Genomic DNA, 72,089 nt, shown 5'->3' with positions numbered 1-72,089 from the left:
GTGGCACATATGATGGTGCAGTTGACGATTTCCATATTTATTTAATATGTTCACACTCATTCTCCAATAAAATTTGCACTGGTTTGGAATAATTCAGTAGGAATTTTGCCTGTTTTATTTCGTCAGCAATTCTGAGGCTGGAGGGAATAGTGGAGATTCTTGTTGTGACAGACTAATTCTAAACTGAAATATTAAAGGAACTTAAAAGAAAAAAAAATCAGTATATTGTCCTTTTGCCTTGGGGCTTTAATATAAATCTAGCTAAGCAGATGAAAATAAATGAATTTAGATAATTTCAGTACCACACCTAGTCTCAAATCATGTATTGAAACTTTAATTGGTGCTTGAAGAGAGAAATGAACGTATAAGCATATGTTAATATTCAAAGTGTTTAATTACCCTTAGCTGCACAGTAATTACCTTTAATGGTCAATGACTGAAATCTATTCAATTTTCCTCCATTAACCTGTATCTGAATATTGAGCACTCCTTTCTGTTCTATGCAGATGAACTTAATCTAATAAAAAGGAGAGTGTATGATTTTAAAAAAGGGCTACAAGCGAATGCAAAAGCAGAGTGACTAAGGAAATCTAATTTTTTCCCCCCCTATTTAGCCGTATGCAACGTTGATTACTAAATATTTACATTGTTCCCTCTGATATCACACGAGTATTTGAAGTTGAATTCTGTAACCAGGTAAAGATAGAACCGGAGAGGGGAAGCAAGAACTGCTCTCGGCCCTATCCCCACCACACGGTGTTATTGCGTCATAGACAGTGGGAGTTAGAGAAACCTCGCTACTTTTATCATCACCTGTCTGTAATCAGAGTGCTTTATTTTCAAACCCTTTTTATTTCAGTGGCGTCAATTTAAGCTGACAAGAGGCAAGCTCTCTTAGGATTAAAGCAGAGATATATCACGTTTCAACTGAAGGTGGGCTTTGAACACAGTAAGTGAAAACTAGAAGTATACGTACATATTAATAAAAAGCAAAGAACTGCGAATGCTGGAGATCTGAAATGCACAAAAACAGAAGTTGCTGGAGAAGCTCAGCATGTCTAGCAGAATCTGGGGAAAGAAACGTTTTCCTCAGAACTCCGTTTGGAATTAATGATTTCTGCAGTTCTGGTATACTCTCCCCCCCCCCCCCCCCTTCAGTCCCTGTAACAGCCCGAGTTCAAGTTTCATCGACTCCAGAGGTGTCATTACATGTTTGTATAAGTTCAATCAAACTATCTGCAAGACCTTGTGCCGAGTGCTGGAAAATGGAGTTTTAGAGCGGATAGATGCTTGATGATTGGGGCGGACTGATGGATGAAAGGGCTTCTTTCGGTGCTTTAAAATATCTGTGACCCTCATCATCATTCTTGTTAGCATTCAGAACAGAACACTAGATTGCTGCAGGTGCAACCCCACTCTGTATCTTGAGCTACCTCCCTGTTTCTTTGTGACAGCCTGACGGCCGTGCGTTCCTGTTTTCTGTGCACGAGCTCAAAGATAGAGAGTTATCACATTTTGTAAACGCGCACAGTTCATAGCCACACGGAGGCATCATGCGATAACAACTGCTGCAACTGATGATACCTGCATAGACACAGGAAAAAAATCCTGAATTTTTCACGTAGCACAGAATGTGAATTCTCAAACTTTGAGAAGCCCCGCCACTCTCTCATTTCATAGCTAACCTCGCTGTTAGTTTAAAAATAAAGTCCAGGGCACCTTAAAGGCACTGGTACACTCGCTAACTAAATAAATTTTGTAGAATTAGTTAATACTTTACACAGCAGTCATTGTAATTGAGATTGCATTTCACCAGTTTAGATATAAGGGAATTGCAATTTAAGGAGGAAATAGATTTTTAATTTAATGGGGTCTGAAGATCGGGCAGTAAAATAGAGCTGAACCCAAGGTGAGATCAGCCACGGTTATGTTGAATGGCAGAGCAGCGTCGAAAGACTGAGTTGTTTACTTAGAGTCATACAGCACGGAAACAGACCCTTTAGTCTATGCTGGCCACAATCCCAAACTAAACTGGTAGAGGTCCAGAACCAAAACGTCAGCTTTCCTGCTCCTCTGATGCTGCTTGGCCTGCTGTGTTCATCCAGCTTGACACCTTGTTATCTCAGATTCTCCAGCGTCTGCAGTTCTTACTATCTCTAAACTAGTCCCACCTTTTTATTCATTAACAGGATGAGGGTGTCGCTGACTCGGTCAGTATTAATTGCTCAGAATGCAATTCAGTCAGCTACATTGCTGTGGGTCTGGAGTCACATGTAGGCCAGACCCAGGTGGGGATAGCACTTTCCTTCCTGAAACTCATTAGTGAGACAGATGGGTTTTTCCTGACAATCAACAATGGATTCATGGTCATCATTAAATTCTTAATTCTACATTTTTAAAAAATTGAATTCAAATTCCACCACCATGGCAGGATTTGAACCTGGGTCTCTGGATTAACTGTCTAGTGATAATACCACTAGGCCATCGCCTTCCCACTTGCCCATGTCCCTCCAAACATTTCCTATTCATGTGTTTATCCAAACATCTTTTGAACAGTGTAGCTGTACCTGTATCCACTATTTCCGTTGGAAGTTCATTGCACACACAAACCATTCTCTGCATTTAAAAAAAAGTGTCCCTCATCTTTTTTAAACCTTTCGCCTCTCACCTTATAAAACATGGTCCCTAGTCTTGAAATTCCTCCACAGGAGGGAAAAGACACCTACCCATTAACCCTATTTATACCCCTCAAGATTTTATACACCACCTTCACGTCACGTCAGCTCCCAACCTCCTACACTCCAGTGGAAGAAGTCCCAGCCTCTCCTTATCACTCTAACATTCCATTCCTGGCAACATCCTGGTAAATCTCTTCCGAACCCTCTCCTGTTTAATAATATCCTTCCTATAATTGGAAGACTACAACTGAACACAGTACTCCTGTTCCTGGTTCTTCTGTTCATATGAAAGAAGAACTCGCTAATCTCTGGGGATTAATAAATAAACTTCAAGGTGGATCATCTCTTTCTCTCATGCAGCAAGTTTATGCAATCAATTTTTAATTCCACAATCCATCTACATCTCACTAATCCTAACCCTGACTATACACAGTTATCTCTTATTGTGGACTGCTGAGTTACCAGCAAGTTTAGTTTCCTTCTATCGTGATCAACACCAAATTGAACTGCCTAGTTGTTGATGACTGCATAACTGTCAGTACCAGGCTGCTCCCTGCTCAGCAAGGCTATTTAATTCCCTGGAAGATTGTTAGTCATATATTGAATTTGAACAAAGAGTGCTGGAGAAACTCGGCAGGTCTGGCAACATCAGTGGAGATAAAAAGAGTTCTGATTCCCAATCTATATTTAACCAGAAAATTACTTATCAGAGCTTGTCATATGAATCAAATTTCAAATTGAATCCATCTTGTTCCCTTTACTGAGTAAATTCTAAAAAGGCAGAGACTTGAAGAATATTTAACTGTTGTACTTTGGTGGTGCTTCTGTATTCTCTATGCCAACATTAAAAAGCTGACTCGTGTGTTCAGAAATGTACAAGATGTTCAAAAGTTGATGTGATGTCCATTGTTGAGTCATTTTGCTTAACGGGTTATCAACCTCTCTGGTTAAAATCCGTTGAACATTTAAACAGTCAGATTGTAGTCGTTTGCACCTTTGCCATCATAGTAAGTTTCACTATGTCTCCTTTGTTATCATTTTAGGTTTGGGGATAGATTATCTAATGTGCTCTCTCTCTCTCTCTCCCCCCCCCCCCCTCTGTTTGTAGTGTCCATGTAGTTATCAGAAATATCACTGGGATTAATGTTTTTTGTACTGGTCATTTAATACTGAACATTTATAGAGTACAAGCCAATTTGCTAGGCATGTGATTGGCAACAACCATTTTAGTCCAGAGAGCCCATTTTAAAAGTAAACAAGAAGGTATATATTTTTAAAAACAATTTATGACATAATCAACATGACAATTGGTAGATTGTGAAGATCAAGTTGTATCGTGCAATTTTTTAGATGGTGAGATGACTTGGAATGTAATACATACTTTTTGCCAGTGAGGTGTGCTGTTGCATTTTTTACACATTGCTTTAGGACTCTTCCCCCAAAGCAGTTGATCAAGGGATGGTCAATAATATTGAATAGCATCACTTAACTTAAAAACAAAATAATATGACAACTGAAGAATTAAAGTTGTTGCAAATTTATATGGGAGAACAAAACAATTGTAAGTAATGGCGTGATTATTTCTGGATAAAATTACACTGCCCGTTTCAGTGTTCCCTATGTAGGACACACCACAAAGACTACAGTACTGTTGAGACAGATTTCTTGAAATTTATTAACTACATTAGCTATTTACACTGTTGTAAGATTGCAGGTGTACACACAGTCTGGCTTCTGTGCCTAATGGCTACATAGTCAATGTGCAATAATTGGAGCAGTTTGCTACTATTACCACTGCTGCTACTACAACTGAAGGAGAGGTCAGTTCCTTTGTACTGGAATATCACAGATTATGAGCACACAAATTAGGAGCAAGAATAGGTCACTTGACTCATTGAGCCTGCTCCACATTCAACATGGCTGATCTGATTTTAGTCTCAACTCTATACTCCTGCATATCCCCAACAATCTTTCATCCCCTTTGTCGTCAAGAATCTATCTAGACATAAATATTTAAAAGTTCTGCATCCACTCTCTTTTGAAGAAGAGAATTCCAAAGACTCAAACTTCTGAGAGAAAATGTGTTTCCTCATTTGCGTTTTAAATGGGTACCCGCCCATATTTTTAAATGATGAGATTTGATACTGTGATGCCTTCTAATTGTCTTAAAGACACAGTGCCTATTTAGTTTGGGATCTGTGCAATAGTACAACATGGTGATTAAAATGGTTTCTGAGATAATAGGAACTGCTGATGCTGGAGAATCTGAGATAACAAGGTGTAGGGCTGGATGAACACAGCAGGCCAAGCAGCATCAGAGGAGCAGGAAAGCTGACGTTTCGGGTCTAGGCCAGAAACGTCAGCTTTCCTGCTCCTCTGATGCTGCTTGGCCTGCTGTGTTCATCCAGCTCTACACCTTGTTATCTCATGGTAATTAAAATGTTCTGTTAAAAAAACAAACACCCCTGTGTTTACTCTACTATGGCAGTAATAGCAGGAGTGAAAGGGATCAAGAACCTACGATTCAGCATTGCTGTTGCAAATGGTACTACAATATTTGTGGGTGTAGCACTAGACTGGAGAACTTTATCAAAGACAAACCTATCGCACAGAATTACCCCGTGAGCTCCCTGTTCAACGTGGAAAAGTCATCTTGAAAGCAAACATCAACAGTTATTGCATCTGACCTGGTAGACCAGCAACCAGGAGACATGAACAGTTCCTTTTCATTGCCAGATTTATTCTGTAGTGCAATTGAACAGACTCAGCACAACAGGAACTAGCATATATTAATATCCTGTGGAAGCAATTCAAGATGCAAAAGGACTATTATGGCCATACTTGTGTTCCTATTGAACTCAGTAAGAAATGATGCAATTAGACCCCATATACCATATTTCACAATATGTGTGAAACAGACTTTTAAAGGGTGCACAGTCAGCATGAAAAAGACTTCATTAAAATTAGATCATGACTGAGTGAGTATATTTGGGAATTTGATTCATCGTGGGAATTTGGGCGATAGGGAAAGTTGCTTTAAGAAAAATGTACTGAAAGAAATAAAGTGTGCTGAGTGTGGAGTTCAGTGAAAGGCAAGAAAAAAGCGTTTTTTATCTTTTATATAGCTTCAAGCATTTGATTTTCAATATTGCACATCAGTAAGAATACGGAAATCTGTAAATAATTATTTGAAACTGTTAGTTTGAGCAATGATTAATTAATTCATTCATGTTAAAAATGATAGAGCAGGATATGTACTGTGATTGCAGAATGTGGAAGCTTCTAACTGCAAGTATGATCTAGGGCAAACACTTCTGCCATAAGTGTTTACAGCTGCAGGTTCAGTGATTGAGCCGGAGGTGCGAACATTGCTGTACATCAAGGAGATGGAGTATTGTCTAAGGGGGCAGTCCCACCTCTTACGATAGGGTCTTCTGATTTAATTAGTGGTCAGGTACTGGAGGGTGAGGCTGCAAGCAAAAGAGGTAAAGGGATCCAGATGACAGGAGCCTTTGCAATTGTCCTAAAGGTTTGAGCTTTTTACGCCTTGTTTGAATAGGATGAGAGCGAGGGCTGCAAAATGGATGAGCTAGCTAACTATGGTTAAAATTGTATCAGAGATAATGGGAACTGCAGATGCTGGAGAATCCGAGATAACAAAGCGTGGAGCTGGATGAACACAGCAGGCCAAGCAGCATGAAGGGTTTAGGCCCGAAACACCAGCTTTTGTGCTCCTAAGATGCTGCTTGGCCTGCTGTGTTCATCCGGCTCCACACTTTGTGTACACAGTACCAGTTAGTTAACAGAGGCATTCATGGAGAGAGGAGTAAGTTGGAATGTAGTTGGAGGGGACTATGCAGCAAAGAGCGAGTGTCCAGATGGCTGTGCCAGGGTTTGGACATCTGTTCCGGAATGGAGAGGGACTTGTGATGGGTGTGAAAGAATTTAAGTTGGCATTAACTGAGTTAGGACTAGGAAAAAGAGGCTTCACCTGAGGAAGCATGAAAAGTTGGGCGCTAAACTAAAAAAGCAGAACTTCAAAAATAATCTCTGGATTACTACCTGGATTACAAATAGGATTAGAGAAATGAATGCAAAGCTCAAAGACCAGAATGGGCATTAGCAATGTGTTCTGGTTCATGGAGCACTGGCACCAATACTAGTAAAAGTGGGATCTGTACTAATGGGAAAGGTCTACTCTTGAAATACGCTGACACTGGTATTCTCACAAGCTGCATACCTAAGGAAGTAAATGGAGTTTTAAACTAAATGAGGTAGGAGTGAGGGATAAACGTAATGAATCAAGGGATAGAGTGGAAGTAGAAGAATAAAATTATAAGATGGAATATGAAGATCAGGGAATGACAGGAAGAGACAAAGAAGAAAAACCTAAGAACATACCTGCGTTCAAGACTAAGTGCTACGAAGGAAAGGAAAAGAAACAAAATTAAAGACCTCTGTACTGACTGAGGGTAACATTCATAACAAATAAACAAATTGATAGTGCACACTGAAGGCATGGGCTGGAGGTGACAAGAATTCAGTTCTGAATATTGAGGGGCTTATAGTGTTCGGAAGGAACAGGAAACCAGGTAAAGGTATAGCGCTGCACTCCTAATCAAAGATGTTTCGGTGCAGTAGTTAGAGGTGATCATGGTTCAGGAAATCTGGATGTAGAATTGGTTTGGTTGGAGATGATGAATAGTAGGGGAAGAAGTCACTTGTGAGACAATCTACAGGTGGTCGAACATCAACTAGAATGTAGCAAGACATATAACAGAAGAAATACTGTGTATTTGTGATAAGCGGGAGGCAGTAATCATGAACAAAAACAGAAGTTGCTGGAAAAGCTCAGCAGGTCTGGCAGCACCTGTGAAGAGGAATCAAGATTTAACACTTCAAGTCCTGTAATCCTTCTTCAGAACCGATGCTGCTAGACCGGCTGATCTTTTCCAGCAACTTCTGTTTTTGTTTCTGATTTACAGCAGGCACGGTTGTTTTGGTTTTTATTTGGCAATAATCATGGGTGATTTTAATCTACATGGAAAGTGGAAAAATTATATTGGTACCAGTTGCCTAGAGGCCTTTCAAAGTAGTTTTCGCATCACTATTTTCTGGAACATTGCAAAAGTAGGTCATATTAGACTTGTTACTGTGTGTAACCTCAGGATTAATGAATGACCAAAGAGTGAAGACACCGTTAAAAAGCAGTAACAGCGGTATGTTTGAATTTTACATCAATGTTGGAAAGGGAGAGAGTAGGACTGAGACTTTTTGAATTTTGAACTTAAGTGAGGACATGGGCATGAATCTGAAGTACAGATGAAAATCAGGCTCAAAGATAGAACAGTTGAGAAGCAGTGACAGATATTTAACAGTATATTTTAAAATACTCAATTACATTTGTACTGTAAAGAAAAAATTGAAAGGGAGAATCAACCATCCATGTTGCACTAAAGAAGTTAAAGAATGCATCAAGCTGAAGCAAATAGAATAGAACTGTTCAAAAATAACTGGCAGGTCGGATGATTAGAATATAAGCTAGAACTGTTAAAGCGGATAGCAAGAGTTTCTGTAGGTATCTAAAAAGGAAAATAAGTGAATATTGATTCTCAGAGGGGGAGTTAAAATTGGGTAATAGAGAAATAACAGATGTGATGAATAAATACTTCACTTTTGACTTCACTTATAGAGGATACAGAAGAAAACCCAGAACGAACTATACATCAGGAGGTTGGAGAAAGAGAGACGTTTTGTTAGATTATCATCACTGGGAAAGCAGTAGTAAATACATTGGTCGAGTTACATATTGCTAAGTCTCTGGGTCCTGATGAACTTAATCCTAGGATTTTAAATGAATCAGTTAATGAGCTAGAGGAAGTGAGAGACTTTGGAATGTATATTCATAGGTTCCCTGAAGGTGGCAGGACAGGTAGCTAAAGTGGTGAAGAAGATGATAATACTTCAATACTGGAAGTATGTAATCCACTGGTTAGGGTACAGTTGGAGTTTTATATAGTTTTCATTGGCACATTACAGGAAGGGTAGAATAGCTGTTGAGAAAGTACATAGAAGATTTACAACATTTTTGCAATGTTGCAGCTACGAGGCAAGATTAGATAGCCTAGGGTTGTTTTCGTTAGAAGACAGGAGGTTAAGGGGAAACTAAATTGAGGTGAACAAACCAATTAAAGACTTGGGTAGAATGGTCCCTTCATGGGAACTGTTTCCTCACATGAAGAGGTCAATTTCAGGGCACACAGATTTGTGGTAATTGGTAGAAGGATTAGAGGGGACACAAGGCAAAATGTTTTCATCCTCAGTGTACAGCATGTTTGGAATTCACTGTCAGGTTTGTTGGTTAAGGTGGAAACCCTCAACACATTTAAGTACTTAGGGTTATATGAGATAGATGCAGGCAAGAGGATTTTCCTGGCTGGGGATTGCAGAACCATAGGAGATATTTCAAAATAACAGGAAGTCACTTTGAACTTTGAGAAACAATTCGTTTACTTAAGAGGATGATGGATCTTTGGAATGCCAGAAGGCTGCGGAAGGTCAGTCACGCAGGATATTTTTAGAGAGATTGCACGATCTTGAAACACCAGTGACATGAAAGGGAATTGGGATGGTGTGGGGTCAAGGGTATTCAGGGGAATGATCAGTGATTGCTGCATTGAATGACTGAGCAGAGTCAATGGGTTCAATATCCTATTCCAGCATAAGAACTAGAGTAGGCCATTCAGTCCGTCTTGCCCGCTCTACCATTCACAACATGGATCATGGCTAATTGAACACTTCACTGCTTTTATCCACACTATCTCTGTACTGTTTGTGCCATTGAAAACCAACGTTTATCAACTTCTTTTTGAAATATAATCAAGGACTGAGCTTCTGGAGTAGAGAATTCTGCAGACTCAACACGGAGTAAAGATAATTCTCCTTGCTTTGATCCTAAATAGCATTATCCTTATTTTAAAATTGTGACCCCAGGTTGCAGTTTCCCCAACCAGGAGAAGCATCTTACCTGCATTAATCTCATCTGTCCTTTTAAGGGCAGCTTTCAATGAGATCAGCTCTCATTTTTCCAAACTCTAGACATGCCCAGTTTGTCCAATCTCTTTTCATAGTACTGTCTTGCTATCTCAGGAACTAGTCTGGTGAACCTTTGTTGTGCTCTCTTGATGTCAATAATATCTTTCCTGAGATAAGGAGACCAAAACTGCCACAGTACTCCAGGAGTAATCTAAGCAAGCTACTCCGCGACTCAGTACTCTTGCAGTAAAGGTTAACATTCCATTAACATTCCCAATAGCTTGCTGCACCTGTATGTTGGCCTTCAATGACTTATTGACAAAGACATCCAAGTCTCTTTGTTCATCTACACTTCCAAACCGTGCATTTAAGAAATACTTTGAACATCTGTTCTTCTTACTAGGTGGATAACATCACATTTTTCTATACCATATTCCATCTACTATGTTTTGCTCAAGTGCTGAGCCTGTTCAAATTCTCCTGAAAATGTTACATATTTTCCCCACAGCATTTTTTGCTTAACCTTGTGTGATCTGAAAAGTTTGAAGTTTTACATCTGGTCCTCACATCCAAATCCCACTAGCTGCATGGTGCTTTTTAATTTTGCTGATTCTTGTGGGAGACCTAATCAAAACCCTGCTGAAAATCCAAACATACTATATCCATCCACTTGCCCTTTAACATCCTCTTGTTCGTCAAAGATGATTTTTCATTCACAAACCCATGCTGATTCTGCTGAATCACATCATTTTTAAAAAATCCAACAGTTCACTTATCCCGCCCTTTATGATAGATTCCAGCATTTTTCCCCACTACTGATATTAGACCGAAAGATAACAAAGTGTGGGGTTGGATGAACGCAGCAGGCCAAGCAGCATCTTAGGACCACAAAAGCTGACATTTCAGGCCTAGAACCTTCATCAGAAAAAGGTCTGTAGTCTCCTGTTTTCTGTATTGCTCCTTTCTTAAATAATGGGATTACATTTGTAAGTTTCCAATCTGCAGCAATCATTCCAGAATCTATGTTGCATTTTGGAGTATAATTTACCAATACATCCAATATCTCTATATCCACCACTTGCAACACTCTGGGATACGGATGGTCAAGTTCCAGAAACATATCAAATTTCAGCCATAATTTCTCCAATATAACCTGCTTAAAAATACAGTACTAATTTCCATCAACTCTTCATTCTTCTTAGTTACTTGGATCGGCAAATCTAGATTTCTTGCACCTTCCTCAAATGAAAACAGACTCAGAGTAATCATTTAGCATCTCTGCCATTTCCCCATTATAAATTCCCCTGTCTCTATTTTTGATACATCACATTTATTTTACCTAAATATTTCTGTTGTATGTGCCTGTAGGAACTTTTACAGTCCACTTTTACATATTTGCTAGATTGCATTCAAGTTCAATTTTTCCTTTCCTTATCAGTTTCTTGGTTTTCCTTCACTGTATTCTACAAACTTCCCAATCCTCATTTTTCTTTTACTATTTCTGACCATTTTATAAACTTTTGCTTTTAATTCTAGACAATCATTTCATCAATCATAGCTGACTTTTAAAAAAAATGTTTGCACCTTGAAGGAATATTTAGATGTGGTGACCAATGTAACAGATCTTTAACAAGTGTCCCTTGCGGATGTACACTCATAGCTGTTAATGTATTTTTCCAAACCTAAGCCAACCAACTGGTGCCTCAGGCTTTCACAATTTCCCTTATTCAAATGTAATACCCTTCATCAGACTGAACCACATCACTTTAAACAGTGTAAAATTCGACTAGATCATTGAGGATAGAATACCTGGGTTTAGAGGTTGTGGTGGAGGGTGTGTAGGAGTTAGAAAATTAACTTATGCACTCAGAAATCAGAAAAGCTAGAGAGAATTGCATAACTGACATCCTTTCTCCTCACAGCTTAAAAAAAGTTTCTTTTTATTTTGGTGCAAATAAAATGCTACTGTAGAGCTTTGAAACTCTCAGGTTACATCAAAGACAACAACAGCAGCGACAGATATGTTGCAATTGCTCAGAGCTTTTCTTTATTCTTGGATTCCTAAGAAAATCCTTTGAAAAGAACAGAAAAGCACATGAGGCTTGTGAGATCGATGACTGAATGTCACTCCATTTTGGAACGAGAGTCAATCGCTAAACCATAGTCCCCACGTAAACATATTGCACAATTAGAACACACCATGTAAAAAGTTTCTAATCACGATGAAGGTGATGATCTAGATCGTGATCATAACAGGACAATCTTGTTCCAAACATCATCATCTGCCACAGGACCATTTGTTCCAAAATGGTGTCCATTTACAATATATTCCTCATTTTTTTTTACACAGTCACATTTATAGCGCTAAAAAGGAAGAAAGAAAGTGTTATTTTAGTATTTTTAAACTGGTTATACCTAATGATAGACCAGCGTCAACAATTTTTTTCTTTTTTTTTTAAATTGGGGAGGGGTGTGTTTGGTTGCATGATAACAAGCAGAGAAACCAGACTTCATCTGAAGCCTAACATCAAATTGTAGTTTGACACAGCGACTACTCCGACAAGGTACCAGCATATCTCATGTTTCTCCATCTGACAGTAAATGGAAAATAATGGTTTTCCTGCTGTCGCTTGTAGTGGCAAGGACCACATTACATGCAGAGTGAGCACCAGCTACAGTTGGAATTGTACAAGCCAATTACAAGTGATATACACTTTGTTTTCTCATTTTGTTCTCCTTCCTGCAAATGTAACACTGTTACTGGCTAACATGTTAAAAATAATTAAATAAAATACATTTCAACAGTGATCCAACTCCAGTTAAGTTCGGGTGACCAACCCAACAGCTTCCATGCTCATGCCAACTTTTGAGACCTGTCTGAGACCCATAACAGATGCACTTTTGTCTCCAATCATTGGCCAACATATTGAGGATCCTGTCACTGAACGATCAGTAGGATTAGGTAAGTCAACCATGCTTAGTTGGCACACTGCATTACAACAGTGCATCCTTCTGTAACCACTCACTAGGATAGGGAAGAAAATTCACATGATTCATTTGTGCCTTTCTTGGGCAAGCTCAAGAAATGTTGAGTCTTTTTGGCTCACTGTCCTTCCTCTCCTCGCCTATTCAGTCACCCAATTCTTACGAAATTCACAGCTCATTGGCACAATTAACCTCCCCCCTCCCCACCCACACACACACGCACAAGGCTTTGGATAAGTCATAAAACCAAAAGTAATATGGCAAGGATTTGGAAACGCCATTCCAATATGAAACAGACTCAACACGTGTCAAACATAGTATCTGTTATTACTATTCATAGCAAAAATAAGTCTTTCTTTTCCAAAAAAAAGGGGGCTCATCTGTCCCAACATCAAGGCTTGAAAATATTCTGTACGTTGATGGTAGTTACGCAAACCACTGATGTGACAGCCTTTTGACTTCTGAAAACTTTGAGAGGTTGAAAATCCTCAAGTGAATACTTGGTGTTGAGGCATGAAACACTTTTGTGAAATTACATCACTCTCTGTACACACAGTCACAATGCTCGATTGTGTCACTGTCAATAATTGCACATTAACTGCCGCAGACACTGCGGCACGGTACCAGCTGCCCTACGATGCCTCCATCCAAGAAGACGTTCAAGTCTTTAAGCTTATGTTCAGTCTTTATTTTTAAAAAAAAAAGTCCTCTGCAGGTGAGGAGATCCTTCCTTATGATCTTCTTAAGAGATCATATAGTGGGTTATTGCATGCAGTGCATAGAGAAGCTCTGCCTGCATCCGAGCTTCCAGAATCAACAGATTCACACGAACCTGGAAAGAGAGGGATAGAGAGATATAAACAAGTACCAATGTAATAACTTCTCTTTTCAGAAACCTGTAAATACAGCATCAAATCAATAACAGCTAGTTACACTACTGAAAATTACAACCGCACTTGTATACTGCAAGGTAAAAGTAAAATCCAAGATGCTGGAAAAGCACAGCCCGGCAGTCAGCAGCTAAAAGGAAAAGACAATACAGAATGGACTGCTCAGTAGAACTGGTGGGGTTCTGTTGACTTGTTCCCTATCCCATCTCAAACCATTAACCTTTCTTCTCTTCCTGGTGTTGAGTACGGTTTGCTGTTGTAACTATTGTATAGTTATTGGTCTAGAATACAGTGATAAAATAATATCGTACAAATGCAATCAGCCAGCAAATTCAGTGCATTAACAGATGTGCTGCAACTTGTGAATCTCAGCCAAACAACTTCTCGCCCTTAGCTATCCCATCATTTTTAACAACTTGCGGAATTCACACAACATTAAACTCACTGCAAAATGTTACGCTTAACAATTAATAATTGAGTAATGGACGAGCGTTACGCAAGACTGCAAAAAGTCAGCAACAGTCTTCCAGAGGGTTTGGTACTGGGTTCCATGTTGTTCATAACTTACGTTCCATTTACTATTACAAATTTCTGACAACAACACGAATGTAAAAGTTGTGGCTCTTCTGCCAGCAAAGAAAAAGCTGAGGCGTAATTTCATTGAGGTATTTTTGACTATGGAAAGACTTGATAGGGTACGCAACAAGAAAATACTTTCATTTGTGGGTGAAATCAAAATTCAAGGCCATTAGTATACGATACAAGGAATTTATTTCAAATTTTATTATCCAAACAGCTCGCTATCACAAGAGGCAGATGTAGCAGATAGAGTGGATGCATTTTGCGGGGAAAATGAATAAGTACATAGGGAAGAAAGGAATAAGATAAGCTTAGCTAAAAAGAAGTTAAAGGAATCTCATGTGAAGCATAAATGTTGGCAGAAACCAGCTGAACCTAATGACCTGTTTCAAAGAACAAACAAAGAACAAAGAAAATTACAGCACAGGAACAGGCCCTTTGGCCCTCTAAGCCTGCGCTGATCAAGATCCTCTGTCTAACCTGTCATCTATTTTCTCCCTGCCCATCCATGTACCTGTCCAAACATATCTTAAAAGACGCTAATGTGTCTGCGTCTACCACCTCCGCTGGCAACGAGTTCCAGGCACCCACCACCCTCTGTGTAAAGAACTTTTCACGCATATAAACTTTCCTCCTCTCACTCTGAATTCATGACTCCTAGTAATTTAGTCCCCCACTCTGGGAAAAAGCTTTTTGCTCTCCACCCTGTCTATACCCCTCATGATTTTGTAGACCTCAACCAGGTCCCCCCTCAATCTCCGTCTTTCTAATGAAAATAATCCTAATCTACTCAACCTCTCTTCATAGCTAGCACCCTCCATACCAGGCAACATGCCTTCTTGACCACCCTATTGACCTGCGTTGTCACCTTCAGGGAACAATGGACCTGAACACCCAGATCTCCCTGTTCGTCAATTTTTTCCCTAGGACTTTTCCATTTACTGTGTAGTTTGCCCTTGAATTAGATCTTCCAAAATGCATCACCTCGCATTTGCCCGGATTGAACTCCATCTGCCATTTATCTGCCCAACTCGCCAGTCTACAGTTTCCTAACTGTAAATCTGATGTGATGTAAATCCATGTTATTCAGGCACGTACACAGATAGAGATGGGTACAGTTGAATAGTGGGTACATTGCTGCTGGACTAATAATGCAATAAAATGTGATTAACTCCCAGCATGATTTTCTGAAAACTTGAATTAAGAGGAAAATCTGGGAGTAGAAGGCTATCATCAGTAAAAACAGCAATAAAACTGTTATAACTACAGGAACTGCTGGAAAAGCTCAGCAGGTCTGGCAGCATCTGTGAAGAGAAAATCAGAGGTAATGTTTTGGGTCCGTTCTGAGGAGGGGTCACCGGACCTGAAAAGTTAACTCTTGATCTTTGCTTCACAGATGCTGCCAAACCTGCTGCACTTTTCCAGCAACTTCTGTTTTTGTTGCTGATTTACAGCATCTGCAGCTCTTTTCGTTTTTACTTAATTAAACTGTTCAGTTTTCTGAACATAAGGTTGACTCTTAGCTTCCTCCAAAATAGTCCAGCAAGACATGATATGGCAATGCATCATGACAAGATAATATAAAAAAAGCGTCCAGCATCACCTTCTGAAGGCAAGTATGAATGGGCAGTAGAAGTGACCTTATCAGCAAAGCCCATATCCTGAGAATAAATTGAAACATGTACGCATATCCCCAAACCAGCACAATAGTGTCCAATCATAGTTTATATGAGCGCACATGTTGCATCTTCAGTCACATAAAAACAGCGTAATGGTCTGAAGGTGAAATGTATTGCTCTAACACTGTCATCTGAATAAATGCGGTGATACATGTAGTTGTGGGATTTAACAAGGTGATACTAATTGATTAGAGGAACCATTCTCTTTGTTACCAAGTTGGGTATTTGTTACACATTGCTCTTTTACAATCACACTTACCTTTTCTGAATATTTAAACTGCCTCCAGTATCTCTCAAACATCTGAGGCTTTGTTTTTTCTGGGTAACAAGTCACAGTCTTCAAGTAAACCTTCAGATTCCTTTCCAAGAAAAGATTCACCTCACCGTAATCATAATCATCGTACCTGTTAATTGGAAGAGAAAACCCTTTCAGTGACTACAATCAATAATCTCCAGAACGTCTGTATTAGTGGATTTATACAGACTATTTACATCACAGTTGTTTTTCTGCTGCACTACAATGTTTATTAGTTTTGTTAGATTGTACAGAGGTATTCAAATTTACATGAGTTCTGGGTAGAGTAGATAAGGAAGAACTGTGCTCCTAACCATGTAAGAAAATGGTGGTACTGATTTATGGTCATTGGTGAAAGAAGGAATGATGAACAAGGAAAAAGGTTATCATGCAATGAACGCTTAGTATCTTAAAAGTTTTGCCTAAGTGTGATGGATGCAGGTTTAATCAAGGCACTCAAGGGAATTAGATTATTCTCTGAATGAAAGAACATGCAGGGTCTCACGGAGAAGGCGAGTCAGTGATACTGGTAAATTAGAAAGCCAGCACAAAGACAGAAGGCCAAATGTCCTCCTCCTGTGCTGTAACCATTACAGTGCTCTCACGCTTTGCAGGAGTTTTATCAGGGAAGTTTAAACAGTGACAGCACTAGACAAGCTCCATAACGGTACGGGGGTAGATTCACACGCTGGTGTGAACCTACACATGAAGGTTTTGAGTTCAGTCTTTTCTCTACTTTGAAGGATGGTCTCAAATCTGTAGAACTATGAGACAGAGATGGGGAAAGTGCATAATCAAATATGATTCTTTACTCTGCTAAGCATCGAGTGACCATCACGATATTTGCGTGGATGCTGAAGATTACTTGCTAAGAATGGCTGGTGGGAAAGGGACTAACACTTGTGAAATGTATTCCACTTTGGGTCAGTATTTTGAAAAGAGGAGAGAAAATATTTCAGCTATCCGACATCACTGTTTTATGAATCGTTATGGTCACAGAAAGAGAATGAATAATAAAATCCCTATTGCTTTAAAAAAGGCCATTCAGCCCACTGAGTCTGCACTGATCCTCCAAGGAGCAGATCTACCCAGATCCAAACACTACCCTACTTCTGTAATCCTGTATTTCCTATGGCTAACCTATTTTCATTTGTCGAACCTTGGACAGCACAGGGTAAATATAGCATGGTCAATCCACATAACCTGCACATCTCTGGACTGTGAGAAGAAACCCACACAGACACAGGGAGAACATGTGAACTCCACACAGACAGTCACCCATGGCAGGAAACAAACCAGGGTCCCTGGCACTGAGAGGCAGCAGTGCTAACCACTGAGCCACTGTGCCATCCCCTAACCATTAAGCCACTGTGCCATCTTGTGATCACACAATCTTCAGCAATTTTATGCAGTCATTGCTAAGAAATTATGACGGTTCACCTTTAACATGCACTTTTCTTATTTTCACTGAGATTTTTTAAACTTTTCTGAAAAACTTGCTCCCATTTCTTGAAAATCGTGTTGTATAAACAAAAGTCAGATTTACCTAATGCCAAACATGCAGTGGATGTAGTTCCAAATGCCCCTTTTAAGTGCTGAGAAATCACAGCCGCGCTGTTTGGCCATGTTGCCATTCTTCAGGCTGTACACAGTGCGGAACTTTTCATCCAGAAGGTGGCCAATGTCTGAATACAGCCGGTTCACGAGTGAGAACCCATGGTCTTCCCAGGAATAGTCCTGTAGAAGGAACAGGAAGTGAAGCCTGTTTTTTTAAACAGTTCAAGAAACAGCTAGCTGACCAAAGGTGGGCTGAGCAGAGGGACAATGGGAGTGAGATTGGTCACTTTTCATCACCGAGCTTTTAAATAGGTGCTCTCATTGCACAAAAAAACCCTCTGTGTAACATCTTCCTGATAAACTCAAGTCATGACCATTCACTTATGCACAGTAGCTGTCATGGGTAAACCCCAGCCGAGTGTTACTTTGAGACATCCTTCTCCCATTGTCAATGTCAACTTCTGAATTCATATTTTTTCTGCATTAGCCATCTAAAAGTCATGGCAAGAGTATGGGTTCCTTCTTTATTATGAAACTAATCATCATCAAACTAGGTCATCTACTTCCACAATTTAAGCCAGCCTGAATACAAAGCTTGAAGCAGAGGTTTTTAGTTAGTCTCATAAAAGTTCACTAAAACAAGGTGTTATGCAAGATATGCTAGGGTGGATTGAGGACTGGATCTTTAGCAGAAAACAGAGGATCAAGATAAATGGATTTTTGACATGCTGGTAAATCCAAACACATGGACCGCGAGAAGGATCCATGCTGTGACCTTAGTTACTTTCACTAGGATTGGCCAACCGTATTGTAGATAATGTGACTGAAATAAAGATGGATGAGCAAGCAGGACACAAAGGCCTGTGTTTCTGAGTTTCTGCAGTGCATCCTGTAGATAGTACACACTGCTGCTACTGAGTGTCAGTGGTGAAGGGAGTGGATGCTTGTGGATGTGATGCCAATCAAGCGGGCTGCTTTGTCCTGTATGATGTCAAGCTTCTTGAGTGTTTCTGGAGCTGCGCCCGTCCAGGCAAGTGGGGAGTATTCCATCACACTCCTGATTTGTGCCTTGTAGATGGTGGACAGGCTTTGAGGATTTACATTTTGGGGAATCAGGAGCCGAGTAACTTGTCACAATATTTCTAGCCTCTGAACTGCTCTTCTTGCCACTTTGTTTATGTGACAAATCCGGGTTCTGTTTCTGGCCCAGGATGTTGATAGTGGGGATTCAGTGATGCTAACACCACTGACTTTCAAGGGGTGGTGATTAGATTTTCTCTTATTGGAGATGGTCATTGCTTGGCATTTGTGTGGCACAAATGTTACATGTCAGCCCAAGTCTGGGTATTACCCACATCCTGTTGCATACGAACATGGACTGCTTCAGTATCTGCAAATGGTGCTGAACACTGTGCAATAATATGGAGGGAAGGTCGTTGATGAAGCAGCTGAAGACGGTTGGATCTAGGACTCCTGCAGAGATGTCCTACAGCTGAGATGACTGATCTTCAACAACCACGACCATCTTCCTGTGTGTCAGGCATGACTCCAATGAGTGATAAGGTTACGGCTGCTTCCTCCTGCTGCCATGATCTTACTTTTAGTTTTAACCTTCAAATCCAGTGACTGACTGTGTTAATCAGTCCCACAGCCTATCCCAGACTTTCAGCTCATATTGGGAAAGTATAAGAAGTGGAGAACAAGATACAAGTAAGCAAAGAAATGAATTGAGCTAACTTCTACCTTCAGTGTCAGATTTGGTTAGCATCTCTCCCTCTCAACTTCATAAATCAGACTTAAATGCAATTCCGCAGCAGAGATTGATCAAGGCAGCCTCAAAGTTAACTATGGAGAATTTCTCCTCCTACCCCCTTTATTTTAAAAATGCCTCTGTCACCCCAGGGTGCAGAATGCTTTAATATCAAATTTCCCACATGGGTACTCAACAGCCTAAAGCACACTCATCCCTTGCCACATGCTACTGAAGAGATTATACCTGAGCCCGAAAAACAGGCAGCTGCTCTCCACTTCTTCTGGCGAACTCAGGGTAACCAAACTCAGGATCTTCGACATAACAGGACAAGTCAGGCATTGTGACAGGTTTATCTTCCAGAGCTGTGTAATCAAAGGGTAAAAATGTCAGAGACAAAGAACAAAGTAAATTACAGCACAGGAATGGGCCCTTCAGCGTCCAAGCCTGCACTGATCCAGATCCTCTATCTAATCCTGTCACCTATTTTCCAAGGATCTGTATCCCTCTGCTCCCTGCCCATTCATATATCTGTCTAGGTACATCTTAAATGACGCTATCATGTCCGCCTCTACCACCTCCACTGGCAACATGTTCCAGGCACCTACCGCCCTCTGCGTTAAGAACTTTCCACGCATATCTCCTTTAAACTTATCCCCTCTCACCTTGAAATCGTGACCCCTAGTAACTGAGTCCCCCACTCTGGAAAAAAGTTTCTTGCTATCCACCCTGTCTATACCCCTCATGATTTTGTAGACCTCAGTCAGGTCCCCCCTCAACCTCTGTCTTTCTAACGTAAATAATCCTAATCTACTCAACCTCTCTTCATAGCTACAGCATTCCATACCAGGCAACATCCTGGTGAGCGTCCTCTGCACCTCTCCAAAGCATCCACACCCTTTTGGTAATGTGGTGACCAGAACTGTATGCAGTATTCCAAATGTGGTTGAACCAAAGTCTTATACAAATGTAACATGACCTGCCAACTCTTGAACTCAGTATCCGTCTGATGAATGAAAGCATGCTGTATGCCTTCTTGACCACTCTATCCACCTGATTTGCCACCTTCAGGGTACAATGGACCCAAATACCCAGATTTCTCTGTGCATCAATCTTCCCCAGGGATTTTCCATTTACCGTATAGTTTGCTCTTGAATTGGATCTTTCAAAATGCATCACCTTGCATTTGCCTGGATTGAACTCCATCTGCCATTTATCTGCCCAACTCTCCAGTCTATCTACATTCTGCTGCATTCTCTGACAGTCCCCTTCACTATCAGCTACTCCACTAATCTTAGTGTCATCTGCAAACTTGTTAATCAGACCATCTATATTTTCCTCCAGATCATTTATATATATCACAAATAACAGTGGTTAATAAAGAGAGTCCTTCATGGTAACTTCGGCCAGTGATGGGAATTGAACCCATGCTGTTGACATCACAGTGCTTCCCAAACCAAACACCCAACCAACTGAGCTAAACCAACCCCTTAACTACACAAATAAAAAGCCACTTGAAGGAAATCTGCTTACCTCTGGTTGGTGGACTTGTGTCTTTTTCTGTCTCTAGCCCAATCCATATTTCGTCCCTCAGCATCTCTTCTTCATTCTCTTTCTCAGCTTGAAATTTATGAATCCTATCTGCCAAATATTCGGAATCACTGGAATAATCCACTGACTGAAGAAATCAAAATAAAACTGGATGAAAGGTCATCAATCGGAAATATTAATTCTGTTTTGTTTTCCACAGATGATACCAGAACAGCTGAGTATCTTTTGTTTTTATTAGTCTTGGTCTTTCATTGACTCTCCCCCAAGATTATCACACTTGATTTGCACATATCTGAATTGAAGTCCTCCTTATGCAGCGAGGTTAAGACACTCTGAAATCAATTCATCTTCTCTCTTAACAACTTGACGAAAGAGAGACCAGAACTTTCAAACCCCTCTCAACTCAAGTATGGTACTGAGCCACAAAACCCCACAACATGTGCAGCAAGATAACAAAGTGTGGAGCTGGATGAACACAGCAGGCCGAGCAGCATCTCAGGAGCACAAAAGATGACGTTTTGGGCTCTCTGATGAGGGGTCTAGGCCCAAAACGCCAGCTTTTGTGCTCCTGAGATGCTGCTTGGCCTGCTGTGTTCATCCAGTTCCACACTTTGTTATCTTGGATTCTCCAGCATCTGCAGTTCCCATTATCTCTGAACATATGCAGCAATCCAGCTACCAAAGCCAGGAAACGAAGTCTTTTCTTTCTCCACTTCCCAAGCCTCCATAAACTGACCAATATTTACATTTCTCCCTTGAACTGTTTCACTCATTACATAGATTCAATCCAAAGCACTATTCCGGGTTTAACCTTCCAAATGTTGAGAATGAATGAGTTTATATATAATGAATGGGGCAGGATTCTTGTGGTACAGACATAATGTGTCTTTGAGCCAGGAGGTATCTGCAGTTTTCCAATCCTTTGGAACTTTTCCAGAATCTAAGAATTCTTGCAAGATTACAACCAGTCCATCCACCATCTCTATACAGACATTTTCTTTAGTATCCCAAGATGCATCCCATCAGGTCCAGGGGACTTAATCGCCCTTAGCCCCATCAATTTCTCTAGTACTTTCTCTCTCATGATAGTTAAGATATTTAATTCCTCACCTCTTTTTTTGCCTCTTGATTACTTCGTATTTTCAGAATGCTATTAGTGTCTTCTATCATGAGGACTTGGCAGTATTTACTGAACTCTGCTGCCATTTCCTGATTCCCCATTATGATTTCGCTAGCCTTGTCCTCCAAGGGACGTATTTCACTTTGACCTTTCTCTTCCTTTTCATGTATTTAAAAAGATCTTGCCGACTGTCTTGATATTACTTGCAGGTTTACCCTCAGGATTTATTTCCTCCCTCTGCGTTCGTTTTTTTGGTCACCTGTTGTTTTTTTAAAACTTGCCCAAACTTTTGGCTTGCCACTGATCTTTGTCGCATTGTTTGTTTTTCTTTCAATTTGAGGCTAGTTTTAACTTCCTGGGTTAATCGTGGTTGGCTTATTCCCTTCCCAGAATCCTTTTTCAGTAGAATACATTGTTATTCTGAGCCATGAACTATTTTCTTCATCGTCTGTGATTATTCTTCAACTATCTTTGCTGCTAAACCCCCTTCTTGATCCACTCCAATTAGCTCTGTTGACATTTTATTTCAGTTACCCTTATTTAAGTTTCTCTGTTGTCTTTGACCCAAGTTGCTCTCTTTCAAATTCAATGTTAAATTTTACTTTGTTCCAACCACCATTTTCTTTTTTTTACTCTGAGATAATTTATTAAACCTGCCTTTAAATATTGTCAAATCCAAAAGAGCCTGGTTGGATCTTGTTCTAGGAAACTGTCTTGAACACATTATGAATTCTTTCACGTGGCTTCCTCTGCCAATTTGACTTTCCCAATCCGCACGAAGATTGCAGTAACTCCACATTAGTGTCCAGCCCTTTTTTCACGCCTGCTTCGTCACGTGGATGTGATGCATTTTACGCTGGCAACAGTCAGTATCCAGAGAAGAGTTATGTGATTGTTCTGTTTGGGATTGCTGCTGCTTTCCATCTACATATGTACACACCAATTAATGTAAATCAATTTTTCCAAAATGGTTTACGCATGTACTGATTATTTAGCTACTGCACCAGCAGAGAAAGAAGGTAGCTTATCTACTTAAGTCAGAAGGAGCCCAATAGTTCTGTGAAATATTATTGATACGACCACTGCCCACTCAATTCTCATGGTTTAATCAAAGTTCACTTTAAAAAAAGTGCTTCTGAAATGGTCTTCTACTATAATGGGCTATAATCGCAATTCACTATCACCTCAGGGTATCTTCTTGTATGAAGTTAACCGGGGCTCTGTGCACTGCTACCATAGTTCACTATGTAACCTAACATTACCACTCCACCAGCCCACCAAACACACACTTCATCTCCAAGATATTGCTTACCCTTCGCCTGCGATGTGCCAGTGAGGGGTCCGGGATGTTACCATTTCCATTCGTTGTGTCTCCCTGGTTGTTAATCGATGATGGCCTTAAGACGTGGCCACCCTCATGTCCTCCCTCAGCACTTATTCCACAGCCAAATACAAAACTCGCCAGCGAGTGATAATGAGCCAGCAGCACTACACCATGTACCAGCTCTGCCAGTGACCAACAATGCTCTCCAGTTTTCAGCAAGTTCTAGATGGATGGAAAATGCGAAGTTTTAAGAAAAGGGGGAGAATCATGATATCTTGATTTGATTTCTTCTCTTGCTTTACGTATTTCATTGCACAGTTCTTATGTTCCTTCGTCCCTTTGGAGGGGGTCAAAAGTCCAGGCCTATGCTAACATTATTCTGAACTGATCCCAATTAGGCTGCGTGAGAGCCATCATGGCATAGATTTTTGATCAGATCTGCACTGTGCATTAACACTTAGTTGGTCCTCCTTCCACAAGGGGGTTTTGATAGAGTGAAAAAGATGAAACTGTTTTCACTGGCAGGAGGTTTGGCAATTAGAGGCTCAAATAGTAACTGGGAAAAGAACCAGTGAAGTGAGGAGTTCTGTTTCTTATGGAGCAGTACGTTTGTGACTGAATACACTGAAAGCAGGGCAGATGCAGATTCAATATTAACTTTTAAAATGAAAGTAAACTTGAAAATAAGAAAAGCAAGGTTGTGGAAAAGAGCAGTGTTGTGGGTCCGGGGATCTTTCAAAGAGCAAGCACAGACTCAATGGGCCAAATGATCTCTTTCCGCAATAATGACTCAATGAAAGCAAAATAAAAACAACCTGAAATACACAAAGCACAACTTATCAAAATTTCTTTGTTGTTTTAAGTTTACCACTTTATTTGTGTCAAAACTAACATGTCACTGGGGAAGTCCAAACATTTAGGATGTGGTTGAACGGTAACTCAGCCAGATGGTATGTATGGTTCACAGAAGGATGCAACTCACCTCAATGTGTTGCTTGGTGATGAGCCAGGGCCTGTGTGCCAGGATCTTGTTGATCTCATTGAGGTTCCTCAGTCTCTGAGGGATACAGTCAAGCCCCTGCAACCACTGTGGGTCACCGCCCACCTGCAAAAACTGATTAATGTGAACTTCAACCAAATAGGAGGACTGGTGTCGGGCTGCCGCCTGGAAAATGTGTGTGTGTGTGAGAGAGAGAGAGAAGTTTAATAATAAAGTTCAATATTAGACACCGACGTCAGCGAACTAAACAACATTCCTTATTGGATGCTACTGAGGCAAAGAAGTGCAAGGAATAGGACCAAGAATAGGCCATTTGGCCCATCTAATCTGCTCTATCATTCAATAGGAATTATGACTGATCTTTCGATCGGGAAATGTTTGAACGTCCCATAGTTCCTCAACCACTTGTGTGTAGTGTTTGAAGGTTGTTGGCATCATGAAACCGAACCCCAGCAAGAGTAACTGAACTCAGGATAGGCCAAGATTAAACTCTGAAGAAAATCTGATTCTCAAACAGCACTGACCACATCACCAAAGATGGAACAAAGCTGTAACAGGTACTATACTCAGCAACCACTTTACATTATGTAATGGTGCAGACAGCACTTGGTTCAAGATAATGTAATTCCTGGAATTTAGTCAGTTTTCTGTCTTTAAAGCAAAGCCAAAATTAATTTAAAAATGAATGATGAGAGGCATTCACACCAAGCCTTTTAAACAATTAGCATTTTTTTGTATTTAATCTCCTAGCATTGTGTAAAAAATGGGCAATGCAGAAGCTGGGTTAATATCCAAGGAGGTTTTTGCTGAGGCAATCTACTGCAAAAGTGAGACTACTGAGGCTAACATCACAAAGGAGCTGATGTTGGTGAAGGTGTAGTCATCAACAAAGTAATCTTTGTCTTTGCTCATTGCCAATTTCCATGATCTCTTCCAGTCCTTCTGACCATCTGAGAAACTGATGTTCGTCCAATTCTGGTCTCTTGCTCATCCTTAATTTTATTTACACTGTCATGACAAACTCTAGCTGACACAGGCTTTTTTGAAGCACATCGCTAAGCCTCCCTGTCTCTCCCCTCGATTATTCCTAGATTTTCGGACAGTTTTTTTCAGTCACCTGTCCAAAGATCTTAGTCTGAAACTATGGTTAACAATAATTCTGTGAAATGCCCTGGAGATATTTAACTATATTAGGAATGCTTGTATAAATGCTGTTGCTTCTAAGTGTTATGAGTTGAAAATACTTAGATATAATTCAGTTATCAACACAAATCTGGCTGAATTAAGCTGCTAAAGTGAACATAGAGAGGGAGCTGGCAAAGCATGTGGGGGAAGTCATCGTCCATTTTTATTGAAGTGTTCGACCCTCCCTCACAGTCACGGAGATAGCTTATGTTGCACTACCTCTCATTCATTTAGCTCTCTCAAGTTGTTACTACAATCCACAGCAGTCCATAAGCACATTTTAATAAAAATAATCAAAATATTAATTAGAACTGTCGAGGATTTCCCCAAAATGAAAAATAAAAGTCCCTCCTTGCCTGCAAGTTGTACAAATGTGTGATATGCGGGATAAAGGGAAATAGCACAGATAAAAATTCCCTTAAACCCCCTGGGATCAAAATAAATGCTACAGGAAGATATTGTCGCTTCACTGTGGTGTTGAGTCTGCAACGGACACTGCAGCTAACATCTAGTACCTCCACTTTTCAGGGAGTTCAGACAGAAAGACATGAATGCAAGAATTCAATGAACGGGTTATGACAAGGGCTGTGAAAGGTGGTCTCTTATGGTTAAGCAAGCTTTAAGTGCATATTGGAGAGAGATAATGGGAACAGCAGATGCTGGAGAATCCAAGATAACAAAGTGTAGAGCTGGATGAACACAGCAGGCCAAGCAGCATCTTAGGAGCTCAAAAGCTGACGGTTCGGGCCTAGACCCTTCATCAGAAAAAGATCTTTTGTGCTCTTAAGATGCTGCTTGGCCTGCTGTGTTCATCCAACTCTACACTTTGTTATCTCTTTAAGTGCATATTGTTGTGTTCAATCATTGTGCTATTCTAGCTCAGACAGAAGCTGATGCAGACAGACAATCACAAGGAGGCACTGCTGTTTCAGTGAGCATTCTGTTCTGAAAGGTCCATTTGTTTCATGTGGATGACTGAGAGACTTTTCTGCTCTACAGGAACAAACAGCTGGCGTAGAGGATGTCTCAATCTTAAAATTCTCATTTTTGTGTTCAAATACTTCCTGGTCCTTGCTCATTCCCAATTTCTTCCAGTCCTTCTGACCCCCTAAGAAATCGGTGTTCCTCCAATTCTGGTCTCTTGCTTGTCCTCAATTTTAATAACGCTGTCATTGACAAATTCCAGCTGTCACAGAATTTTGAAGCATATCGCTAAGCCTCCCTGTCTCTCCCCTCGATTATTCCTAGATTTTCGGACAGTCTTTTTAGTCACCTGTCCAAAGATCTTAGTCTGAAACTATGTTTGGCAGTAATTCTGTGAGGTGCCCTGAGATGGTCAACTGTATTAGGAATGCTTGTGTAAATGCTGCTGCCACTGAGTGTTACAGGTTGAAAATATTCAGATACAATGCAGCAAAATAAAGGCAAAAAGAGATGAAAGCAAGTCTTTAACCCTTGTAAGTTCACCTCCAACAAAAGGTGATATGCTCCCATTGCAAGTGTCTCTGAGGGTCAGTCAGGTCTGCAATCATCGAGTGAACACAACAGCCCGCTCCAACAGGAGCTATGACGGGGAAATATGCTTCACTCGGAGCAGCTTTTCTGACCACCCTTCTCCCCTGTGCAGAAAGGTCAAAATCTGAAATGTGTTCAAGTTGATGCTTTAACCAACAGGGCATGGCCACATTTCTAAAGCTTTGCAGAAAAGGCACAGTGACATTACCATGATGGCGATGTAGTGTCGGTAGTGGAAGGGGAGAGGTCCGTCCATATGCAGCAAGTAGTGTTGGGTTTTCAGGAATGATTCCAGGTACTGAGGGTGGCATCCCATGAGTTGTACAACTCCGTCCAGACAGCTCCTGCTGCCCAGCGCTTTCACAAACAACAGGTGAGTCCGCTCATTGTCTGCACCCATCTTGTTGATCTGACATTTAAAAAAACGCCAAACTGAAAAGTCAGTCAAATTCCATTTACCTCAGACAGACCGGCTGGCTATTAAAGTTTATCAATCCAAAAAGCTCCATGTACATCGTCCTGCTCCCAAGTGTGGAAACACGTGAGTTCAGATTTTTAAATACATCCCTAACCCCACATCACACGCAACTTGTTATATATGCCCGCTGAGCTAGACTTGGTCCCAACACTGGTGGAAAGCACCAAGTGGAGTAACGGTTGCTTCCCTAGGGGTGGGAACAGCTTGGAAAGAAGAATCACTTATTCTGCCATCACTATTTTAGTAGCTAGTTGCAAAGTAACACAAGCAAAATTGTTTAAGAGGAGCATCATGCATTTACTCTTGGCTAATGTCCATGACAAGTCCTGCTGAAAAATAAATTTAAAAATGTCTACAATCAAAGAAGTACTGAAAGAAGAAACTTAAAACCTTGAAAATGACTGATTGCTCTAGAAACCTCTTTTCAAAACTTCTCAAGAGTAAACTGAGCAAAGCAAAATACAAAAGCCCCAGGTTCTTTCTAGGCTGGGACAGCAATATGGGTCATTGTATATGTAATTGATCTTGGGAGTTGAAAAATTAATCAGGCAGGACTCCTGTTGCTGATTTTTAACTGGTGACCTACTGGACTTCAGGACGACAGAACTGAGTCGACAGTGGTGTACCTCTGTTTGAACATTCTGTACAGTTTATCAAGATGCACACGTGCAATATGACAGTGAGATACTAGTAGGCAGATGTCGTCTGTGGACCTGTGTATTAAAGCTGCACTTGCAGAAGTGAATCAGAGCTAACTGGAAGGAATGAAACAGGTACACTGTTATGGAACTAGTGTTTTGATAATATAGGAGAAAAGGCACACACCTGCCCTACAAGATTTCCCCACTATACACTCACAGCAGCGATTTGTAGTGTGTATCCTTAAAATGAACCTGTGCAACTTCTTTTTTCATTGAACTGGCTCATTTCCAAAATTTATTTCCAGCAAACAGAATTAATTTGAACATTACCTCATGCTCTGGTATCAATGGATTTTGTCCATTGGTACATGGTCTAGGGACCCTGCCTGCTCGTTCCTGGAAGAGAACCAGAAAAACACGTTACCAAAGATTACACTAAATTGATATACTATTCAACTACCTTTCAAAGCTCCTCCCTCATCCAGGGAGGTCTCAGTCGATTTGCTCTTATATTTTATTGTAGCATATTTAGATACTTGGTTGAAATATCAAGGTCAACAGACAGGACATTAACAAAGTTTAAAGAACAAGGAACAGGAGGTCAGCAAGTGACCATTAAACAATGCTGACTTTGGCTTTAAGCCCCTTTGAGGTTCTGGGAGGAAAAAGAGCGTAATGAATGCGAGAGTTGAAAGGCTTATAGATGCTGTGGCTGGTTTAGTTAAAGCACCAGGCAGGCTGCTAAGTCTCAGTGTTAGCAGCATGTGGATGTAGGGAAGTGGTCGAACTCACAGCAGTGAGTTGGAGAGATTTTGAAGCAGCAAGAGTGGCAAGTCCAATTCAACACTAACTCGTAAACATTAAATTAAACCACACAGATTTAAGACAAAAAATACTGGAAAAAACCCAGGAGAGAAGTGAGAATTCAAAAATAAAGAAAAAGTCATCCTTTAAACCTACTTCTCTGACCCAGCTTTGGTCACCTGTCCTAATATCTCTTTGTGGCTTGATTCATTGCATTGCTGTGAAGCAACACTGGACATTTTACAACATTAAAGATACTACATAAATGTGCTTTGTTAGGTATGGGGAAAATGCATAATGACAAGATCAGTTTCTACAATAATACCGTTCGTGACGAAATAAAACAAGGGTCAGTTTTAACTGATAACAAGAATGATGTACTGATGGATATTCATCTACTCTGGAACCTTATCAATATAGGAGACAGTGCCTACAAACAAATCAGTCTAACAATTGTGCAGCAGGCAAAGCTGTATAAAATTCTGGCAGCAAAAACTCTACGTCAAACACAAGACTGATGAGGAGGTTTCAAATAACCCAGGACACAGTAACGCAGATCCAGCTCATACACTAACGTTCTTCAAATATGTGCCTATGGAGTGAAACATGGAGTAGCAGTTCTGCTCATATCTAGGTCGTGTCAACACAACACTGAAGTGATAATCTGTGTATTCTGAACTTCATCTATCACATTACATGACAGTGTAGCTAGGCAGAGTAGCACGAAAGGCGAAAAGAAACACACAGCTGAGAGAGCAGCAGAGGGAGAAGCAAAGGCAGAAAACAGGGGGAAAAAAAACACTGAAGCAAAAGAGACAGAGTTTGAGAGAACACACGTGGGAAAGAAATAAATACCAGCACAGAATAAAAAAAGGAAGAGAAAGAAGGCAAACAGAAAATGGGGTGAGACAGATTCTTGATCAGGGGAATCAAGGGTTACGGGAAGAGGCAGGGAAGCGGGTATGAGGAATGTTGGATCAGCCTGTACGGCATTACAGACTTACGGGGCCGAATGGTCTACTCTTGTACCTATCTTGCAATCTTACGGTCTCTGACTTCTGTGTCTGATCATGGTAGTATTTTGGGTGGCATGGAGGCTCGGTGGTTAGCACTTCCGCCTTACAGCACCAGGGACCCGGGTTCGATTCCACCCTCGGCCGACTGACTGTGTTGAGTTTGCACGTTCTCCCAGTGTCTGCGTGGGTTTCCTCCAGGTGTGCTGGTTTCCTCCCATAGTCTGAAGATGTGCAGGTTAGGTGGCTAAATTGCCCAAGGATGTTTAGATTAGCTGGGTTAGACATGTGAAATGCAGCAGTAGGGGAATGGGTCTAGCTGGGATACTCTGAGGAGCGGTGCGGACTTGTTGGGCCGAATGGCCTGTTTCCACTCTGTAGGGATACTATGATTCTGTAGGAGGCAGGGAGCAACAGAATGAGGGGTTCATACTCAAAGCCAGAAATAGAAAAATGAAAAGTAGAGAGAAAAAAAAGGTATAAATATGCAAACAGCATTAAAAGGTAAAGAGGGAACTGAAACAACAAAATGGTGTCAAAGAAACTGACAATTAATGTTGGTCACAACAAAGTGATTATTAAATGGTCAAAAAGGTCAATAACATACTGGAAAACATTAGGGCAACATTTTGAAGGAGTTTGGTGTGGTTTTCAAGTATCTCCTGCCTCAATTATGTCCATTGTAGCCTCTGGCAAAGCGTGCATTACAGTTGCCTCGAAGTAAGTGCACAACATGTTTCAGAATAGATTAATATCTTCTTGCACATGGTTCTGGTAAACTCCCTTTAATGCTGCAAGTGGGGTTACAATTCAAGAAGTTGTGCTCACGAGAGGCAGTAATGATTGATGTGGAGTTTAGAAGAAGTTACAACAGCTACACTCCCACTCTAACAGGCCTTTGGTCTCAGAGGTCACAGCAGTTCTTGAGCCTTGAAATGGAGTCACAGGGAGAACAAATTTGGAAAGCACTGCTCTAAGAAGCTGACCACGAGAAGAACTCTTGCTAATAATTTATAGTATGCATCTAATGATCAAATATCAAATAGACAGTCCTTGTCTAGGTCTATAAATGCTATAAGGTCCACTACATTAATGTTATTACATGACTTCTGACACTGAAGTTCCTGGGTTTGTCTTGCAAACAAACATAAAATGACCATTCAGCACAAAAACTACTGACGTTTGCCCTGACTGAAACAGTGCTTAATGTAGCCATGACACTCTCATAATCCCTATTCCACTCCAAAATACCCAAAACTAGCTTTTAAAGTCAGCCTCCTCACACAAACTCCCAACCATATTCCCAATAAACTGTCAAGTAATGGAACAATTTTCCAACTTCAAGAACCCAACATCGGTAACATAGACTTTCCAAACAGTTTCATCACAGTTAAACGCAGAAATGTCTTCAACAAGATGTCTCAATGTTGTGGAAAATGATGGCATTAATGTTGGAAAGATGGATATAAAACACCACTCTTTTGGCCTACCCTATTGGTAAGGTCATCACATTTCCAGCTGTATGCGCACACCCTGCCTCCTGGCTCACCAAACTAGCACCTGAAAAATGTGGTTCTAATTCAGGTCAGGTTCAAATCTCTGACTCAAAAACAGTGCTTCATTTCCATCTGCAGAAATGCAAATCTCATGACAGCACAGTGATTGGTTTTTCCTCTTCCCACATCAACCATCACTGAAGTCAAAGTAAAGCTGTTAATTTTGTACCATTTGACAGATAGCGTTGTGCTGTGGGCTCATGCCCACTTGCACTTAGGGTCCCACTGGCGCTCTCGAGTAGGAGTTACTGTTGAGGTTCAATGCTTTGTTCACATTATATCAGGGGTGTACTATAACTGACACAGGCAGTTGCCTAGGTTCTGAGGCGTCTGAAATGGCAAAGTGTTCCATTTCCACAGCACTGACATCCCCTACTTAATGAACACGGAAACTTTCTACAGAGAATGACTTTAAAGCGTTGATCAAAATTCCGCTGCATAACTTCTTCCATGAGCGTCCAATCCAATGCAACTGGTTGCAAAGCCGATACCAATGTCATAGTGTAACAGTGGTCTATTCTCATCCAAACAATGTTTATTTAATGCCACAATATACTAAGGTACTTTACAACGAGCAACTCTGGATGAAGAAATATAGCCCATGTCAGATTAAACAGTTCATCACCTTGGCCCGAGACCAAGTTTCAGACTGCAGCTGGCAGTTTCCTTACACTCCTTTACAGTTTGAGAGGAAGCTGTTCTTGGGTTCCTCTACTGAGGAGTTTTATTTAAATATTAAAACTTTCTCCTGTCATAGAGAAACAAACGTTAACTCTTTTTTTTCCTACAATGAACAAAGAAAGCCATATGTTGTTCTCAATATGTGGGATACATACACTCTCCCATGCTTGAAACACACTGTCACATTTCAAGGTTTGTTTCTTTTCAGACCATTGTCTCATGTAAATCTTATGTTAAAAAAAAATGGGTTTTTACAAAATGAAAGTGCACTTTCATTGTTTAAGGAGAGCCACAGAAACATTCCAGATGTGTACTAAAGTTGGACACTAACAGCATTATTAAGGACTAACGGAAACAGTAGGGAAATTGTTATCTCATCCCAAGGGCTCCCAATAAATATTCATACTGTGGGCGAAGAGAGAGGCGAATGGAATGTTGTTGTTTGTCAAATAAAGAATTTGCATCTATACAGTACCTTTTACAACCTTGAGATATCCAAAAGTACTTTACAATTAATATAGTATTTGTTGAAGAACACGCAATGTTGTAATCTCAGAGACACAACAAACACCTTGTACACAACTTAGTCCCATATACAGTTGAAGTAAAATGGCACATAATTTGCTTTTTTTTAAAAAAAATGACCCCGGCTGTGGGAGAAATATTAGGCAGAACTCCAAGGAGAACTCCCTGCTCTTCTTTGAATGGTTCTTTGGGATAATTCTCATCAACCTGAGACAGCATACGGAGCTTGCACGAACAGTTCCATGATAAAACACTTCAATTACGAGGAGTGACTGGAAATGTTGGGACTACTTTTCTTGCTGAGGAGGCTAAAGAGGAGATTTGACGGATGTTAGCAATATCATGACGGGTATGGACAGAGTGGATAGGGAGAAATTGCTCCCACTCATGAACAGAGTGAGGACCAGACAGCACAGTTTTCAATGACGTGTACAAGAAGCAAAGACGAGGTAGGAAAAACAAAACTTCTTTCATGCAGTGAGTGGTTACGCTCAGGAACGCACTGCCTGGAAGTGTGTTGGAGGCAGGTTCAACTAAGATATTCAAGAGGGCATCAGATGATTACTTAAATAGAAGCAATCAACAGCGTTACAGGGAAAAAGCAGGAAATTGGCACAATGTTACAACACTCAAGATCCAGTGCAGGCACAATGGGCCAAATGGCTTCCTTCTGCACTGTATCAGTTCCGTGATTCTGCCTCAGAAGAGAGTATGTTCAACAGCAAGGCATTCCCTCACTGTCAAGCTTGAGTGTGAGCCTCGATAATGTTACTTATGTTCCTGCTGCAGGAATCAAGAGACAGGATGATAGTTACTGATCAGTAGTTAACCCTGTTTGAGGCATATACAGACCTAGTTTCAAAAGAGGTGTGGTAATTGGCTTGATTAGCAGTTGTTCTGGCCAATCCCAGAGGTCATGGACCAAGTTTCGACTTTCACCAGGGATACTGGTGGCACAGTGATTAGCACTGCTGCCTCACAGTGCCAGCAACGTGGGTTCAATTCCAGCCTTGGGTGACTGTCTGTGTGGAGGCTGTATGTTCTCCCCGTATCTACGTGGGTTTCCGCTGGGTGCTCCTGTTTCCTCCAACAGTCCAAAGATGTGCAAGTTAGATGGTCTGGCCATGCGGAACTGCCCTGTATTGTCCAAGCATACACAGGCTAGGTGGTTTAGCCGTGGTAAATGTGGGCTGTGGTGACAGATTTTGGGGTGGCAGAGAGCTGGGTTCAGGTGAGATGCCATTCAGAGGGTCAGTGCGCACCTGATGGGCTGAATAGCCTCTTTCCACACTATAAAGATTCTATGATTCTGTAATAAACAAGACCCAAATGTGAATAGCCTGAAAAAGCTTTGTTGGAAAACATACAATGAAGTGCTAAACGTGGCACAGGCAAGTTAGAAGCCCACTTCAAGACAAACAAGCTAGGAAAGTGAGCTAGTGGAGCATATTTATTATATATTGCATAGGTTTTACCAATTGAATTGTTGATTAACTGTTTCCTTGTATGTTCAATATACTGCAAATGAAAGCAGCTTAACATCTTAAACAAAACATTCTCTCACCCATTGGTAAACTCAATCTGCCAAGGAGGTTTATCAAACACAAGCAAGAAGTCACTAATGGCTGGTCCAAATTACAAGCAGATGCTATTATTACAATCTTGTGGCACAGTATGAAGGTTTCACACAGCTGTTAGATTTCACTGGAATCACAATATAATTTTCTGACGCAACACTTAAGACAATGACACAGGCCTTCTTGAAGAAAGTCCAACAGATATAAATTAAATTCAGATCACAAGTTTTCTAGAATGTGGTCTCTATGCCCAGTCTTTAGATACATCCCATCGTGTGTGCTCCGTTAATCAATGAGACTGTGGGTGATCTGATAATTTTCAACTTCACTTTCCTGCCTTTTCCCCATAACTCTCAATTCCCTTACTGATGGACAGATTTTCAATCTCAGCCTTGAACATACTTAATGAACAGCCTCTGTGGTAAAAAATTTTACTGACTCACTATCCTCAGTGAAAAAATCTTCCCCATCTGGCTTGGCTGATGACACTTTACTTTGAGTTTGATGACTTCTGGTCCTAAGCTCTCCCACAAGGAGAAGCGACCTCTCAGCACCTACCCTGTCATGCCCCCCGACCCACTCCCCCGCCTAGAATCTTGTATACTTCACTAACATATTCCTCATGGCTGAAGGACTAACCCACATGATACATTACAACATTTATAAAAATGTACTTCTGATCTTCAGCAGAATTTTGAGGTTGTTTTTCCTTCCTCTTCCTGCAGCTACTTTAATGGCATGTGCAGCACTAATGGATGCCACCTAAGGATAGTAGAGTTGATGGGATTTTACTGCTGCCCAGCTAAGAGAGGTCCATTGTTTTTAATGGAATCACGGGCATGGGCATCACGAGCTATGCCAGCATTTAATGCCTATCCCCAATGGAAAAGGTGGTGGTGAGCTGTCTTCAACTACTGATGGTCATTTGGTTTAGGGACTCCTTCAGTGCTGTCAGGGAGACAGTTCCAGGATTTTGACTCAGTGACACTGAGGAACAGCGATATATCTCCATGTTGGATTGGTAAGTGGCTTGGAAGGGAAATTGCAGGTGGTGATGTTCCCATGTACCTGCTGCTCTTGTTCTTCTAAATGGGAGTGGTCATGGGTTTGCAAGGTGCAAACTAAGGAGTGTTGGTGAATTTCTGCAGGGCATCTTGTACATGGTCCATGTACTGCTGCGATGGAGGAAGTGAATGTTTCCACCAGTTATAAGAAAAAACAAAGTTGCTGGAAAAGCTCAGCGGGTCTGGCAGCATCTGTGGAGGAGAAAACAGAGTTAACGTTTCAGGTCCGGTGACCCTTCCTCAGAACTTTCCACCAGTTACGTCAGGGTCAACACCAGTTTGCATAACATCTTTATTCTGGTGAATGTGTTCACCAGAAGTAGAAAGCCAAACTGCCCTCAAGGTGGCTCAGTGGTTAGCACTGCTGCCTCACAGCACCAGGGACCCAGGTTCGATTCTACCCTCGGGCAATTGTCTGTGTGGAGTTTGCATATTCTCCCCGTGTCTGCGTGGGTTTCTCCCAGGTGCTCCAGTTTCCTCCCGAAGTCCAAAGATGCGCAGGTCACGTAGACTGGCCATGCTAAATTGCCCATGGTGTCCATGGGTGTGTAAATTAGGTGGATTAGACATGGGGGATGCAGGGTGATAGGAAAGAGAGGGGGACTGGATGCTCCTCAGAGGTGCGGTGTGGACTTGTGCCAAATGGCCTGTTTCCACACTGTAGGATTCTATCATTTCTGTGAAATTTCAGAAACTGAAATGCAGCCAAGCAAACTAGGTAATTCAAGATTCAGGGATCCTTTTGCCCATATTCCTTCCATTTATGCAAACCATAACATAAAGCGTTCATTTATAAAAACATCCAAACACCTTGATTAGATTCTGGTCACACAAACATACAAATGTACAAAATACAAGCATAAGCAGGCCATTCAGCCCTTTGAGGCTGTTCTGCTATTTGACAGGATTATAGCTGATTTTGTTTAGTGTTTCAAATTCAGCATTCCCATCTCTCCCTTGATTCCCTTGTCTAACAAGAATCTGCCTCTTTAACGTATTCAATGACCATATCTCCACTGCCTTCCAACGCACAGTTCCAAAGTCACACAACCCTCAAAAAATTCCCCGTATCTCTCGCTGTCTGTCTGTCTCTCCACTCCCCCCCCACCTGCTGAAAGGATGGCTCCTAATTTTAAACCAATGTTCCCTAGTTCTGGACTGACCCAAATGAGGAAACATCATTTACTCTTAGGAATGCATCATCTGATATTTAAGTCATGTAAATTCTTCAAATTGAATTACAGCAGAAATCTGAGTTATAATCAATTTTTCACATGAATATCTTCCATGGCATTGCTCACTCGTCAACAGTTGAGATATTTTTAGCTGATAAGCTGACCCGACCTCTTTGCATGACTGATCAATTGCTCCTTGAGAATACCTGCTGTGGTTACATTTGGTAGAGATTTTTGTCTCCGAATCATGAAGTTCTTGGTTCAAGGCCCTTTAACGCAGACAAGAAACGTGGCTGGCAATCCATACCAATGTAGTGGAAAAGCATGAGGCATTAAACTGTGGCCATATTTGCCCGTTTGGCATTGCTAATAAAAATACCATGGCACTGTTTTTAAGAATGGTCGGGTTATCTCTGGTGCCCTGGTCAATAGTTATAAATGTCACACAAAAAGATTGATTGTCTGGTTATTACCACATGGCTGTTTGTGGGATCTTGCGTTATAATTTCTGCCCTAATTCCTATATCCCAGCTGTGATTCCATTTCAAATAAGCACTCTATAAAATAGATCGAGATGTCCAGTGGTCATTAAAAGCACGGTTTAAACACAATTCTTTTTTCTACAATGACTTTGCTAATGTGATAAGACCTGAATTTAGATAGCACTTTTTACGGCCTTCGGTCACTCCAAAAATGGTTTGCAGCCAATGACGCACTTCTGACAGGGAGTCATTGTTGTAATGTAGGAAACACCGCAGCCAGTTTGTGCACAGCAGATTCCACAAACAGCAGTGTTTTAATTATTAGATAATCTATTTAACGATGCCGATTAAAGAATAGGTTTTGGCCAGGATACTAAGCCTACTCTTCAAAATAGTGTCATGAGACCTTTTACATTCATCTGACACAGCGGAGCTCAGCTTAAGCTCTTATCTGAAAGAAGAATTGCAGGCACTAGTTATGTCCATCTCAATGCCAGAATTGCCATTATGAAACATCCAACTTTTTCCTCTTTGAGGTTGATCAACATCTTTTAAAGAAAACAACAGTTTCCAGCATTTGAGACATAGCATCTGCAGTGACAGATGTGTTTGAAGTGCCAAGAGATTTTCTGTGTCATTATTGAAAGCAACTTGGAGAATATGTTGTTTTGGTACAATACTGATATTATCACCAAAACACAAGAGGGAAAGTATTAGAGGATGTAAACGTGACACTTAAAGGATTGGCTGCTACAGAGGAGGGCACGCCACTACATTAGATTCTGAAGTTAAACCAAAGCTTCATGTCCTCCTCTTATGCACACTGATGTTGACCTATTTTAAAACTTTAATGTTTTCAACTGTGAAAATACCGTGTTTTCACTCTGATTAAAAAACTTTACAATGTTCTTGCTGTAACCACCAAAGGATTTTTTTTTCTGAATCTGAAAATATTCTTTTGTTCCTTTATCTATGAAAGCAGCCGTTTCTGCACACAGCACAGTTCCTATTTTGGCTTTTCCTTTTCTTGACAACTTTGCAGCAATACTTACATTACATATAAATCACTTTATTTCATAAGTCCATAGCTTTGAAACAGACATGCAGGCTGGAATTCTGTTAGTGCAGCAAGTGCAAAAGCTAGGGATAACATGATTTTGTTCGCTGGTGGGATCCCTTGCAACATTTTTCAATTCTCCAGCAATTAGTTAGTTGCCTATGGGGCTTCTGTTCCTTTAAAGGGCCAGAGCATGTCTCCAAGAACTGTCAGGAGGGCTAGCAGTTCAGCAGCGCCTATCGGGACCACATGCCATCATTGGGAATACACCTAGTAGCAGATCATTGCCCCCAACTAGTTAAGTGGGGTCTTACAGAACCACAGCCAGTCAGGCAGAGCCCAGTAAAGGGGATGGGAGGGTTGCCATGGCAGCAGCCATTGCCACGGAGTGCCCAATTAGGACAAAGAATTAATCAGGCAGTCTCCCCATTGGCCAGGGCCCACCCACTGCTAGTAAAATACTATCAGTGGCTGCAAGAGACTCTCAAGTGACCACTTACATAGCTTGATTGGCCTCTGATGGGACAGCAGTCCACCACTTTCCCCACTGTTAGATTGGTGGGAAAATAATACATCTTTATTCAGCTTCCTCTTAACTTCTGTTTCACCTCTCAGATTTCTTAACCCTTCCTTGGAAGGCTAGTAAAATGCTGCTCATGGTAAAACAAGACTGAGAACATCCCCACAAAGAAGTTGTATGATCTTTCCCAGTTTATACACCTGATAATTCATCACAAACTAAGCTGGAACAATAGGCAAACCCACAGAAAAGCAAACTAAAACAATATCTGCAGATTATAAAGGATGAACTCCTAAAGCGGCCCAGAACACAATAAAGGTGGATCAGGTTGACAGTGGTGCTACTGAAGGGCTGGGCCCATTTAAAGTCCTTTTGTGCTCCCAAATATGATTGGCAGGATGGAAAGGAAGAATTCTAATTTAGAGATGTAGAGTTTTAATAAGAACATAGTTTGATGAAGCAAAATGATATGTATTTAAGAATACCAAAATCTGTGAAAAACATTAAATAATGTGGGAGCTTTATGCACAGACAGACCAGTCTGATAGGCTGGTATATGCTTTGAAGTTTATTTGCATGAAGTTGAATGTGGAGAAGTAGGAAGTGATACATTTTTGAAAGGAAGAACAAGTAAATATACCCTTTGTTATGCATAAGGTTATAGTCCTCAGTCAGAATCTGTGTCCTGTTCACATTGTAAACATTATAGAAGAGGGGGCAGCCAGCCTTAAAGGTTCTTGATTACCTGAAAAAGCGTGAAGAGATTTTTTTTAAATGAAGAAAAGGATAGACTTTATGGAGACTTGATTGGGGTCTTTACATAGTGAAATGAATCAATTTGGCCTTGGTAGATACGCTATTGAGTTAGTTTGATGAGGGAGGACTTCAACATTTGAATGTAAATTATGCAAACACAGAACTAGGTTGGATCTCAGGAGGTCAGAGATAATGGGAACTGCAGATGCTGGAGAATCCAAGATAACAAAGTGTGGAGCCGGATGAACACAGCAGGCCCAGCAGCATCTCAGGAGCACATCAGATGAAGGGTCTAGGCCCAAAACATCAGCTTTTGTGCTCCTGAGATGCAGCTTGGCCTGCTGTGTTCATCCAGCTACACACTTTGGATCTCAGGAGGTAATTCTTTTTACAGAAATTGTTACTTCATAGAACTAGATGCTACTCAAAAAAAACACATTCAGTGGACAAAGGTTTGCCCAAATCTCCAAAATTTGCTTTTGTTCCTGTTTCCTTTGGAGGCTTTTTAGCAATCTCTCCTCAGTGGTGCTTTCGATTCAATCGCCTTTTCCACTTTTTGCTTTATATATTTCTTCTTTGACCTTCTTGCAGACCATTCTGTCCTTTTTTCCTAAACATATTACTGTGTGCATACAAAAAATTCTGTAGGTAAGTAAGAAATCGTGGGTGAACCTTGGCAGCAAGTGCTGGGTGTATACCAGACACTACTGAGCCTGTTCATATTCTCAGCTGGCATCTGCAAGGGGGGAGGTTATCATGCAGAAACCACGGCCTGCTGAACCCATCTCTCATCGAATTGCAGCTAGTGGCAGAGCCTCCTCGGTTAGCCTGTACGAGAAAAGGTAACTCGGCAGAGATCAAGGCTAGGACTGTGTCCCACTGTCTTGTGCCTAGCTCAAAGAAAAGGGTCTTTACCTTTGGCCTCAGGAGAATTAAAGGCACAATCTCTTCAAACTACTGGCAAAACTCTCACATGTAAGATGGCAGAGGACTCTGGATAAACTCTGTTAGACCAGATCTTCAAAATTATTTGTGACAGTTTCTGTTTGTTCAATAAATCTTCGGCAGTACGAGCTGCCTGAGTGCAGTTTTGAGGTGACTGTATCTCTAGATATATGACCAAATTTAACATTTACCTCCAAGTATATGTGTCACTGATTTGGGACACTACCTGATAGGAGGTCAGCATGTTTAACGAGCTGCTGATTATTTACGGTGATAAAAAGGTATAAATTCAACGGAGAACAGGTTAACAGGCTCATGATATCTTATTCAACTAATGCCAATTCTTGTCAGCAATGAAACATGACCACCTCCACATAATGACTGTACCACTGACAGACATAACAGCTGCTCGCCCACGGGAAGCCTCGTCTGTCACTGACTTGGGCCGATACTGTATTTGATTACTCCACCATCCTATCCTTTGGAGTGGCCCCAGTGGAACTCCCTCTGGTCATCAACAATTTTTAACCAACCATTTGGAGTTAAAAGTAGATTAACAATTTTCTGTTTCAATTATCTTAAAGAAGCTTGTTGCTTTTTTCAACCATCTCCTTACATGTAGATTCCAACCTCAAATGGGTTAAAAACTAAAACTTGTGGCTTTGGATCATACGAAAGGGCCTTTATACATTTTTATAGTTATTTTAATCAACGTGCTGAGAGATGGTATGACACACTTCCAGGGTAGTTGGGACTTGAACCTCAGCCTCCGTACCAAAGGGATGGACATTACCACTGCGTCTCACACATTAGGCCAGACTTAACTGAATCCTTCAGCCTTCACCATGATCATGAAAACAAAATAGGAAGCAAAAGCCAGAAGATATTAACCTTTTCCATGGCAGTTCTACAAAAACTGAATTTCCTACTTTAACGTTTCACAGATTTAATTATTCTTGATAATCACCGTAAGAGTACTAAAATCTTTTTTGAAGCGGTTTCTGTGTTTTGAGATGATGAGAGGTTCAGCATTTGAGACTATGGCTTTGATTCTGTGTCATACTGTCAGATTATTGGGTCATCACCAGGTTTCAAACCACAGTTTATTCAAGCACTTAACTGAAGAATGACATAGACCAAGTGCTCAGATTCCTCCATTAGAGGACAAATACAGCAGTATGATACAACATTAAAGGAGACGCAGCGTGATATATATTGAAGTAGTTCAAAAACAGAACTAAATGTGTAGGGATAAAAAGAAGATTTCTGGGCTGGCGAGATGGGTTGAGTTGAGGTGGATCCACATTAAGGCAGATTTTACTTATTTCCTACAGTACACATATTTGTACTTCAGAACAGAAGAACAATATTCACATTTTGACTGAATAACAGAACTTAGAACATAGAACAGTACAGCACAGAACAGGCCCTTCAGCCCACGATGTTGTGCCGACCATTGATCCTCATGTATGCACCCTCAAATTTCTGTGACCATATGCATGTCCAGCAGTCTCTTAAATGTCCCCAATGACCTTGCTTCCACAACTGCTGCTGGCAACGCATTCCATGCTCTCACAACTCTCTGTGTAAAGAACCCGCCTCTGACATCCCCTCTATACTTTCCTCCAACCAGCTTAAAACTATGACCCCTCGTGTTAGCCATTTCTGCCTGATGAAAGACAGCGGGTCTTGGCAGATATGTGGAAGATGCAGTTCAATGTGAAATAATTTCCAGAGAGATAAAATTGAAAAGAGGAAGTTGTACTAAACATGCGTCATACCTTGGCTAGACTGCACATAAGACTGCAATTCTGGTCACCATATTATGAGAAGGATATGTGTCACTGGAGAGGGTGCAGAGAACATTTACAAGGGTGATATCAGAAATTCATAGGTATCCTTTTCAGGAAAGAATTAATAGACAGTTTTTTCTTTAAAAAACTTCCTTTAAAAAATGAAATGGCTTGACCTAAGAAGTGGATTTAAGATTATAAGTTCTTATATTGTGGGCACAGGAGGAATGTTTTCTCTTATGGGAAAGAGTATAGCTAGGGACCATCAATATAAGGTAGTGACCAAGAAACCCAGATGGGAATTCAAAAGAAATGGCTTTACACAAAGCGTGATGACAATGTGAAACTTGTTTCTTCATGAACTGGTTGAAGTGAAAAGCGCAGATGCATTTAAGGAGAAGTTAGACAGAGACATGAAAAAGAACGGAAGACAGGATTACTTCAGATTAGATAAGGAAAGATGCACTATCTACACAACTTTGCCATGTCCTAGTCACAAAGTAATTTCAGGCTCTGACCAAGCTATGGGCATGTGGAGTACCTTTCTGACCACTGCCACTAACGAGGAACCCCCATTAGGCCCATTGTGGCTATGCCAGTCCTTTAACAAAATCTATCCCATCAGTTCCTTATTTGTTTCTCACAAATTGTCACTTTATTTACCTTTTGAGTGGAGCATTTATCCAATTCCCTTTTGACAGGGACTAAATCTGCTTCCAGTATGCTTTCAGGCAGATCATTCCAGGCCAGAACAATGCAATATGACCACATCTCTCCCTCACTGACAAAATCACTTCTTGTTCTTTTGTCAGTAACCCCATCAGGTTACCGTCCCTTCTACCACTGGAAACATCTTCTCCTTATTTGCTCCATTAAAACCTTTAATGAGTTTGAATTCCTCTATCAAATCTCCTATTAATTTTTACAATATTTAAAAGGCATCAGAATGGATATGTGAACAGGAAGGGCTCAGAGGGGAATGGGCCAAATGCTGGCAAAAAGGATCAGGATTAATTTAGGAATACATGGTCGGCATGGATGAGTTTGGACCAAAAGGCCTATTTCCATGCTGTACAACTCTATGGCAAAGAAAATAATCCTAGTTTCATATAACTGGAGTGTCACTTTCCAAGGACCATTCTAGCAAATGTCCTCTGCACACTCTTCAAGGCTTTGACATCCTTCTTTAATTGTGGTACCCAGAACTGAACACTGCACAGTACACCACTGAGGCCTAATCAGTGTTTTATAAAAGAGTTAGCAGCTTGCTGCTGAACTTATTTCTATTTGTAAAGCTAGGGAGCCCATGTGCCTTTACGATAGTCTTCTCAAATTGTCCTACCACTGTCAAAGCGTTATGCACTTGCATCCCTGGTCACTGTTCTTGCATCCTCTTTACAACCACAACCATATGTTTTACAATTTCCTCCTTTTCATTCTCCTTGTCAAAAGGATGTGGAGGTGCCGGTGTTGGACTGGGGTGGACAAAGTCAAAAATCACACAACACCAGGCGATAGGCCAACAGGTTCATTTGAAATCACAAGCTTTCAAGTAAACCAGTCAGACTATAACCTGGTCAGAGATAAATGGGAACTGCAGATGCAGGAGAATCCGAGATAACAAAATATGGAGCTGGATGAACACAGCAGGCCAAGCAGCATCTTAGGAGCACAAAAGCTGACGTTTCGGGCCTAGACCCTTCATCAGAAAATGGTCTAGATGAAGGGTCTAGGCCCGAAACGTCAGTTTTTGTGCTCCTAAGATGTTGCTTGGCTTGCTGTGTTCATCCAGCTCCACACTTTGTTATCTCGGACTATAACCTGGTGTCGTGTGATTTTTGACTTTGTCAAAATGAATCAGCTGACACCTTTGTGTTAAAAATTCATCTGTCCATGTCAACAGCCCACTGGCATTCTCTCGGAGTCTTGTACTATCGTCCTCTTGTCTTTCATAAAAGAAACTTTATAGTTATCCATTCATAATGTGAAATCCAACTGCAATCCATAATTGAGGCAGTATAAAGAAGCAAAAGTTCAGTAATAAGCGGGCACTTCCACAAGTTGCATTCCCAGTGGGAATCATTCTTGCATGGAATACACAGGACTATCTTCACCAAATGGGCAGCAGAGATTCAAGTTTCTCAAGGAAAATTAGGAATGAACAATGGCCTCAGTAGGAACATCTATATTCTACTGTATTTCTTTAAAAACTACAGAGAAACTACATCAGTCCCAATGTGAACCAACAGTACTCCACTCCAGTACTGCCAATTCTCTGTATTTTTAAATTGATGTGTTTAGACTTTTGTTTAATTCATTCTCAGGATGAGGGCATCGCTGCCTTGGCCAGCATTTACTGCCCATCCCCAACTACCCAGAGGGCGGTTAAGGGTCAATCACATTGCAGTAGGCCTGGAGTCACATCTAGGTCAGACCAGGTAAGGCTGTTTCCTTCCCTAAAGGACACAGTGAACCAGATGGGTTTTCCCTAACATTCAACAATTTCATGGTCTTTTTAGAAATTTTTAATTCCAGATTTTTACTGAATTCAAATTCTACCATCTGCTGTGGTGGGATTTGAACTAGGTCCTCAGAACTTTGCATAGGTCTCTGGTTTAACGGTCCAGACAGATGGACATATAATGCCCAAAGACACATTATGACACAGGTAGAATTTGAACCTCAAACGTCTGGAGCAGGGGGAGGACATTTTCACTGCATTAGCATGCTCCTGTGGTACAATGTGCCTTCTATGATAAATGCAGAGTCAGGAAATTGCAGGTGCCTCCTTCCTGATGAATATTTGAAAGTGTCGTCAGCCACCTGCACGATTATCAAATTTTCCAAGTTACTCAATAATTTATGGCATTCAAGTCCCCTTCAGTTTGTGTCCAAGATAAACTGGGTGACCTCAACCAAACAGTAATTAGCTTTGGAGTTAATCGGCTAAGGATGGGGAAAGTCAGCCTAACTTCTGAGTTCACTTACTCCAGCTAGAATGACAGAACGTGTGTGTATCTGAATCCACACAGAGTCATACAGTTATGCAGTATGGAAACAGACCCTTTGGTCCAACTCGTCCACGCCAACCACACAACCCAAGTTAGTCTAGTCCCATTTGCCAGCATTTAGCCCATATCAGTCTAAACCCTTCCTATTCATGTACCCATCCAGATGCCTTTTAAATGCTGTAATTGCATCTAAATCGACCACTTCCTCTGGCAGCTCACTCAATACAGCACCACCCTCTGCATGAAAATCTTGCCCTCAGGGCCCTTTTAAATCGTTAACCTCTCACCTCCAAGCTACGTTCTCTCGTCTTGGATTCCCCTATCCTGGGAAAAACACCTCACTATTCACCCTACCTATGCCCCTCGTGATTTTATAAACCTCTACAAGGTCACCCCTCAGCCTCCAAAACTCCAGGGAAAAAAAGCCCCAGCCTATTCAGCCTCTCCCTATGGTTCAAACCCTCTAAGCCTAGCCACATCATTGTAAATCTTTTCTGAATCTTTTCAACTTTAACAACATCTTTCCTATAGCAGACACCAGAATTGAACACAGTATTCCAAAGTAGCCTAACCAATATTTTGTACAACTGCAACATAACATTGGGTGTAGGAATTGGAAGGTCATGACCAAATGAAGACAATTGTGCCAAACGCCTTCTTCACCACCTTGACTCCCTGCAACCAAAGTCCCTTTGTTCAGCAACATTCTCCAGGGCGCTACCATTAGACTACAACTCCTGCCCTGATTTGTTTTACCAAAATGCAACACCTCACACTGTGGACAAAACTTGGCTTTGCTATGACGAGTTCCACAGTCAGTCTGTCATCTACCAGTGGGCTCACAAATGAGAAACAAGCAGATTTCATTTGTCTGTCAGTGGAATCAGAGTCCGTAATGCATCTGCACAATCAGAAAAAAAGCTTTGAGAAAAGGATGCTTTTGACGTGCAAGGGATAGCAAAAGGAAAAGCACTGCAAGAGAGTTCCTGTTTCAATTCAGTCCCTGCTGAAAAGTGAACACATTCTCTCGGGTGTGGAAACTGGAATTCTTCCAAACAAGTTCATTTGCAAAACAAAAAAGAAACAAACAGATCACTTTCAGGTCTAGGCAGGTGGATTTGAAGGATTTGGCGACAGGGTGACTTCAGAATACGTTTAGTGCTGATTTATCAACCAACTTCCCTGGAGCTATCCCATAGACACTTGTAGGTTGGGAGTAATAATGTGCCTTTAATCCTTCTACAGTATTTACTTCCCATTAAATGCAGATTTCTGACTGCACGTCATAACTAGCACTAGGTGCAATTCCCACGGGGCCACAGTGGATTAAAATAAGGCAAAAAAAAGTTAATTCTCAGTAGTACTGCAGTGCGATTGCAGACCCCAAAAACATAAAAGCACGTGCTTTTGTGCAAATGGAAAAACATTTTAAAAGATGGCACCAACTACAGAACAGGCTTTACTGCTGATGTAATCTATGTTGACAATCTTCACTTTTAGGAAGCCTCCTGTGAATCCTATCAAGAGGTGATTTCAATGGGATGGGCTGTAATCAGTAGCAGGCTCTCGAGGAGGTCACAAATCACCTCCCAACAATTGACAAATCTTCTTTGCACTGTATGTGGACTGAGAAAGGACGAGGTAATGGGGGAAGGACAAGGTGAACAGGTCCCCTTCAAGGAGATGCCAAGGTGATAGAATCCCTGCAGTGTGGAAGCAGGTCATTCGGCCCATCGGGTCCACACTGACCCTCCAACGAGCATCTCACCCAGACCCAACCCTCTACCCGTCCCTGTAATCCTGCATTTCCCATAACTAGTCTACCTATCCTGTACATTGCACATTCATGGGCAATTTAGCATGGCCAATCCACCTAGCCTGCACATCTTTGGACTATGGGGGGTGGGGGGGGGTCAGGGAACCGGAGCAGCCAGGGAAAACCCACGCAGACATGGGTGGAATGAAACCTGGGTCCATGGCACTGTGAGGCAGCGAGCCACTGAGCCACCCAAGGGAAAGGGAATGAGTGGACCCAGAAGCAATGCAGGAAATGAGGTGGGAAGTTTTTTTTCCCCTTTTTGAGAATTGCTGCTTGGCACCAATTTTACTAGCAAGCACTGGAATTTACATTCTCCTGTTTCTATCTTGGTTGATTGCTTGGTACTATTTGTATAGAAACACAGAGTCCTGATCATTGGGAAATTTCAGCTCAGAGGGGCACTGACAGAAAAACAGCTACAACCAGGAGAACTGTTTCACTAGCTTCCTTTGTGGACTGCTGGGGGCACAAAATGACATGGGGAAATTGTGCAGCAGCAAATCACACCCTCCCACAAGCTAATATATATGCTGTGGCAAGCATGGTCCAGCAAAGAATTTCTTAAGGGACAGACTACCAGGCTATACTAGTCCATGTGCTGTAGTCACATACTAAGATCTACCTGTGGTATTTCATCTGGATGACGGAGACTGACTTGCAATACAACTAAATGTTTGGACAGCTGGTTTCAAGAGGTCTACAGCTCATGGGCATTGTCCTTATGTGTGCTGCCTGTGCTCTGTATCCCCACCCACTCCCTTGGAGCTTCAACCAACATACTCAACAAAATGCTTGCTCCAGAGACTGTAAAGTTTTATTATCCAAGAGCTGTGCTGTCCTGCTAAAATGACGGCTGTACTTGTGTGAGAATACTGCTGTCAGGTTCTGTTGTAAATCAGTTAGATTGTTCAATCATTCTTGTCGTAAACAATGCCTTCCCTGGAGTTTCTTGAAGAATATAAAGTCAAGCTCACCGATGGCCTGATGGATAAGTTTACCGTCCAGAAAGTCCCAAATTTGTGCCTCCACCTGGGGCTACAGTTGGTTTCAATGCACTTGGATAGGGTACAGCAGAAAATCAGCCAAAAATCAGTGGGAGTGTGGCAGGGTTTCAAAGAAACGTATAAAATCCTAACTGAATTATGCAGGATAGATGCAGGAAGGGTATTCTTGATGAGTCTATATCTCGGGGACACAGTCTAAGGATAAGGGGACAGAGAGGAGGAGAAATTTCTTCACCCAGACTGTGGCGAGCCTGTGGAATTCTCTGCCACAGGAAACTATTGAGACCAAAATATCGAAGATTTTCAAAAAGGACATTGAAATAGTTCTCGGGACTACATAGTAATATTTTGGGATAATCTTGCTCGCTTTCAGTTCAATTGAGGTCATTTTTTTTGGTGAGATACAACCTCTCATGATTTAAACCAGGTTCCGTAAGGTTCAGAGCAGTAGATATATAAGCAGGTTACTTAATCTGAATGCTGAATTCAAAGGCATCAACACAGAATTAAAAATCCTCAACTACAGCCAGAGGGAAATGTTCTTGCCTACAGAAGAATGATTATTGCATAGGATCTTAGTTAATATAGCTGATACCACACTGATTAGTTTACGTGAATGTGATCTGAAAGAACCAGCTTGGCTTGACCTAAGCATCACTTTCCTTCTGTATCCAAAAAAGTCTTATATTTTGTCTAGTTTGTTTAATCTACAATAGACTGCCCAACAGACAATTAACAATAGGCATTCTGAAGTCTGAGTAGTCATGAATGAGCTGCACCTTTTCCCCACTCATTGCAGTTCAGACACTTGGAGATTCTAACCAAGGTGAGCAATGAAGGGTTAACTAGTGTGGCTTTTCCCCTAGTAATGGCAATCCCCCTGAGCAGCCCAGTCATCTGGCAACAAAGCAATGCCATCAGAAGGAAGCACCAATACACAGCAGATTTTCTCAACTACTCAAGCCTTTCCCCAGAACCTTTCCACTTTTCTTCCACAAATAGCAGTTTGGTGAATGATTCATCTACAATTTTGTTCTATTGCTACCTGTTCCAACTGAGGCTGAACCTGGAGGAAGAAATATAGCTCTGAAACAAACTCATGGTGCACAGAAACATTTCACTGCTGTACATTGCTGTGGAGAATGAACCCATCCCTTCGTTGATACTCAAAAAGGCAAGATCAGCTATAGCACGGCAAGGAAACACGCCTGGTTTTAAGAACTGCACCAGACACAGGCTACTCACTGCGATGCTATATTCAGTGTGACCTGCTGACTGAAATCTTACACTGTCCATCTGAATACCAGAGTATCCAGATATTGCATGGGACATGTTTACTGACACTGAAGCCAAAGTCTTCTTTAATTAACTCTGTACTTTCTCTGCTCCTCTAGTGTTCTCCCAGTTTGGGTTACATCTGAACAGTGTGTGTGTTTTGAGCTGCGTAAACACTAGCATAAATTATTGATGGTTACAGGCTATCAGTTGTAGTGATGAGGCTGGAAATATTTCAAGATAATAAATTCAGACTAAGTGCAAGTTTACCTAGTGTGTAAATGGTTCTAAAATATTACATAATAAATGGGCAGAATCTTTGCTGACCCTGAATGGCATGGAGAATGGTGTGAAATTTGGGAGAAATTGCATGAGAACCCCAGTGAAGCCTTTCTCAATGTTGAGAGCAATAAGTCAATGTTCCAATTACATTCTGGATATGGAGAAGAAATTCTTCCTAGTGAGCACTGAAAGGCCTATTACAGGCAATTATCGCTATCACCGCCGCTATCACTGAATTAACATGCACTCTCCTTTGCCAGAGAGAAAACAGACAAAGAATTCCCAGAACAGGTAGATGGCTACTCTAGCTTGCTGTTTGCTCGTCTGAACTTCTATCACGGATACCCAGCACCATGATTTCAGGGAACACTTCAAGGGCAGGGTCTGCACACCCGATCTGTGTCCCTGAACAGTCCTGGGGCTTGGGCTCATTCAGACATCCACTTAGAGCATTGGAGGTTGCACCTCACTACAATGCAGGAAATGAACCCATAGTCAGTTCTGCAGGTCCACTGCAACTGGTCAGGAGGTTAGCACATCATTAATGGGAGATATGCACAGAGATCAGTCAGGGGTCTGCACAGTCGCGAGTCTGTTCACCCATGTCAGCCTTAGAGCTGTCTGGTGGTCAGCAGAATGATTATCAGGGATAGGTATCAGAGGTCACTGTAGAGAGGTGGGGACTCAAATCTGGGATTGGAGGCAACAACCTGGGATGTGGAGGGTGCAAGGGCAGTGAAGGTATTGGCAGGGTGGGGGTGCAGAAGGGGGAGAAATCAGGTAGTGCATCAGAGCACACTGGATTCTGGGTGGGGGGGGGAATGGGGGTGATAGGGCCACCATCATCATGGCGTTAAATGTGGGAAGAGTGCGATAGTGCATGGCAGCCTGACGGTAGGCATGAACTATCTATGGTAATGGGCCTTGGGGATAAAGCTGGGTGTTGATGTTGCAGTTCAAGGTGACAGTGGGAACATGTAGAGGTTCAGTAGAGATGAACTGCCCAGGGGGTGTTAGGTGGAAGGGACTCAGAGATTCAGGGCCTGTGGTCCCAACAACCAGACCGAACATAGTCCTCATGGTGTCAAGAATAACCTGCCGTGCCTTCCACCTTTTATCAAGTGCTTAGTGCGACCTACCAATGGAAATTAGCTGTGACCATGTCTAGAATGGGCAGCGTCAGTGGCTGCTCGCTGACCAAAAATACAGGTTCCACTTCCGAGTGATGGCAGGCCCCTCAAGGGGCAAGTGTTTCAATCATGCACTTGCAGAGTGCAGGTTGTCATTGTTTGCAATGATATTATTGCACGCATATGAAATACACACAGTGTAAAATTGTGTGTGGAGTGCTTGTGACCAACATATGCAATTTTGACTGTGTTACTGGTCATTGAAAATTGAAGACAGACATCTCAGAGAAGCAAACATAATCGCAGACAATCTCAATAGCAGCACTTGTGGCCTCAAAGCACAAAACAAATGCAACACCTCCTCAGTAGGCAGGGGCACAGAACTGGTTCCCTCTCAAGCTGAATTGTCAGGGTACCAAGATGAGGCATTCTATTGACCCCTTGTCTGAATGGTCTGTGTCCTACTGTACAGAGGAGTATCTAAAGCTTTCTTTTGTATGTGATGTGAATGCTGACTCAAGTTAACATTGACCTATTCTGCTTCTTTACCACCACCGCACATCCCCCGCACAAACAGGTTCATTCAAAGTATGTTCGAGTTATCATCACTGTTGCTGTGGTGGAATGAAGGTGCAGAGAAACGGAGGAGAAACAGATGAGTTTGCAAGCTCAGGACCAGCAACAGCCTCCAGTGCATCCATACGAAGAGGACAGACCTGAAAGGTCCCTCAGAGTGCACACAGAAGGGCCAGAGTTTTTCACCCTTGATGCCATTTCCTCCAGACAAGGCTCAGCGGCGGTGCAGGCTTTGGGTGTTCCATGGCACTGTCACAAAATTACACCAACTGCTCGAGCAGGAGCTGAGGCCTGAAGGAGTGGAAATGGTGGCCATCCTATCCTGCTGACAGCTACACTGAACTTCTATGTGACTGCCTCCTTCCTAGGCACCCTGTGTGGGATCTCTCGATGGTCCATCCATGAATACATAAGAGTGAGCAATGCCATTCATGCCAGATTAAACTGCTCCCTCTCATTTCCCCGTGACAAGGTCATTGCTGCAGCCTGAAGCAATGCGATTTGGTAATGTTGTTGCATCCCCCAGGCGATGGCTGTGTTAGACTGTACCACATGCCACACTGAAAGGGCCGTTTCACAACACAACAAAAAAGTGCCATTGCATCAATACACCAGCAACATGCTGGTGGAGCAGATGAAAGGCCTAGCAGTTTGTGCTCTGCTCAGCTGGAGAAAGTGGAGTGCAGATTTAATGGGCACTGATGCACCAGGCCAGTATGAACAGGCTTCCAAGTAAGGAACTGAGGCTGCTCACCCAGGAGGAACATCATGGCTCCTGATTACATACAACACAGCGATATCGGGTGCTACAAGCCAGTCAGGACGTCAACAACAGCCAGTTCCTGTGGAGGACAGCTGGGTGCAGAGATCACTCATTGACTGTAAAATTGTTGGTGCTTGACATCCATGCAAAGTTTTTGTTCCAAGAGGCAAATGTAACTCCTGTTTGTTTGATTTTTGTTTGTTATGGTAACCGTTAATGAAAGTGAATGTTTCGAAGCAACTGAAGATGTCTATGTGTTATGGGCCCGCATTGAACAACAGGAGACAACTCAGATGGTAGGGATGTACAGAGAGAGTAAGTGACTTACACAAATTAAGTCAGATGGGTTGTGTGGCTTGGTGCTTAAAATACAATCAGCTTAGGAATGCGTATTTGTATGTGCAAGGAAGTAAAAGCTATGCCACCTCTGTACCATAAGCAGCATTGGTTTGCAACTGTGGTGCCAGAACATTGACAGTGAAAGGTAAGTTCCCAAATGCCAGCACTTGACTGGGTGTATGGCTGGGGTTCCAAGATGCAATCCAGATAAGGGATGATGGCGTATCCTGGCATATCCTGGCAGTGGCCAGAAGTTCCAGCTACAGTGAGTAGAGGAAACCAAATGGGCATTCCACGAAATTTGACGAAATTGGCACTTTGCCAAAATATAGCCCGACGTGTTGAAGAGGTCCAAAATGCACAAAATCAGCGGCCAAGTGGGACGTAAATGTTATTCAGGCTGAAATATTGCAATTCCTTTATAACATACAGCATGCATTGAAGGGGGTGTACATTTGTGTGAGTTTGCTTGTTGCATTCTATATGGTAAGCTTACTCGGCTAATTATTGCCATCAGCAAAAGGCTGAGGACTTTGTGAATGTTAGCTGCCCACATGACCTTCATGCCACAAACTTCATTCAGGTGGAAGCAGGAAAGCGGTGGGGTCAACAACCATCACCTCCCACCCGGTTAATTGCCCTAACACACCACCAAACATGGCACGAGGGAACAGCATGACGTTCTGCTCTGTGTATATGGTACACAGTACAGAGATCACTGTACTGACAATCAGGGCTTACATGCAGAATAACACAAGAAAGTACTGGCATTTATAGAGTATCATTCATGACCTTTGGACATCCGAAAGTAATCTGCAGCCAATGAATTACTTTTGAAATGTAGACACAGTTGTAATATCGGGAAACATTATACATGTTTCACAAGACTGTAAAACATTCAAGCAACGTTATCTCAGCCTTGTGCTATAGTGCTATTCAGCACTGCATTTATACCAAAATTTCTCCTGCAACAGATTAAATGGTTGGACAGTTTGGTTGTATGGGGTCTCAAGAGAATGGGCTTCACTGGTCAAATGGCATCTCCACTGATTTCACGCTTTGCTCTTAACTTTCTTTTCTGGTTGATTAACTGAGATTTCTTTGGTGAGGTATTTATTTCTTGTCCTACAGGTCTCTGACACATATGAAAATTAAGGCTATTTAAACTTATCTACAGTGAATGGAGGGACAGGGGAGAGGGGGAGGGAGATACAACTAGATCCTGCTTGCCTAATTTTAATTGCCCTTATGCCACAGAAACATTCTATTAACACAAGTGCAAAGTTAAAAAGAAATAGGCAGTTTCATACAGTGCTTTTAAAAGTCATCAACAATCGTGAACCGCTTTTCAAGCAATGAAGCATTTTTGAAATGTAAGTACTGTTGGAAAAATTACAGTAGAATACTCAAGTGCAGTGTGGTTCAAGTTATGGTGAATTTGGGGATATTGCTTGTTTAGCTAAAGCTATACAGTAACCAGCCAAGAAAACCAGCAAGCTTCATGGTGCTCGTCCATTTAGACCACATTACCCATTAAGACACTGACTTACAAGTTGCCTGGATGTGACTTAGAGGTATCATCACCCCTCCAGGACTAGACAATGTACCAGACTAGGAATCAATCATTAATGAAATCTTGAATTATGTCCAGGTATTGCTCAAACCAAATCTGCCACAGAGACCACGTTAATTCCTACTTCCCATTGTAAAATGTGCCACCTTATAATCAACTGGACCCTGTCATTCACTCTCACATTCCAGGGGACAGTAACTGGTTAACTGCGAGACAATTGGTATTTGAGCTTTTATACTTATGATCAACCTGTAAAAGCAATTCTCCTTAAATGATCTGGTGAGTAACTCATGACAAATTATGGGAATGCATTGCACTGTCCTCTTGACCACAGTAAAGAGATAGAGCCTTGCTATTTTCCAGCAGCTTCATCCAGAACTTCAGATTTCTCATTACTTATCAGGTACCAGTGTACAGAAGAATGGAAGGACCTGTGATGATCTGCTCTGACATGCTAGCCATTTTGATGATTTAGACGATTCAACGCCTCTTCATGTACTGCACATTCTACACCTCCTTCAAGATTCTGCTCATCCATTACCATTACTTTCATTTGGGCTCCAGGCACTACCCTTTATTCAAACTGCACTGACTTAATGAGCCACCTTTCTACAAATTGATTACTCAAGTGTGATCATTTCAACCCTCACTTGGATTCATATTTGACTTTTCCAGAGTTACCTGTCTCCTTCAATATGATCTCCCACATCAAGTTGCCTACACACTTCAACTCCATACTTGCATCTTCCACGTGATCCTGTTACTCCCATGGCTTTTCCAAGCATTTCTTTACATGTACTCACATGCAGAGGTCTCTGCTAATGTCTTCTGCCTGTCCATTTTTTGCTTGATTCTCCATCCCAATGACACTCCAGCCTAACAAATATATCCTTCCTTAGTTGAGAAGACCAATACCAACTGGGTGACTCTGTTCATGTAGCCCAATATCTGCTCAATTTGTCATCCTCATATTTTTCAACAATATCAACTGTCTTTCTCACAACCAGCACCAGCTCCAATCTTTCAAATTTACTGTCATCACTCCCTTCCTCACTCAAGAATATTTTGTTGTCTCTAACTACAGCCTGATTTTCAAATTTCTTTACAAGTTTAAGGGGGTAAAGTTAAAGGCTTCTCCAGTTCCTAATTTTATCTCCAAATTAAGTAACCTCCAGCTAAAAGACCCAAAACCCCACTTGATCATCTCAGTCTACAGCCAGACAAAAACCACCAATTCCAATCTCCCCTCGACATGTACACCACTGCACTTTGTTTACATTCCAACTGTTCTCCTTTGTGTAATTCATGAAAAATGTTTTTATTTCATCTAATTGTCGAGTGGTAACTGACATAGTTTTAGATCAACAAAAGTCAAATGATTAGGCCATTTAGCGATGAGAGTTGTTAATTGTATCAGTCAAGGTCAAGAACATACAGATGAAGTACAATTTATGATGGGTGCTTGGGCACATATAAAGAGTCAGTTCAGATCATTATGTCCAACTCTCCATCCATTCTCCACGGGTTATTTCTGCACCTGGATGTCCTTAGAAAGGGAGTATGTGGTGCCCAATGACCCAGTTGGGACTTTCTGCAACCACAGGAGAGAGCAGGCATGGTGCTGGAATGCATTATCTTCACTCAAAACATCAATTAATCTTACATTTCCTTTCAATAATTGAATTTTTAACCTTCAAGGACACCTTTAAGGCACGTTCATCTTTTAATTTGAATTAATTAAATTTGGAAGTTTGGTTTTATTGGTTATTTCAAAAGAGCATGAAGGGACTCTTCCATTAACAGGTCTGGGCAAGAGGTGATGGAGGGTTTGTGCAGATTGGACCGTCTGCCCTTCTTCCATGGTTTCATTCAATGTTCTTGGAGAAACATTTAATAATAAATGGCATGAATCAACCTAGAAGCATTTTACCTTGAATGATTTTTTTGTATAAATCAAAGTAAGTGAGGATTGGTTCTGGTTTCTTTATCAACTAGCTTTCAGGACTATAACAAGAGTGTAGTGATTATGGCTGGACTTACAATCTAGAGGTTATGAGTTCAAATCTTACTGCAACAAGTTGTAAAATTAAGTTTAATAAATTCAGTTAAAGTGTGAAGCTGGTATGAAGAAACATGACTATAGAAACTGAAGAAATACTGTAAGAAGCCCAACTGGCTCATTAATGTAACTGGTGTACTTATGGGGATTGAGGGGTTCTCTTATTAAATGTAAGAGAGCTCCTGACTTATTAAGTCAGTGGTCTGACATGTGCATTTTCTTATACAGGGTAGATCCAAATACACTAGGAAAGGTGCACTGGGCAGCACAGTGGCTCAGTGGTTAGCACTGCTGCCTCACACCGCCAGGAACCCAGGTTCAATTCCAGCCTCGGGCAACTGCCTGCGTGGAGTTTGCACATACTCTCTGCGTCTGTGTTGGTTTCCTGTGGGTGTGCCGGGTTCCTCCTACAGTCCTAAGATGTGCTGGTTAAGTAGATTGGCCGTGCTAAATTGCCCTATATTGTCCATGTGAATTAGCCATGGGAAATGTGAGGTTATGGGGTTGCATCTGGATGGGATGCTGTTTGGAGGGTTGGTGTGGACTTGATAGAGTGAATGGCCACTTTCTGCAATTTAAGGATTCTATGATTGAGGAGGAACTTAATGCAAGCAGAAGGGATCCCTGAAGAAACATTAAACACTAGGCACTTGGCTAAACGCAAAACAGCCCGGGAGAAGGAATTCTGATGAAATGTCATCTACTGGAAACACTCTCTCCACGGATGCTGCCTGACCTGATGAGCGTATGTTTCTACAATTTCAGGCATCCAGAGTCTGCAGTATTTTCCTTTTGATTCATCTGCCAACATTAAGGGGCCTGGGTAACCCTCCAGCTTGCAGAGTGGCTTCGGAATTTCCAACAGCACGGGACAAGGCAGAAAGAATCAAAAGTACACTTGTGTTCAGCTGTCCTGAGCAAATGACAAACTAACCATACTCGTTTACCAGGGTAACCATTCAAACAAATCAGGGGCCTTCTTTTATATTGTGAGGTTGACAGGACTGCATTTATTTCCTGACAAATAGATCTGGAAGGTAGTAGAGAAAGTATCTGTTCTGTATTACTGGGGTCTCTGGGAAAGTCTCTCAGTACACTTAAAGTAGGAAATTAATCCAACATTCCACTATGAGATATTTCAGTGCTAACAATAATAGTCAACATTTATGAAAAACATCGAAGGGTGGACATCTGTCACTACATCAAATTATTTCCAATAACCAATTCCTGAGAATTTGGGAACAAGGGTTAATTACACTGTTACAAAACCCTAACAATGCATCAATTTGCTTCAGTCCTATTACTTCTATTTTGGTATACAATACACTACGTACAGCATGCACTGAATTAAGCAGCTAACGGATTCCTGAACAGTGGCTAAGTCAGTGATTAAGCAGTAGATTTTACTGACGATAAGGCAAACTGCCATTATTTTGCAGTTTTTTTTACCCCATGAGTTATCAGTCAGAAATGGAACAAAAGCAAAACAAAACACTGGAAATACTCAGCACATCAGGCAGCGACTAGGTGTAATATTCCCCTCATATGTCAGACCAACATTAGATAAACCAGCCCTAATACGTTCAACTGTCCATAAAATGGCCGAGATTGTCAAAATGATTTAGATTTACTGACAAACAATGCTATAACCATAAAAGCTATCTGGAGGTAGAATTTTCATAAACATTTCATTAACTATTATAGAAGAATCTTCATGGACTTTATGAAATATGATATCATTAGGAATTATAATTATAGCCAAACATATAAAGTAACCAAAAACTGCAGATGCTGAAAGTCTGAAACAAAAAAAATTGCTGTGAAAACTCAGCAGGTCTGGCAGCATCTGTGGACAGAAAACGTAGTTCATGTTTCAGGTTTAGTGACCATTCTTCAGAACAGTTCTGAAAAAGGGTCACTGGACCCGAAACATTAATTGTGCTTTCTCTCCACAGGAGCTGCCAGATCTGCTGAGTTTACCCCAAATAAGCAAATTCACTCGAATGGTGAGTTTATACATATCGCCAAGAGATGAAGAACCATGTCAAAAACACAACACAGTAATCAAAACACTTCAGAAACCAAAATCAAAACTTCATGAACATGGACTTTTCTTTGTAAAAAAAATGGGCTGTCACTAGAGTGATAGAGATAAGGTGGGGGGGGAAAAAAAAACTTGAAATGGACTGAAGATGTCAAGCGGCATTTAAACACCTCTTATGTAATTTGATAAGCAATTCAACCAATGACTACCCAACTGAGGGATCCTGCCAGAATCGGGATGCAGCTTCAATATCAGCTGAAAAAAAACAGCTCCAAGTTGACTTGCATTTTAACACGAACATCAAGGAGCCAGGAATATGTTCATATAGACTCTTTTCAAAATCAGTAACCAAAGAATTTGGGATAATCATCCAAATAATACTCTGCGAATTGTGGAAAATAGACACATATTACTCAGGCTCTTCCCCTTGCATTCATTAGGACAAATGGCAAGTTTCAAACAATCCCAACAAATTATACTGCAGGAGAGAAAGGTTTACTGATCGATTGGCATGTCAACCATGATTGGCCGAGGATTTTCTATAAAGAATAAAACAGGGAAATACAAGCTCCTCACATTTCCACGTAATTCCAAATAGGTGCAGTACTTGAACATATTCCTTTTAATAATAGAAAATCAGACATAAGGATTAATATTTATACTTGCTAGAAGCAACATATAATTGAGACAATGGGCCCAACTGATTATTTTAAATTGAATGCCAATGTGATGATTAGAACACTCAGGGTTATTTGGTAAGTACAGCCGAATCACAGAAGAACATCTAACAGGAGACATTTCAACATCTATTTTTCTCTTATTGTATAAATCATTGAGATTATTTGAGATTTGACATTGCTGAATTTGTACTGATAGAGCTTACTGGTTTCTACTCCAGCAACATGTCTCCCTTTTCTTCAGCAATTACCTTGTACAAGCAATTTTTTGGTTGTTTACAATACAAGCACCTCCTTGCTGAAGAAAGATTCCTTGCTTGGATCTGCACCTGTTCCCACACTCTCTTGAAGTTGCTAATTCTTTCTGGTATACAGACAGACAATGGCTGCTTTTGTAGATATCACCCAAAGTGGCAATTCTTCACATTTGAGTTTAAACTCAACTATCTTTGGTTGATCACTTGACAGCACAAATCTGCATCAGGCGGCCTAATTTGTCTTGCTGACACATAGCACTGAAGTTCTTTGATGGAGATGATTGCAGGATGTTGCAGTCACATTTCATCAGGGGCCAATGAATGACAGCCATTTTCTTCACCAGTGAAGAAGTATGGATGATTATTTCCTTGCCTATCATGCTCACAGACTGAAAATTTGGCCTGGGACTTGTTGAGCTACTGGCAAGTACACCCAGTAATGCATTTATCCATTAAGTCTTTGAGGGAGCTAGAAAGTCAGAATTGACAATCTTTTTCAAAAGATATTATAACTGAATGGAAATCCCTAGAGTACTTACATTCTGTTTTACACCCTTTATCCCAATTGTGCATTTTCAGTTTGTTTTGATAAATCAGTTGTTTTCTGATTAATTAGGCCAAACCTTCCAGTGACAATAATTTATTTAATAACTTCAATGAAAAATACAGACCAGCTATAAAGGATACTTTTACATAGTTGACCATCAACTTCTTGACGTTATGAGACCATGAGGAATCACGGTTGCAAACCTTGTGATGTACAAAATTGGGAGGAGAGATGTTAATACCAAGACGGGTTTACATGGAGTTGTACATCATCCAAAATTGAATTCAGAAGTTTCCCAACAGTCCAGGCATGATGACCATCAGAGGACTTCAATGATATCTGTCAGCTGGACAAATTAGGCCACCTGATGCAGACGTGTGCTGTCTAGAGATCAACCAAATCTGATTCTGTTCAGCCAGTTGTCTCCTTGCCGATTGGCAGGCATTTATAAAGTCATATGATTAGGTAATGCAGCCGTAGGGTAAGCAGAGATTCCACACAGTTCTCAAAACATTCACAGCTTTCTATGTGAATGAGTTTTGTAATAACGATAACCCGTGTAGATATGAACTTATGACTAATGAATATACAATTCTGAATATGGGATTTGAGGGTTAAGTTAATAAAACTTAGTATCTTGCACACCTCTTTTTTAAAAAAATGATCATATTTCATGAAATGGTGACAAATGTTGACAATTATAAATGTATTGACATTCTATCTTGACTATTTCTCAAATCGTGATAACCTGGACTACACGTGATTGCATGTTTTGGATACTGAACTACATGGTAATATAATTTATAAGAAAACTTACCAGAATTGGAAGCTGCACTGGTTAAGTAGTGTTCCTTGCCAATCGCTGCTTCACTTTTCTTCACCAGCAATCAGTTCCTCCCAACACTTCACTCAAACACTTGTGAAGATTTTCCATAAACCTTTATTAAATGCTCACTTTGAAGATCAAGGAGTTGACTATCTGTATTGTTGTTTATACCTCTTGATTTGAATTAACGTAATTTGATCTACTTTCACTGGGTAAAAAACAATTTTTCCTTTTTATTCCATCTATTACTCGTGTATAGAAGCTTCTCTCTCACATAATATGGTTGCACATTTGTTGTCCCAGGTGCTTTCCAACATTTACCCTTGATGAGGATCAATTTCTTACTTTGGTGGGTCAGTCGTAGTCATTGAGTTCCTAAATTATTTCATTAAATGTCCAATGCATATCTGACATTAAAGTGAGTAAAAAAAAAGTCTTGAATAAGAATAGGCCATTTATCCCATTAGTTTTTGATACTAGTCCTCTAAATCTCTCTATACACCATCTAGCGTCCACTTTGTATCTTTCTAATGTTTGCCTTGAATATAAATGGTAATTATGATTAAGTAATGTGTTTGCTTTGTGCTGATAGTTTGGTGCTAGCTATACTTGATCAGTACTTCCTTACCATCTTGACAAGCTTAACACCAAAAGGACCAGGAAGAGCCCAACCAAAATATTTAGGAAAGCTGCTCATATTCTCATTTGACAAATTATAATGCATAATTGAAATATCTGGATTTGGGAATCTTGTTGACTATAAGCATAGCCTTGAACACCACAAGAGGGTTGTGTGATGTAAATCCCTCAGATCAGAGCCACAGCAATAAAGATGCTAGTGCCAAAGGCCTCACAATAGATCGGTGTACAAATGTACTACCCATTGTACAGCTAACCAACGTAGGTCTTCTAATTCCAAGATTTAGTTCTTTTCTTATATTGATTTAGATGATTTCAGCTGGCATGACCATAAGGATTCTAAAGGAGTGCCATTAAACTAGGCACAGTGAGAAATTAGCCAGATTTCATGCTTCCCATTCACATTTGGTGACACTGCTGGAATGTTCACAAAGTGTATTTGAATGCTGGGCAACGACTAGATTGGGGTTGGTTATGATGAGATCCTTAATGTAAAAAGCCTGCTAGTAGTGTCAAAATTCACACATAAAGATTACATATTTGCATCAGGTACCAGATAATTCAGGAGCCCATATAACACAGGGTAGTATGAAGTCAGCACCTTCAGAAGGAAACTGGGCACTGAATTTGTTTCCTGAAAGGTACTTACTGGTAGAGGTCAGTGGGGAAAAGGGACTGGAATGATAAAAGGTTCTCTGAAAGGACAGTCAAAGAACAACTGTGGCGCAGTTCTGTGATGGCTAAAGCGTGCATAAACTGCTTCCATTAATTACAATATTCAGTCCACAGAATGTCACATTTCTAATAATTTTGGCAGCTGATCGCCAAATACAATCAAAGCTGTTCAAACCCAATCTTAGCGCAATGGACTCCAGGTCTGAAAGTAATGCCCATCCATGATTATCATGTTGGATTTTCCCCGCTGGTCTTTTCTCTTTTTGAAATGGTCAAAACCTAGAAGCCTGAAAGCACTTGCTATGATTGTGAAAAGCCTGCAGTCCAGAACTGGTTGAGAGGTAGTATAGTGGGTGGTAACTATGATGAAACTTCCTTCAAAACTTTAATGACCTTAATAAATAATTAAGGCCTAAGACACACAAATAAGTGGAAAAAAAAATCGATGATTTTATAAGAAACAGATTTTTAGGCATCCTGTTTCCAGTTTAGAAATTGGACTGGACAGCTCATAAACTGGACTGTCCAATATAAAACAAAGCTGGTGGTAATCTTAGCCAGCATGAGCTAGTAAACTGGCAGCGAGCTTCAGCACTCCACTAGAGCTTTGTCCCAGCCCCAATTCCTAACATTTCTGCACCAGGCCTTTAATTAAGACACAGAAGCAGCAACTGGAAAAAAGGTAATGGATTCAATGGATTCCAAATGTTGGAGATGAAATGAACATGAAAGCAGTCCTATATATTTCTTTAACCCTGAATTTCATTGACAGGAAAAATTGTGGATAAGTCAGAGACAGAGCACAAAGGATGACAAAATGAACAAGAAACAGGAAAAGCAATTGCAGAAAGCCAAATATTGGTAAAACACTATAGACGCCAAGGAAATTAAGTTAAATTGCCACTTGCGATTTTGTTTTCCTCCCCCCCAGTCTGATTACAGATACAGCAAAAAAAAGGCTTTGTCTCACTGATGTCACTGCTCCCCAGCCTAAATTTCATTCCAGGAATTTTTTTTCTTTAAAAATGCAATTGTATTGCAACAATAAATCTATTTGTCTGTCTTCACACATCAATCTGAATGCAAAAGCATGTTAGTGGGTGAACTGCAGAATTTGGCAGGTTGAAAGGGGAGATCTGCAGCTTTAAATGAAATCACAAAAGGGTCTGGAATAATTCCAGCAATGATGTAAACAAGCAAATCTCTCCCAGAGCTCCCCCTGCCCTGGATGAACACACACTGCGGGCAAGGCTGAAAGAGAAAAACAACTTTGATTGGCATCGATGTTGGCCAAATGCTTTCTTTATAGCAAGACAAAAAAGATGTAAAAGGAGTGAAATAAAATCGGAAAGATGATGCAAACCGGTTGCATTTTAATGGTTTCATATTGGCCGACTGCATTACAACAGGGATCGTACCTCCTGAACTAAAATGGAATTGGAACATTTAAAATAAGCAACACATTAGACATGTTTGCTATCTCCGAGCAGTAGTTAACACTTCGATGCGGTGGAATTTGCAGTGCTGTAATTTTAGAATGACTATTTTTACATTTTGGAATCACACTAATTGGTGAAATGCAATCGAGGAAAGATTCTGCAAATTTATAATAATCAATACCGACTGGAAGGTGGGGGCGGTTGGAAGAGGTGAGGGAGGAAAAAACAGTTACAATACCTTGTTAAGAAAATAATTTTCTTGCAAAGTTTCCAATCTCCTGCAACAAAGCTTCTTCTCATAATTCAGTGGAATTACCGACTCAGAGAAAATGCAACATTTTTTTTCACTGTATCGTCGCGATTGAAATTCACAAACACGACTTTTTGTTTTTTTTAAAAAAAGGGGAGGGGAGGTAGGAAGGTAATAAGAAACACTGCATTAGGAGGAAGACAAATGTTTAACTTGGGAATTAAGGAGGAAGAAAAGAAAAATAACGTAAATGCAACTGGACGAAACAAGTTTCAATGAAGCTCTCTGCAAGTCGCCGGACTAGGCAGTGCAAATGAAAGATTTGCAAAAACGGACGAGATTAAAAAAATACATAAAATAGATCAGACTGGAATGTGAGGGGTGGCTACTGGCCAGCCTGTCACTGACCCTAATCTGAAAGATATTGAGTTATTTGAATGTACAGGGGACTGCTGTTGGTTATTTCTCTCTCTGTCTCCTCTATTCCTTTTGTTCACATTTTTTTTGCAGGGTTACCTGTCTGGAGATCCTCTGACAGCGGTTTAAATATTCCCCCGCTGCCATGTTCTCTGGGTTCCTGTCGTTTTCTTCACTGATGCTGATGATCATTTTCTTTGCATTGAGCTTTTTCTGTCCTCCCGATGTTGCTGATCTCTCTCTCTCCTTCTTTCCTTCCTTTCTCCCTCTCTCCCTCCCTCTGGCTGCAGACGGGGCTTTGTCCCGCAAAGCCGGTCTCTTCCTCCCCAACAAGTCAGGACACAATCTCCTTGGCGGGGGGGGGGTGAAGGAGGGAAGGAAGGCGGAACCGAGCTGTCACTCAAGGTGGCCCCTCAGCCAATCGCTTGCCGCTTCCACCAACCGTGGGTGCGGCCTGGCCGAGCTGGCCCCGCCCAGCGCAACCAATCAGAGCTTGCCCAGCCCCGCGCGCGTCACCGCTGACCAATCAGAGGGATCCGCCTCTGTATCCAAGAGGAAGGCGGAACGTCGTCCAATGGGCGCGCAGGCAGCTGGAGACCGGTGGCCCAATCAGCGAAGGGGGTTTCATGAGAATCGAATGGTTGCGATCAAGTTGCAGCAGGATCGAGGGGGAAAAGAGAGAAAAAGAAACATATTTATCACGGGAGGGGGGTGAAGCCTTACTGTAGCAACTCTCGATACGCCAAGTTGCAACAAGAGGCAGAACCTGCTCTGAAACGTAGTTTGCGAAGCTTACTTGTTAGCCGATGCATGACTAAATGATGCAACAAAGAACTGCTGCAAAAAATAAATTGGTGTGTTAAGCATCCCAGCAATTTTGAAGTGCATGTTTGACAGAAAGACTTGCATTTGCAGAGCACCTCTCACATAGAGTCTTAGCAGGGTAAAAAGGCCCTTCGACTGATCATGTCCATAGGGGTCATCGAGTATAAGAGCATGAGATAAGAGTAGTCGGACATTCAGCCCTTCGAGCCTGCACGTCCATCCAATAGGATCATGTCTGATCCAACTCTCCCCACTTAGACTTTTCTGCCCTTTCCCATACCTCTGGATTTCCCTTCTGATCAATAATCCTTCTTAGACTTAAATATACATAAGAATTAGGGGGTGGCACAGTGGCCCAGTGGTTAGCACTGCTGCTTTACAGCACCAGGGACCTGGGTTCAATTCCATCCTTGAGTGACTGTGTGGAGTTTGCACATTCTCCCTGTGTCTGTGTGGGTTTCCTTTAGGTGCTCCAATTTCCTCCTGCAGGCTAGGTGGAGTGGCCATCTTAAATTGCCCATAGAATTCAGAGATGTGTAGATTCAGTGAGTTAAATTGGGGGTGTGATGCACTCAAGGTCCAATGTGGACTAGTTGGGCTGAATGGCCTGTTTCCACACTCTAGGGATTCTATGATCTATGAACTATATCCCCACCACACTCTGTGACAAGGAGGTCCAAAGATTCACAGCTCTTCAGGAGAAGAAATTATTCTTCATCTCAGTCTTAAATTGGCACCCCTTTATTCTCAGACTATACTGTCTGGTTCTAGACTCTCCAATGAGAGCAAACATCACATTTACCTTGTCAAACCGCATGAAAATCCTTTCCATATCTTTTAATGAGTTGACCTCTCTGCTAAATTCCAATGAGTGGAGCTCCAACATGTTTAATCTTTCTTTCCTCATAATACAATATCTTCATACCATAGATCATCCTGGTGAATATTGTCTGATCTGCCTCCCATGAAATAATATATTTTTTAAAATGGGGTACCAAAATTGCTCCAGATTTGGTCTCACCAGCATCTTATTCAGTTGCAGTAAGATTTTGCTACTCTTATACTTCATCACCCTTGAAATAAGGGCCAACATTCCATTAGGTTTCCTGATTAGCTGGTGCACCTGTGTGCTAGCGTTTTATGTTTTGTGCACAAGTCCTCCCATGTCCCTTTATATTGCAGCTTTCTGCATTATTTCTGCATTTAAATAATACTGTTCTGTTGTTCTATCTTCCAAAATAAGCAACTTCTCATTATCCCACATTATCCAAGTCCATTTGCTAACTTTTTGCCCACTTACTTAAATTATCAGTATCTTTCTGGTTGCATCCCTCTTGCAATGTGCCTTTCCACCTATTTCATTTCACCTGCAAATTTTGCCAAAGTACATTTGCATCCTTCCTCCAAGCCATTAATATTTACTATCAACAGTTGCTATTCCAGCTCTGATCACATTAGAATCTCACAGGTCACAGATTGCCAACATGGAAAGGAACACTTTATTCCTATTCAGAACCAAAAATTGCTGGAGAAACTCAGCAGGTCTGGCAGTATCTGTAGAGAAAAAGCAGAGTTAACATTTTAGCTAAACAGAGCTCTTCTTCAGAACTAATGAACGGTCACTGAACTTGAAATATTAACTCTGCTTTCTCTCCACAGACAATGTCAGAACTCCTTCTGATTTTGTTTCAGATTTCCACCATCCGCAGTTCTTTATTTTAGCCTTCTTACCATTCTCTGTTTCCTGCCCATGAGCCAATTCCCTATCCACTATTAATATAACACCTCTGACACTGTGAGCTCTTATGACATAAACTTTTGTGAAGTATCTTGTTGAACACCTTGTAGAAGTGTGAATACACCACATCTACTGGTTCTCCTCTATCCAGTCGGGTTAGGATTTCCTCAAAAACCTCTAATAAATTAGTTGGACATGTTTTCACTTTCATGAAGACATGCTGTCTCTGCTTCATTAGATTATGATTTTCTGAATGTTCTGTTATTACTTCTTTGATAATTGATTCCAACACTTTTCCAGCAATAAATGTTGGGCTAATTGGCCTGTACTTACATGCTTTTCTGCCTCCCTCTGATTTTGAATAGGGGTGACACATTGGTAGATTTCCAATCATTTGGTACAAATCTTCTAGCATCTTCCTATTCTAATAACATTTTCCAGCACTGTGCATGTGCTAGGGCATTTCAAGTGCTCATCTGAATACTTAGTGTCTTGAGAGTTTCCGCTGCTACTGCTCTTTTAGGCAGAATTTCAGGTATTCATCATCAACATAGTGAAAACAAAATCCTCAAATCCTTGCTAAATCTCCTTCCCATTTACCATAAATCTATACTTCCAAAGAACATTGAGCATAAGACCGCAAGATATAGGTGCAGAATTAGGCCATTCAGCCCATTGAGACCATTCAGCCTTTCAATCATGGATGATGTGTTTCTCTACCACATTTTCCTGCTTTCTCTCCATAATCTTTGATTCCTTGTCTTTGTCTTGAAGACGGAATCTAAAAGGGGAGTAATTTCTCCCTGACTACCCTTTCTATGCACCACATAACTCTATGCAACTTGATTGGGCCTCACCTCAGCATTCTTGGCTGTAAGGAAAACAACCCCAGCCTATTTAGAGATAGTAGGAACTGCTGATGCTGGAGTCTGAGATAACAAGGTGTAGAACTGGATGAACACGGCAGGCCAAGCAGCATCAGAGGAGCAGGAAAGCTGACATTTCGGGTCTGGGCCCTTCTTCAGAAAATTTAATATCTCTTCACAGCCATATTTCTCAACGTACAGGCAACATTCTGGTGAATCTCCTCTGCATTCTTGCGAGTGCAATTGCATCCTCTGTGGCCTAACTAAAGTTAGACACAACTTCATCATGATTTCCTTGCTCTTGTATTCAATGCTTTGACGAGGCAAGGATCTCACATACTTTCTTAACTACCCTAACTACTCTGCTGTCTTCAAGGATATATTTTGATATGCACCACAAATTTTATTGGATGCTCAGTGCATTCTAGGGTCTACCATTCAATGTTTACTCCCTTGTCTTGTTAGTCCTCCCATAACACATCACCTCACAATTTTCAGGATTAACTTAAATTTGCCACATCTCAGCCCATCTGACCATCCTATCTGTATCATTCTGCAGTATAAAGCTGTCCTCCTTGCAATTTACCACAGCACCAACTTTTGTGTCACCTGCAAATTTACCGACTGTTAAGGAGAGTTGGGTTAAGGGGTGCATTTTCAAGATGGCAAGCTACAATTAGAGGGGTGTCACAGGGATCAGTGTTGAGGTCACAATTATTTACATTAATATTAATGATTTGGATAAGGAAAGTGAATGAATGATAACTAAGTTTGTAGGTGACACAAAATAATGTGTTAAGGCAATTGGTGAGGATGATACAGTCAGTAGAGGGACTTGGACAGGCTAAGCAAGTCGGCAAAGGCTTGGCAGAAGATGTATAATGTAGGAAAATGTGAGATTATGCACTTTGACAAGAAGAATAAAGGAGCTGAATATGACTTAAATTGAGAAAGTCTGCAGAAAGCTATAGAACAGGGATTTGGGATTCCTCATGCATGAAACATGGAAAGCAAGCATTCAAGTTCAGTGGGTAATAGGAAGTGTAAATGGACTGTCACCCTTTATTTCAAAGAGAATTGAGTATAATAGTAGGGAGGCCTTGTTACAACAATGCAAGACACTCATCAGACCAGAGCTAGAAGACTGTAAACAGTTTTGGAACCCTTAAGTAGGGAAAGATATATTAACATTGGAGGCAGCCCAGAGAAAGGCTGATACCAGTTGTGGACGAACCCACTTGTGAGGAGAGATTGAGTAGATTGAGTCTGTACTCATTGGAATTTAGAAGATGGAGAGGTGACCTTATTGAAACACTCAAGATACTTAAGGGGCTTGACAAGTAGATTCAAATAGCTTGTTTCCTCTTGTGGGAAGCTAAGATCAGAGGGCACAATCTCAGAGTAAGGGACTGCACATTTAGTATAGAACTGAGGAGGAACTTCTTCTCAGAGGGTAGTGAATCTGCGGAATATTTTATTGCAGAGGACTGTCAAGGCTGGGTCATTGAATACATTCAAGGCTGACATAGATTTTTAATCATTAAGATGATCAAGGGTTACGGGAAAAAGGCTGGACAGTAGAGTTGAGCTCACTGAATGGCGGTGGAGATTTGATGTGTTGAGTGGCCCACTGTGCTTCTATGTCTCATGATTTTGCATCTCCTACATTCATGTCTAGATCAATTTTTATACACAACATACAGCCAGAGGCCCAAACCCTGTGGTCACTGAAAGTATTGGACACAGGCTTCCAGGTACAAAAACACCATTTGACCATCACCTTCTGCTTTCTGTCATTAAGCCAATTTTCGATGCAATTTGCTAAATTGTTCTGGATTCCATGAGCTACTTAACTGCTATGTATTAAATAAGCTGCCAAAGGCCTTACCGAAGTCTATGTCAAACATTCCAGATCGATGGTCATGGGATCAATCACATCTTCCTGAGGCAGCAATGCTGAAAGACTGAAAGGCAGTCCTTCTGCACTGCACTGAGGCATCAGCAGAGGTGTACGTGCAAGCCTCCTGAGTGAAACTTGAATCCACAACATTCTGACTCAGAGCATGAACGTGATCATCTTGCTACAACTCGCACTGTGGCGGCATTAGTTTAGGATAGGGATGGGTTAACTGTGTTTATACAATTGAATGGCAGATATAATTAAAATGGATCATGAGAAATGGTCAAAACACCAGGGCATTAAGCCCAGATTGTAAGAAGTCAGCACCCTCAGGAGAAATGAAAAGGGAGGAGCAAAAAAATTAACAACAAAAAAATTACCTTGGTAAAAATTACAATGGAAGTGGAAGTCAGCGGAGGTTTATAATGGAGAGAGATAATAGGAACCGCAGATGCTGGAGAATCTGAGATAACAAGGTGTGGAGCTGGATAAACACAGCAGGTCAAGCAGCATCTTAGGAGCAGGAAAGCTGACGTTTTGGGCCTAGACTCTTTTGCTGCTTGGCCTGCTGTGTTCATCCAGCTCCACACCTTGTTGTCTATGGAGGATTTTAATGATGGCTGAGCCAGCAGCTTGCATTTTATGCTCATGCCTGAAGTCAAGATTACCTTTATGACATTATTTGGATACAACTTAATTAAGGCAGAAACTAGTTAGTCAGTCTTATGAAGAAACAGATAACTTCAGATGCAATTAATCCATTTGAAATATTGTGTTTCTCATTTGGCAAGCAAATGTGACAATCACCTTGAACACAAGAAGATCCCATAAACTGCAATGAGACAAAGGACCAGTTAATCTGTTTTTAAGTTAAGGGGCAAATTCTCACCACAAGAATGTCTGCTTGTTCCATAATGACAATGGTGTCATCTTTCACACCTGCACGAACCATTGGCACAGCCAGGATTAGGAATTGGCATTTCATGTAAAGAACACAACCTCTCACACTGAAAAACTCCCTCAATGCTGCACTGGGGTGTCAACCCAGATTACATGCTTGACTTCTGCCTGGAGTGGACTTAAAACCATATCCTCTGAGTCAGAGCTAGCAGTGCTACAAAATGAGGCATGTTGTTTTGCTAACGTTTTAGCTGTAAACCTTTATCAAAACCAGCAGTCAGGCTGCAGAGGCCCCTGAGATGGGGTTGACAAGTGCAAGCCTGGGCATGTCCAATAAAGTAAAAAGTGAAAGGGTTAGTAAATTCAGATATACTGTCTACTTTAAAAGATTCAGCTTTGTAAAATATATTGTTTAAAATTTCCAAAGAATTGTAAACTGTAAAAAGTAAACTTTCCAACAAGGACTGGACATGCAGGCAATTGAAAGGCAACAGCGTTGGAAAAGTAGTCAGAAATAGCTCAAGAGCGGCTGGACAAAGATCACAAAGAACAATGGGATTATTCCAGTAGGAAAATGTAGGAGATAATGAAGGTTTGACATCGCTGAAATCAATGTTTAATACATAGTGTTAAGCAATAGACTTAATAGACCAAATACTTAAAGCATATAAAGGTTAAAATTAGACAGTAGGCTAATCAACACTTCTAAAGGGACAACAAATTTGTGAACCATTCGTCATAAATGGGTCAAAAAGACTTCATTGCTTTTCTATACGATATTAGACTTTCTGCCTCCCCTTTCTCCTACATAAATAAAAATCACTGAATCCATTAAAGTGAGAAATGTAAGGTTGCTGATATTTATCTCTTATGTTTTTATGCTTTCCCTTTTGAGTCTAATGCCACATTCTTTCATTTGTTCAGTTCTTTTGCTATTCTTTTTCTACCTGTCCTCTTCAGTCATGCAAACCTTCAGCTATCAAGAAAACGTGCAACTGCAAAGAAAAAGTTACCTTCTGTGTATTCTCTTGAGAACTGTAGTGTCCGTTTTCACATGTTCAGAAGGCATTGGAGATCCTGGGGATTGCAGAAATCAATTATCCATCCTCCCACTGGAATAGGTGTAAAATAATGATATTCTGTGGAGATAATATGATAGGGACTGGTAGAGGCTGCATTTTAGTTTAATTGTTCCTTTATTCTGGTACAACCAACCTAACAAAGAACCTATGGAGATATGCAAGAAGAGGGAGAATGTTTGATGTGGAACCACTTGTTAGTATTTAGCACCATCAGTATATCAGGCAATGTTATAAATGACTGCACTAGCATTTAAACATTAACGGTAATTATTCCTGACTCATCGCATATTGAAAGACAGGTGTACATGCTGAACTTAAAATTAATCAAAAATGCAATCATGTATGTGGTAAGGATTTGCTGTAGATTTGCTGAAAATGAAATGAAAGTCACCACTGAAAAACCTTGATAGGGGTTTAATATTGTTCATTGAGATCAAAGCTAGATATTTTATAAAAGAGAAATCTCTGAACCACCTTGTATTGGAGATATAACTACTTATATTTCGGAAAGAATTTTTGTTTTATTATTTCATGGAATGTGAGAGTTGCTTGCCACGCATTTAATGCCCATCCCTAATTGTCCGGGAGAAGATGGTGATGAGCTGTCTTCTTGGCCGTAGACCTTGGGCATAGGAACACACAGTGTTGTTAGGTAGGGAGTTCCAGGAATTTGACCTAGTGACAGTGAAAGAACTGTGAGAAAATTTCAGCAAAATAAAACTAAAAGACTGTGGTTGCTGCAAGTATGAAATAAATATGGAAACTGATGGAGAATCTCAGCTAGTCTGGCAGCATCTGTGGACAGAGAAACAGAGTTAATGTTTCAAGTCAAATATGACTCTTCTTCAGAACTGAAAGTGGCTAAAAATGGTAGTTTTAATGCTGTTCACAGAAAGGAGCAGTGAGTTTTATAATGACATGTTAACATAGATCCAGGTCAGGTAGTTTGTGATTTGGAGGGGAACC

The 72,089-nt window shown here is 41.0% G+C and overlaps 1 protein-coding gene across 2 annotated transcripts; it reads right to left on the bottom strand.

Moving 5' to 3' along the window:
* Nucleotides 1-11,636: 11,636 nt before the first annotated feature.
* Nucleotides 11,637-64,161, bottom strand: LOC125458720 (sestrin-1-like). Of its 2 annotated transcripts, none has more exons than XM_048544234.2 (10): nt 63,912-64,161; nt 28,593-28,658; nt 27,352-27,552; nt 24,426-24,608; nt 23,432-23,665; nt 20,982-21,126; nt 19,695-19,813; nt 17,688-17,878; nt 16,106-16,250; nt 11,637-13,530 (listed from the first exon to the last, which is right to left on the bottom strand). In XM_048544234.2, the coding sequence occupies exons 1-10, from the start codon at nt 64,002-64,004 to the stop codon at nt 13,441-13,443; spliced, it is 1,467 nt and encodes a 488-aa protein (XP_048400191.1). In that variant the 5' UTR covers nt 64,005-64,161; the 3' UTR covers nt 11,637-13,440. The 2 variants fall into 2 exon arrangements, with proteins under 2 accessions (XP_048400191.1, XP_059507350.1); XM_059651367.1 differs by lacking the exon at nt 63,912-64,161 and adding an exon at nt 63,384-63,498.
* Between the last annotated feature and the right edge of the window lie 7,928 nt (nt 64,162-72,089).

Source organism: Stegostoma tigrinum, chromosome 15 (assembly GCF_030684315.1).
Source record: "Stegostoma tigrinum isolate sSteTig4 chromosome 15, sSteTig4.hap1, whole genome shotgun sequence".
NCBI classification, from domain to species: Eukaryota; Metazoa; Chordata; class Chondrichthyes; order Orectolobiformes; family Stegostomatidae; genus Stegostoma; species Stegostoma tigrinum.
This window is presented reverse-complemented; position numbering and strand designations above follow the sequence as displayed.

Coding starts and splice junctions, on each gene's coding strand:
- LOC125458720 (XM_048544234.2), bottom strand. CDS start 64,004: ATGATCATCAGCATCAGTGAAGAAAACGACAGGAACCCAGAGAACATG. Junction 28,659..63,911: donor GTCAGAGGATCTCCAGACAG/GTAACCCTGCAA, acceptor GTTCTCTTCCAG/GAACGAGCAGGCAGGGTCCC. Junction 16,251..17,687: donor CACTGCATGTTTGGCATTAG/GTAAATCTGACT, acceptor TCCAATTAACAG/GTACGATGATTATGATTACG.